Source organism: Pinus tabuliformis, chromosome 8 (genome assembly GCF_031772625.1).
Source record: "Pinus tabuliformis cultivar Carrire ecotype Pingquan chromosome 8, CPIR1, whole genome shotgun sequence".
NCBI lineage: Eukaryota > Viridiplantae > Streptophyta > Pinopsida > Pinales > Pinaceae > Pinus > Pinus tabuliformis.
Window position 1 is genome coordinate 760,477,574 of NC_142294.1, and position 72,089 is coordinate 760,549,662.

General features: G+C 36.4%; 1 pseudogene; it reads right to left on the bottom strand.

The window, feature by feature from the left end:
• Positions 1-71,939: 71,939 nt before the first annotated feature.
• Positions 71,940-72,089, bottom strand: part of LOC149237822 (2-oxoisovalerate dehydrogenase subunit alpha 1, mitochondrial-like) — a 3,431-nt pseudogene continuing 3,281 nt past the window's right edge.

Here is a 72,089-nt window from a genome sequence, read left to right on the forward strand (position 1 = left end):
AAATGACTAATCTACTTTTGATGAAATGGAAATTTCAAAATTGAAATGACTAATCTACTTTTGCTGAAATGGAGATTGCAGAACTGAAATGAAAGCAAGGAAATGTAGAAATTGAAAGAACAAATACTCTACTTTTGTTGAAATAAACTACTTAGCAAAATGTTGCAGTAGAAAATAGAAGAAAGAAGTAATCACAAAATACTCTGACGCTTCCCCGGTAACGGTGCCAAAAAGTGGTGAGCACCAGTATTGCAACAATAATTCTGCAACTCCTGGGGCTTCCTACTTTACTTTTATCAACCCAGTAGTTCGTAACAAACTTGGAAGCGACGGTGTTGTATGCACAAGTACTAGCTCTTACTACAGGCTGTCACTTGGTCAGTTGACAAAAGATCACTAGGAGCTCAAGCCAACTTCTATGAGTTTCCAAAAGAGGCTTTTAACTGTGATGAAAGAAATCCAACTCTACAAAGACTATTCTACTTGCAGAAAGAGAAAGAAGACTGGAGTGTAAAGCAAACCCTAACAAACCCTAATTTTTCCAACTAACCCTACTTTTGCAGAAAAAGAGATGAAAATTGATGAAATGAGTGCCATTGACCATTGAAAGGTAAATTACATCTATTCAAGCTATTCCTAGAAGAAAATGAGAAAAGAACATCTTTTTGCATTTTTATGTGTTTTATGTGAAATTGTTATGCAGGTGATTTTGTTTATTTATGACTGTGGAAGAAGTTTGGTGGCGATGGAGGGCGGATTTGGTTTTTGTAGAGGTGTAATAAGGTGTGGAGGGGTCCTAAGAAGCCTCTAGTAACCTTTTAAAGACTTCCCCTACAATTGGACTTCGAAAAATCACTCACGTGAAATTCTACATGAGACTGCATAGGATTTACAAGAGGATGCCAAGAATTGTTTTTAGAGGTTTTAAGAGTAGAAAAATGGTGGGAAAGGGTAGCTGAAGACTAGAGGGATGTGTTGAGGTGTTTGGGGCTTAACAAGGAGGATAAGGAAAGAAAATGATGGTTGGATTTGTTCAAATGACGAGAGGAAAGCTTATGGAAAAAGTGCAGAAATTAGAGAAGATTCGTGAAGGGTTGTGAATGAATTGTTAAACCCGTGAGAAATGAGATGATGTTAGCTACTTTATTGATGTATTGTGAGCTGAGGTGTGTTGTAAGAAATCTGCACATCTAACTACCGAAACTGAGCAAGAAAAGGACTAGCTACACCAAGAAAATAGAACCATATCTCTTGTTAACCTAATTTATGACATGGAAACATTAAGTGTTGAACAGTACCCTATGAATAGAAATTTTTGCAAAGAGATTTATTACAGAAATAGGAAACAATCTTGACAAAATGAATCTGAAGCAACCCTTTAACTTTTCAAATCAAATCATCACACTAGAAATTGCATGGAAGAAGCAAAAATGTGTTTTTGGTGGCAGCAATGGTGCCTTGACTGAAAATCATGGTCCCAGGAAGGGAGAAAGGATATCAGGGCCTGTTGTTAGCCCTTTTGAATCTTAGCCTATCATTGTATTAACCTACTTCAGCAACTAAAACAAAATCAGCTATGCAAACCATCAAAAGCAACCTATTCTAAACAAGGTAAAATGAATCTATGTAACAGAAATTAACTCATGAACTGAAGCAAAAACATATAAGTACAAAGCAAGAGGTGTTGGGTAGCTTGGGTTGGGCCATAACCCAAGAGCTTCAGCCCTCTGAAAGAGATCAGTGTGTTAGCCTCCTGTTGCAACAGGTGTTCATGTTTCATGATTGACATTTTTACATGCCAAATATGTCATCTTTCATGCTGCAAGGTTCCATATTTCCAAAAGAGGTCAAAGAAGATGCTATGAAAGTGTGCCAGTCCAAATGCCACTGCTGAATTCCAATTTCGATAACTTAAACATTTTTAAAAGAATTTTCTATAAAAGGGAGGTCCAAACAGCTTAACCTTGGTCTCCCTAGGTTTCAATTTCCTGTTTTAAAACATAGAGAATGATATCTGTCCAAACAGCTTAATCTTGGCAGATTTGTAAATAGGTAGAGAATCAAAGGAGCCAAAATGCTTAATCTGGGCCCTTGGCAGAAATAAGTGTAGGCTTAGATAGGAGAACACAAAAAAAGAAAAAATTGTAAAGCTGGGTCTGCAAGTCTAAGTGCACCCAATCCAAAAAGAAGAAAAAATGCTAGGAAAGTAGGCTGGGTAGGTAGTTTTTGAGGTTGCAGAATGTTCATGCATGATCAATTTTGTATTTATAAAGTGTTATATCTTTTCAGATCAGAATCATGATGTAGTTTTTTCATCTGGAAGAACTCAAGCTGGACATAACTAACTCCCCCTTCCTCTTATCCCCAAATCACTCACTAACTTTCTTGAAGAGATTAAGATATGCTTGAGCATCTTAGTTTCATCATCTTCCATAACATTGGCCTTGGTGAAGATCTGCCTCACTCAAGGATTTCCATTCTTCTGTTACAAAGTTCTATTCCCCCAAAATAGCCCAAGGTTCCTTACCTTAGCGCTTTCTCATCATCTCCATATTGAATACTAATTCTATTATCTAACTCCCTAGATTCTTCCCCTTCCCCTACTAAAACTATGTATAAAAATCCCCAAAAAATATATTAAATATCCCCTCCCTATCACTATAGCCCTATTCTCCTAAGTCTGGGAGAAAACAGTCCATCTGGGGCCATTTTTTAACCCATCCGTGTCCTATCAGGAGTTACTCTGACACCTGGTTAGAATAACAACCTTCACCGCCCCTTTACCCCTTAAAACCCCACATTTTACCCCTCCGCAGTCTTTTTCTAAAGATTAAAGTTCAAAAGCTTGATTAGATGTTAAGTTATGCCCCCACCCGCCTAAAATAACCCACGAAAACCCTCATTTCCTAAGTTTTTACCCTCCCCGCCGCGCTATATCAAAATCCGAATATTCGCGCGCCCGTCCATTATTCCCCCATCGATTCACCTATTACGTCCACCGTCGGATCGGGCCCTCCCCATCCGACGGCTCTTGGCAATTTCGGAGGCGCCCCGCTGCTCGGCCGTTAGCTTCCGATGGCGAGGCGGTTTCTCCGCCGTACCAAAGACACCTGTCCGCCTTCTATTGCATCGGAAGGGCTCTGACGGATACCGCTCCCGTACAGAAAGCGGTCCGATGAAACCGCTTTCCGCCTTCTGTGCGCGCGCCCCATGTCACTTGTCCTGTTCTACGTGTATGCCTCGTCACCGTGCCACGTCGTCTGCACAGCATCGGCCTCCTGCCGAGTCACCCTTGCCACGTCACTGCCACCGTGTCACTACCACGTCACCCACCATACATGCTGACGTAATCCGCTGTACTGGGTCCCACCCGCTGACGTCTTGCCGACGTCATGTTGACGTCATCATCAATTTTTGGAGTGAAAGGAAAAAATCATGCTTAGGAAGCCCAGATTCAAATTCCGAGGCAGTTTTTCATGCGCGATTAGCGCCTAGCGCTAATCGCGCATGGCTACGGGAAAAGGGCCGAAATGGAAAACCCCTCATTACGCAGCCCCCAGCAAGCCCGAAAGGCGCCGAATGACCCGTTTTTCTTCGCGAGGCATGCAGAAAGGATCAAAAGACAATTCTAAAGGAAACAGAGGGCCGAACAACGGCCATTAAGTTTTGATTTGACCCACAGCGAAGAAGAGAACCAGCCCAATTCATTTGTCAAAGAGTATCAGAGGAAAGATGAAGTGGCAAAGAATATCAGTTGAATTTTTAATAGAAATCTTCAGTTCCCAAAGCAAGTCAGCATTGAATGGCCTCCAGCAAAGTCAAATCAGATGGTGCAAGCCCATCCCAGCTCTCAAATCACAGTTAAAGCACTTAAAGCCACCGAACTACAATGGAGTAGAAGTCCATGCACAGTTATTGTAGATGCACTGCACCAAGCCAGCGAGGACAACGCATTTAATTCAGTTTTGATACGGCTGCCCTCAGCACAGCCCATAGATATTTTCTTGCATTTATTCCTGATAGGTTTAAGTTAAAGTAATCTTTTACTGTTAGACCTGTTTAGGTCACAGCTGTAATAAACAATTTTGGAGAATTTTTCCTATATATACCACCCTCTTCATTGTTTCAAGGGTTGGTCGATTAATAACTTTTCATTACAGACTCGCACTGTATGTCTGATACTTTTTCTTTAATCAAAGATTGCTGAAGAGATTGGAGGAATGACTGTCTGATGTGTTGTTAATGGTCTCTGGAGACTGAATGATGGAATTCTTGTGCTGCAACATGAATCAATAAGTGCCTCTTACCTCTATTTTCATTTTTCACCCTATAAATAACAGAAAGAATGATTAGCTTAGAATTTGTTTAACTGCACTCTAGACTCAATTTCTGTTGTTTCTTTATATTTTCATCTGAAATGAATTGGACATGAATATGAATTCCCCTTGGCTCATACTTACCCTAATTCACATGTGTTTGACAGTTATCTAGGGATTCTTTACTGCCCTTAGATAGAGCTCATCCACCCTTCTTTGTTAAGCTGACTGAGAGATTCTTAATTGCCTCTCCTCCCTTAGCATTCTTTCCATCCTTTAAACTTGAAAAATTGTTCCATGCGAAGCTACCTTGTGATCCAGGTGGATGTTGGTGGCCACCCACCTATCCCATTTGGACCCCCACAACTGTCTCTTTCAGTTTTTCAGTTTCCTTAATTATAGCACATTTGACTATTTTTAGCAGTTTTTCGGGTCCTAAACTTCCAGAGCCGTTTTGAGGCCCTAACGACGTTTTTTGGGAAATCCATCGCCAGCGATTTTTCTAATAAAATCGTCTTTTCCGTCGTAGTCCTCGGAGAGATCTTTCCAACGGGCTATCATGCGCGTCAAACGGAGATAATACGACCAATTCGCGACCCCGAGAAGTTGGCTGTCCAACTCACCCCAAAACGGGGCCCACAATTTGGCGTTTCATCTTCTAGGGTTAGGTTTTGGAATGTGAAGGGTTTTCCATTGTTTCTCAACAATAAATAGGCCTTCGAGCCTCATTGTAAGACAGTTCGAAACAGTTCAGAGGCATGTAGCCGACACATCTCTTCTCAGAGATAAGCTATCATCGCCCTAGCTGGGTTATTTATATTTGTAAGCATATTTCAGTATTTTCCATTAATGAAATGAAGTATTATTTCCACTGCATATCTGTCTCTATGGTTACCTCTATATTTTGTTGCATTCATGTTTAAATCCAGATCAGTTGGTTTTAATAAAAAGTTTCTTTGTGGTTTTGTTTATGGGGCATTCTCCTCTTTTTTTCTTCTGGCAATTCAAGTTTTCAGATCTTGGGGGTCCCTCCTCCCAAGATCCATTTCAATCTCTTAGATCTTTGGGGCCTCCTCTCAAGATCAGGATCAGTGGTATCAGAGCGGTCTGCTTTTTCTCTGTTTTTCTTTGCATGTCCCCAACGAGGTCGGGATATAAGGAGTTAGGGCTTGAACTGGTCGAACCTTTGCAAGACCAGCCCCGCAAATCTCGACGACATCCCATGGCGGATGAGAAGAAAGATGAGGGGGTAGGAGATCCTATTAGAATCTTGCTCGAAGAAGCCCTCTAGCGGCAAAGGAACGCGATGATGGATAGCTTTGCGCAGATCCTTCAGCGGCTACCTAGAGGCGACGCATCGGCTTCCAAAAGCTACTCTGGAAACGCCACACCGTTTAAGGTACAAGTTAATTTTGAAATCCCCATCTTCGAGGGTCAATAGACATAGATGCCGTAGATAAATGGTTAAATCTGCTAAATGGGTATTTTTTTGTTCATGAATTTTCAAGTCGGGAAAAGATTGTTTTCGCTCTTCTCAAAGCAGCCACCCACGTCAAGGACTGGTGGGAAACATACTGCGAGCAAAAGGATGAAAGTACAGGCTCACTGTTTTCAGTCGCCCCCACTTGGAATGACTTCCAGGATGCCATCAAGGAGCAGTACTACCCTGTCAAAAGCTATGAGGACAAATACATCAAATGGACCACACTGCGGCAGGGACGAGACCAAGATGTACTAGAGTTCACAAATATTTTTCATACCCTTCGCACACAGTTGGGTATCAAAGATTCTGAGCTACATCTGGTACTCAAATACCGTGGCTGCCTATACAGATACATCCAGGAAGAGAGGGAGTTCTTGAACATCTCCTCACTCGGCACAACATACCGATACGCTGTCAAAATCGAGCAAAAGTTCAAACAGAAGAAGCGAGACTTTGGATCTGTAAATCTGAAGCCCAAAGGACAAAGCCAAGGCGAGGTGACCCAAGACAACCCCTCTAAGCTGCAAGAAAAGAACAACACCACGAAGCCGAAGAAGGACACAGGAAAGTGGTGTGAGTTCCATAAGAGTCCCACTCATAACACAAGCGAGTGTCGGACCAAGCAGTCGCTGGTGGCCGAGTTGAAGGCTTCCGAATCAGATGCATGTTCCGACTCTGAGTCAGAACCTGACAAGGGGAATGACAAAGGGAAGCAGATCATTGATGCGGATCCCAGCGCCACTGTTGCTACTGTCAAGATCCAGAAAAATGAGCCCGAAGATCCAGAGGAGGGGGAACGTCTTTTCCACTCACAGATGTGGGTGAAGGGTTCGCCGCTGCAATTCATTGTCGATAGTGGCAGCCAAAAGAACCTCATTTCAGTAGAGGTAGTGAAGTGGTTGGGCCTACCAACTACACCACACCCACAGCCGTACAGTATCGGTTGGCTTCACGAAGGACGAGATCTCAAAGTTCGCCAACAGTGCCGCCTTCCCTACAACATCAAGCCCTTCACAGACGAGGTATTGTGTGATGTTACACCTCTGGATGTTTGTGATGTACTATTAGGCCAACCATACTTGTGGAGGCAACATGCTGTGTATGAGTCAAGGCCTCGCGCTGTCATCATTTCTTTGGATAATTCATTATACAGGATACCGGAGGTAGCCCCACCTACCACCACCTCTTTGATCACTGCTAAGAAAGGCAGCAAGCTCATCTCACAGACTAGGAAATTTATTTTCTGTCTGGTTCGCTCCCAAAGTAAGGGGAAGATCGTTGCTACATCCATGACCCCCGCGAAGGGTTCCTCCACACAGCAGCAGCAATAGAGGGATACAGTCGTGACAGAACACAGGAACAACTTCTCCTTACCCGGAGGGGTACCACACAACTTTCAGGTGGGTGACAAAGTTTGGGTACATTTGCAGAGGGAGTGCCTTACCAGAACCCATCAGAAACTCAGACCACTTCGACATGGTCCTTACACCAGTAACAAGGCTACGGGAAATGATGCTTTGAAGCATAGCATTCCTCCATTCCTTCGCTTGCACCGAGTGTTCAATGTGGACCATCGCCGACCATGCTCCCCACCATTTCTGGACACATCAAAGATTGTAGAACAGCTCACCAGAGACCCAGCTCAGCAGAAGCTTCCTCATCTCAAGGAGGAACTCAACGCAATGGGGACCATTGCTTCCTAAGGAGGGAGGAATGATCCAGGTGGATGTTGGTGGCCACCCACCTATCCCATTTGGACCCCCACAACTGTCTCTTTCAGTTTTTCAGTTTCCTTAATTATAGCACATTTTACTATTTTTAGCAGTTTTTCGGGTCCTAAACTTCCAGAGCCGTTTTGAGGCCCTAAACGACGTTTTTTGGGAAATCCACCGCCAACAATTTTTTTGATAAAAATCGTCTTTTCTGTCGTAGTCCTCGGAGAGATCTTTCCAACGGGCTATCATGCGTGTCAAACGGAGATAATACGACCAATTCGCGACCCCGGGAAGTTGGCTGTCCAACTCACCCCAAAACGGGGCCCACAATTTGGTGTTTCATCTTCTAGGGTTAGGTTTTGGAATGTGAAGGGTTTTCCATTGTTTCTCAACAATAAATAGGCCTTCGAGCCTCATTGTAACACAGTTGGAAACAGTTCAGAGGCATGTAGCCGACACATCTCTTCTCAGAGATAAGCTACTATTGCCCTAGCTGGGTTATTTTTATTTGTAAGCATATTTCAGTATTTTCCATTAATGAAATGAAGTATTATTTCCACTGCATATCTGTTTTTATGGTTATCGCATCTCTGTATTTATGGTTATCTCTGTAATCTATTGCATTCCTGCTTAAATCCGGATCACCTTGCTCCTTATTCCTCCTATGACCAAGAAAACACACCAGGAGTAGTACTCCTTGACTTGATTCCCAATGGTTTGAAAATTACCAGAATATGCATCGTCTCTTTACCTGAAAACATTAATCTTCTCACCAAAAACACAAACAAAACCCCCGAACTTAATAGCTAGCCTAAAATCATCATCAACAAAGCTAAATCAGAAAGAGAGAGCCCTCTCTGACTGCAGGTGAGCTAGAACCTGCAGTCCAAAGTTGGTTTGCGGTTACCTCGGCTGTATCCCTTTACTCCAACCTGAGGGACAACCTGAGTGATAACATAATGGCGATTCAACTGGGGATCATCCTCAGTTAAATTCATGAAACAGGTTGGAAGAATCCACTGAGAAATCAATTTTCTAATTGTTGTATATTCCTTGAAACTACAGATGAAGCCTAAATGCTAGCTAGGTAGCCTTTGAAACTGTCTTTGCTTTGCAGTGGCAGAAGTAAATAAAAGCTGCTTCAATCAATCTTCATGCTAGTTTTAAACTATACATAGCAGTTCCAAAATTTGATCAGTTCCTTGCTAATTCTAAAAAAATTCCCAGAAAAATACCAAAACAGTTCGGAAGCTGGCTCCCAAGAAGAATCCATGATATATAAGGTCAAATCCCGACCCAAACCCCCCAGCTGCTTTTGAAAATCCAAACTTAATCCCAAAGATCCTTAGGAAGAAAGAGCAAAGAGAAGATTTTGCTGATTTGAGTCCAAAAGCAGCTCTCCCAAGCTGTGTTCCAACTCCTGTTAAGGTTTTATTTCGTTCAACCCCTACTTCCCCTTGTTCATCATCCACATCTTAAAGCACCCCATCCACACCTCCATTCGCTGCACATACTACAACTACCACTACTGTTGTTCCAGTTACTCCTGTTATCCATGTTATACCTGTTTTTCCATTTATCCCCATTGTTCCACTTATCCCTGCCAATATGGCTAATAGATATGCACCCCTGCTAATCCTAGGGCTTTACCTCAGGAGTACCAATATAAAATTATCTATTTTGACAGTACCGGTCCTTTCACATCCCTTCAGCATACCAAAATGATGCAAGACTATTTTGAAAACTACGAGATAGACGATGATAGCGTGAGAATGAGAATTTTTGTTCAAAGTTTAACCGGTGATGTAAGAACTTGGTTTAGATCACTTGCTGCAAATTCTATAACTACTCCGGATGAGCTTTACCAATCCTTTACCAACATATGGGAGAAAAAGAAAGACCCCTTGCACATACTAGCAGAATATGATACAATTAAAAGAGGTCCCCAGGAGACTGTTTTGGAGTACTGTGCAAGATTCAATAATGTCTATAATGCAATACCACAGAACTTAAGACCACCACCTGACCTTGCCTTGTATAAATTCCCTGATGGATTCGACCCGGATATGGCATACCAGTTAAAAGAAAGAGCTCCTCAGACCCTTGCAGACATGCAAAATGTTGTTGTTAGCGTAGAGGCCAACCTAATTGCCAAAAGAAACAGAGCTAGAATGGAAAGAAGAACCACCTTTAAGGAAGAACCCTCAGCCTTAGAACAAAAGCTTGATGCTATTATCAGTGGCATGCAAAGGCTGGGAGACAGAGTAGAAAGTGTTGAGAGGAGATCATCATGGGAAGGACAGCAGTCCAATACCATAAGAAACCCAAATTTTAGGAAAACGCAGAACACAAATGTTGGTAGGTCAAGCCCAGATCATGACATAAGACCCCCTTTTCAAGATAATTATGTTGAAGGATCTACATCCAATGAGCAAACAGAAGACACTCACATGAATCTGATGGATCTAAAGGGTGAGCATCAGACTTTTCTGAGCCAAGAAGACCAAGATGAGCATAACTTTAGTCAATTTCAGACTAAGTCTGGTGAGTCTTTTGATTTTAAACAAGGTTATGATACTGTTGTGTATGAAGTACACAAACAATATAAGCTGAGAACTAGGACCATTGACATTTCTGAACCTAGCAAAACAAAGGATGGCAAACAGCCTAGAAAGATTAAGAGCAAGGCTATCATAACAGAACCAGCTGATACAATCGTCCCAAACCCGCATCAAGTGACTATAGAAGACATTACAAAAGTGCAGCCTTCTGTAGATCAGCTTTTGCCACCTTTTTCCTCTGAGCAAAACTTGAACAACGTTCCAAAAAACTCTCCTGAAATCAAAAAACCACAAGCAATCAATTCCCATAACGCTGACAAACAAGAGCAAGTAGCAGACAATTCAAATGAAACAGAAAAAACTGCCATTATCAACACCAAAACTCCATTGGAAAAGCCATTTAATTTAGAGACAGAAATAGCCAAGTTGAAGATATCCATCCCCCTCTCAGAACTTGCCAAGCACGATGTATATAGGCAACAAATTCAAAGATCACTTCAAATAACAGAGAATAAGGACGATGTAAATGTTTTGGATGATACTCCTGAACTGTTGTTTGGCCTAGAAGTTAATGGAAAATCAACATATGGACCTATTCCACCCTTTTATGTCAGTTTGCATATTCATGAAAACATTTTGCACAATGCTATGTTTGATTCAAGAGCTTCACACAATCTGATGCCCAAAGCAGTTATGGAAAATTTGAACCTTGATATTACAAGACCCTACAGAGATTTATACTCATTTGACTCAAGTCAAGTCAAGTGTTTAGGCCTCATCAAAGACTTATGTGTCTCCCTAGTCCAATATCCCAACAAGCCCATCCTCATGGATGTGGTGGTGGCTGACATCCCACCAAAATATGGTATGCTCCTGTCAAGATCATAGGGAGCAAAGCTCCAAGGATCCCTTCAACTAGACCTCTCCTATACTACTATTTCAGTCTTTGGGCAACCAAAGAGATTGCACAGAGAAACACTCATGAAATATGTGGTAAGTAGTGAGAGCAAGCCTGAAAATTTTCCCATTTACTCAATCCATTATGATATGGATTCCTTTATTTTGTTTAATGATGATACAAATTCTCTAACTAAGGATGAGCCTTTGGCTCTAGAACAACAAGCACACATTAACGAAGAGTCGGTTGCCCATACCCAGGAGACTGTCACAACAATCAATACAACCAGTGTGCTAGAAGAACCTCCCCAAACAGAAATTTCAGATCTGCCCACTACAAGAATGACTGAAACTCTCGGTACTAAACACAAGCAAGAAATCACATGGTATTTATAGTTTGATGGCTCGGTCAACAAATTAGGAGTAGGGGTAGGTGTATGGGTTCACAACACGTTTAACAACCATGCAGAAGAACATGCCTACAGACTGAATTTCAGATGCACAAATAACATGGCAGAGTATGAGGCTCTGCTTTTAAGCCTTAAATTGATCAAAGCTTTAGGAGCTGCAAGAGTGTCTATTTTAGGGGACTCTAACTTAATCATACAACAGATGAAAGGTAATTTTGTAACCAATGACAATAGAATGAGGGCCTATAGGACTGCTGCCACTAATATACTCAATGCATTTACTGAATCCAGCCCGGCCAAGATTTCAAGAGAGCATAACATCCATGCACACAGCCTAGCCACCTTTGCTAGTACATGTAAGCTTCCTTTTGAGCCAAGCCATCACTTTACTGCTGAGATAAAACATAGGCCTGCTGTCCCAAATAATGTTAAAGATTGGCAAGTTTTTGAAAATGACGCCTAGATCAACAATTTCCTCACCCTTGAGCAGGAGTTTTTGAATATCAACATTGACATGGATGCTATGAATGACTCCCAACAGCAAACAAATGAAAACCAACAAGCTGCAACACCCAAACAAATCCTAAACCTGACTGTTTTTGACAAAACAAACATAGAACAGCTGAAACAAATGCATTTGGAAGAAATTTCCAAAACAGAGGCAAAGATCATTGACCTAAAGGATAATTTTCTGCCTGCTGGCCTAACCCCATTAGAAGACATGTTTGACACCAATGATGTTCCCAGAAAGTCAAAATTACAACCATTAAACACTGCTATAGAAGAACACAACATTGGGACAACAGAGAATCCCAAAATGATCAAATTGTCCAAAAATTTACCACCTGATCAGAAGCCCAAGTACATTGATTTATTTAAAGAGTTCCAAGATGTATTTGCTTGGAGTTATGAGGACTTGAAGTCCTATGATACTTCAATAATTCAACACACCATTCCCTTAAAACCAAACCAGAAACCTTTCAAAAAGAAACTTAGGAGAATTAACCCTATGCTTCTTCCCATAATTGAGAAGGAAGTAAAGAGGATGTTTGAAGCAGGCATAATAGCACCCATCAGATTTTCTAAATGGGTATCCAACCTCGTTCCTACAAGAAAAAAGACAGGTGAAATTAGACTTTGTGTAGATCTGAGAAATTTAAACCAAGTCTCCCTAAAAGACCACTATCCTTTGCCCAAGATGGATCACATCCTACAAAGAGTAGTGGGGTCATCTAGAATCTCTTTGCTAGATGGATTTTCAGGTTTCAATCAAATACTTGTTCACTCGGATGACCAAGACAAAACAACCTTTACCACATCGTGGGGAACATTTAAGTATGTTAAGATGCCATTCGGACTTAAAAACGCCGGTGCTACCTTTCAAAGAGCAATGGATATTGCTTTTGTCAAATAAATACATGACTTCCTAGTTGTCTATCTTGATGACCTTACCCCATTTTCCAAATCTGATCAGGAACACCTCAAGCATCTTAGGCAAATATTCATGACATGTAGGAAATATGGCATTTCCTTGAATCCCAAGAAGTCCCTGTTTGGCCTTGAAGAAGGCAAACTACTCGGCCACATCATATCAAAAGATGGGATTAGAATAGATCCTGAAAGAATCCAAGCCATCTTCCAAATCCCATATCCCAGAAACATAAAAGAGCTGCAAGCATTCCTTGGAAAAATCAATTTCCTAAGGAGATTCATTCCAAATCTAGCCGAGCTGATAAGATTGTTGAGCAACATGCTAAAGAAAGATGCCAAGGTAAAGTGGTTCCTTGAAACCAAACAAGCATTTGTGAGTATCAAAACGGCCTTAACCCAAACCCCTGTCCTCACCAGCCCACAATTTGACAAAGATTTTATCATTTTTTCCTTTGCATCTGATCATACAATAGCTGTGGTCCTTTTACAAAAAAATGAACAAGGAGCTGAAAATCCAATTGCATTTTTCAGCCAAGCCTTAAGAGATGCCCCTTTGAAGTACCCAATCATGGAAAAGCAGGCTTATGCACTCGTTAAGGCCACCAAGGATTTAAGAGTGTACATTTTATATTCACATGTGATTGCCTATGTCCCACACACTGCTATAAAAGACATATTGACCCAAGAGGGATTAGAAGGCAAAAGAGGCAAGTGGATACCAAACATCCTTGAGTATGACATAGAAATAAAACCAACCAAGCTGATAAAGGGACAAGGTTTAACCAAACTGATGTCCGAAACAAACTTTCAAGCCTTAGATATTAACCAACTGGACAATGAACAGGAGCTGGTGACTCCACAGATTAGTGAGACCTTTTTGCAATCTCCGTGGTATGCTGATATATGTTTTGTACTGTTAAACCTGTTTTCTCCCCCAGGATTGTCCAGAACCAAGAAAATATTTTTGAAAATGAAGGCTTTAAAATTTTGTGTCATAGATATTGCATTATTTTGGAGAAATCATGAAGGTATATTGCTTAATTGTTTAACCATGAATGAAACTAACAATGTCATGAAAGAATTCCATGTAAGTGACTGTGGAGGACATCTATATTGGAAGTCCACTGCTGATAAAATTTTAAGAGCTGGTTTTTACTGGCCCTCTCTTTTTGCAGATGTAAGGAAATTTTCCATGTCATGTCACAAATGCCAAATCTTTAAGGGCAAGAGAAAGTTGTTACCTTTTCCCCTGAAGCCCATCTCAACCGAAAAACCTTTTCAACAATGGGGTCTTGACTTCATTGGAGAAATCCATCCCTCTTCCTCAAGCCAGCACAAATGGATCCTAACAGCCACCGACTATATCACTAAGTGGATTGAAGCCATCCCCTGCAGGCAAGCCAATGACACCATCATTATCCAATTCCTTGAGTGCAATATCCTTTCTAGATTTGGCTGCCCTGAGAAAATCATCACTGACAATGCCGCTGCCTTCAAATCCAAAAAGATGATCAATTTTTGCCACCAATTTCATATTACCTTGGGCCACTCTACAACCTATTACCCTCAAGGTAATGGCTGGCCGAATCCTCCAACAAGAGCCTCATCAACATCATAAAGAAAGTGCTGGAAGAAAACAAGAAGAACTGGCACAAAAAGCTGGTAAATGCCCTATGGGCAGACAGACTTTCAACAAAGAAATCCATTGGGATGAGCCCTTATGAGCTAGTATATGGTATGGAGGCTAGATTTCCTTCATCCTTGGGCATCCCTACTATCAGACTGTTACAGGAAATTCAAGATGAACCAATTGACATTCAAAGGAGAATTAATCAGACCATTCATCTTCAGCAAACCAGAGAGCAAGTTTATCACAGAGCTCAAATTTTGCAAGAAAAACTCAAAAAGATGTTTGATAAGAGAATTAAGGATGAGGATTTCTATATTGGTGACAAAGTTCTAAGGTGGGACTCAAGAAAAGAAGACAAGGGCAAACATACAAAGTTTGATTTTTTATGGATAGGGCCATTCGTTATTTCTGTTGTTCAGGGAAATAACACTTATTTTCTCAAATCCGTAGAGGACAGCACTGCTGAGGAAGGCCCTATGAATGGCCGTATGCTGAAACAATACCATGTTCCCTTTTAGGGGATACAGCGCAACTTTGTATATATCTTTTGTACAGTGATATTTGTATATATCAGCACTTTGTTTTCATTTTTATATAATAAAACCAAGTGTCAAGGGAACAACAGTAAATTTTGTGAAGACATAGCCAATACAAGTGTTCCAGTTTTAAAAGCTCTGTCTCTGCACTAACCTCAACAAAACAGCAAAGAGTAGCACAGTCACATCACAGAAATTCATGGTAAAGGGAAGTCGTTTGCAGTCTTTAGTCTAAAATATCAAAACAGAGCAGTATTTTTAGTTCATATCAGCACCCTTTCTCAAAGCAAAAACAAGGAAAACATATCAGTTTTGATCCATGTTTTGAGAATGTTTCAAAGGTACAAAGCTCAAGCAACATTCTACATAATAGCAAGCACGCAGAAGAAAGCAGGCAGTGCTATGCATTTCACAATATTTCAGTTGAGGAGAAGGTTGTTCATATTACAAAGTTTCAATTATCTAACAGCCAACACAAAGAAGTTTTTTCAATCTACAGCAACAACAGAAGATCAGGCATTCTGACCTGCTGTTCTTGGCTTTTCACAAGGAAAATCCATCCCCAAGTGGAGCCACTGTTAGCCTCCTATTGCAACAGGTGTTCATGTTTCATGATTGACATTTTTACATGCCAAATATGTCATCTTTCATGCTGCAAGGTTCCATATTTCCAAAAGAGGTCAAAGAATATGCTATGAAAGTGTGCTAGTCCAAATGCCACTGCTGAATTCCAATTTTGATAACTTAACGATTTTTAAAAGAATTTTCTATAAAAGGGAGGTCCAAACAGCTTAACCTTGGTCTCCCTAGGTTTCAATTCCTGTTTTAAAATATAGAGAATGATATCTGTCCAAACAGCTTAATCTTGGCAGATTTGTAAATAGGTAGAGAATCAAAGGAGCCCAACTGCTTAATCTGGGCCCTTGGTAGAAATAAGTGTAGGCTTAGATAGGAGAACACAAAAAAAAGAAAATATTGTAAAGCTGGGTCTGCAAGTCTAAGTGCACCCAATCCAAAAAGAAGAAAAAATGCTAGGAAAGTAGGCTGGGTAGGTAGTTTTTGAGGTTGCAGAATGTTCATGCATGATAAATTTTGTATTTCTAAAGTGTTATATCTTTTCAGATCAGAATCATGATGTAGTTTTTTCATCTGGAAGAACTCAAGCTAGACATAACTAACTCCCCCTTCCTCTTATTCCCCAAATCACTCACTAACTTCCTTGAAGAGATCAAGATATGCTTGAGCCTCTTAGTTCCATCATCTTCCATAACATTGGCCTTGGTGAAGATCTGTCTCACTCAAGGATTTCCATTCTTTTGTTACAAAGTTCTATTCCCCCAAAATAGCCCAAGGTTCCTTACCTTAGCGCTTTCTCATCATCTCCATATTGACTACTAATTCTATTATCTAACTCCCTAGATTCTTCCCCTTCCCCTACTAAAACTATGTATAAAAATCCCCAAAAAATATATTAAATATCCCCTCCCTAGCACTATAGCCCTATTCTCCTAAGTCTGGGAGAAAACAGTCCATCTGGGGCCATTTTTTAACCCATCCATGCCCTAGCAGGAGTTACTTTGACACCTGGTCAAAATAACAACCTTCATCACCCCTTTACCCCTTAAAACCCCACATTTTACCCCTCCGCAGTCTTTTTCTAAAGATTAAAGTTCAATAGCTTGATTAGATGTTAAGTTATGCCCCCACCCGCCTAAAATAACCCACGAAAACCCTCATTTCCTAAGTTTTTACCCTCCCCGCCGCGCTATATCAAAATCCGAATATTCGCGCGCTCGTCCATTATTCCCCCACCGATTCACCTGTTCCGTCCACCGTCGGATCGGGCCCTCCCCATCCGACGGCTCTCGGCGATGTCGAAGGCGCCCCGCTACTCAAGCGTTAGGTTCCGATGGCGAGGCGGTTTCTCTGCCGTACCAAAGAGACCTGCCCACCTTCTATTGCATCGAAAGGGCTCTGACGGATACCGCTCCCGTACAGAAAGTGGCCCGATGAAACCGCTTTCCGCCTTCTATGCGCGCGCCCCATGTCACTTGTCCTGTTCTACGTGTATGCCTCGTCACTGCGCCACGTCGTCTGCATAGCATCAGCCTCCTACTGAGTCACCCTTGCCACGTCACTGCCACCGTGTCACTGCCACGTCACCCGCCATACATGCTGACGTAATCTGCCGTACTGGGTCCCACCCGCTGACGTCATGCTGATGTCATCCTGACGTCATCATCAATTTTTGGAGCGAAAGGCGAAAATCGTGCTTAGGAAGCTCGGATTCAAATTCTGAGGCAGTTTTTCATGCGCGATTAGCGCCTACGGGAAAAGGGCCAAAATGGAAAACCCCTCATTACGCAGCCCCTAGCAAGCCCGAAAGGTGCCAAATGACTCGTTTTTCTTCGCGAGGCATGCAGAAATGATCAAAAGACAGTTCTAAAGGAAACAGAGGGCCGAACAGCGGCCATTAAGTTTTGATTTGACCCATAGCGAAGAAGAGAACCAGCCCGATTCATTTGTCAAAGAGTATTAGAGGAAATATGAAGTGGCAAAGAATATCAGTTGAATTTTTAATAGAAATCTTCAGTTCCCAAAGCAAGTCAGCATTGAATGGCCTCCAGCAAAGTCAAATTAGATGGTGCAAGCCCATCCCAACTCTCAAATCACAGTTAAAGCACTTAAAGCCACTGAACTACAATGGAGGAGATTTCCATGCATAGTTATTGCAGATGCACTGCACCAAGCCAGCGAGGACAACGCATTTAATTCAGTTTTGATACGGCTGCCCTCAGCGCAGCCCATAGATATTTTCTTGCATTTATTCCTGATAGGTTTAGGTTAAAGTAATCTTTTACTTTCAGACTTGTTTAGGTCACAGCTGTAATAAACAATTTTGGAGAATTTTTCCTATATATACCACCCTCTGCATTGTTTCAAGGGTTGGTCAATTGATAACTTTTCATCAGAGACTCGCACTGTATGTCTGATACTTTTTCTTTAATCAAAGATTGCTGAAGAGATTGGAGGAATGATTGTCTGATGTGTTGTTAATGGTCTCTGGAGACTGAATGATGGAATTCTTGTGCTGCAACATGAATCAATAAGTGCCTCTTACCTCTGTTTTCATTTTTCACCCTCTAAATAACAGAAAGAATGATTAGCTTAGAATTTGTTTAACTGCACTCTAGGCTCAATTTCTGCTGTTTCTTTATATTTTCATCTGAAATGAATTGGACATGAATATGAATTCCCCTTGGCTCATACTTACCATAATTCACATGTGTTTGACAGTTATCTAAGGATTATTTATTGCCCTTAGATAGAGCTCATCCACCCTTCTCTGTTAAGCTGACTGAGAGATTCTTAATTGCCTCTCCTCCCTTAGCATTCTTTCCATCCTTTAAACTTGAAAAATTGTTCCATGTGCAGCTACCTTGCTCCTTATTCCTCCTGTGACCAAGAAAACGCACCAGCAGTAGTACTCCTTGACTCCATGCCCAATGGTTTGAAACTTACCAGAATATGCATTGCCTCTTTACCTGAAAACATTAATCTTCTCACCAAAAACACAAACAAAACCCCTGAGCTCAATAGCTAGCCTAAAATCATCATCAACAAAGCTAAATCAGAAAGAGAGAGCCCTCTCTGACTAGAGGTGGGCTAGAACCTGTAGTCCAAAGTTGGTTTGTGGTTACCTCGGCCGTATCCCTTTACTCCAACCTGAGGGACAACCTGAGTGATAACACAGTGCTGGCTCAGAAAATATTTCCTCTCCATTATCAAAATAAAAGTCACATTACATAAACTATTCACAAAAATATGCTCAAAAATGAGCTGAACAAGATCTCCACAAAAGTGTGAAAATTATACTAATAACTGGCTAACCTACTGAGGCTCTAAGCCTCCCTATTTATACAAATGGAGGCCCCCAAAAACCCTCCTAAAATCAAGGAGCTCAGCTTCCTAGAACTAGAGATAGACAACAGTTATTCTTGACTTGCTCAGCTGCCCCTTGGATGCATCGATGTGGCTGTTTGCGCTCCGAGTTTCTGATGGAGGATTCGAGGTAGGGAGTCATAAATGAGGGGGACACCCTCCTAAAAATCCTCTCCCTTGTTTTCCTCGAATATTGGCTACCAAATGCTCATTAATCCTTTGACTTTGTCCCAAAATTGACCAAAAATCTACATAAAGCACACATTAGACTTCATGGCATAATGACTAACCCACTTCACTCTATTAGCATAAATATAATAAAAAACATGCAATAAACTAATGAGGATGATGGATTAATTTGAGTTAGGAAGCAAAATGAGCCCATATAATTACCCATTTCTGGGGATCATCAAAATCCGTGCTGGAGTCATATGAAGGCGGAGAAAGGTATGTTATGTAGTTAATTCCTGTGTTAATGGATTTTACAAGGAAAAGCGCCTACGAAAGGGTTTATGTGTAATTACAGATATCAGCCAATGGTTTAAGAGGGAAGGGTTGATATATATGTGGTTAAGGAGATATGTAAAGGTGTTGAAGGTTTCTTAAGTCCCAATAGAAAAGAATTAATGTATGACTTTTATGATAGTCATAAACAAAGGCTTGAGGCGTGGTATAGTTCCGATAACAAGGAAATGTTATGTAGGGCCTTAACCATTCATGTATATTGAATATTCTACTCCATTGCAAAGTTAAACACCTGGGACAGTTGCATTTATGTAGATTCTTGCATACTATGGGTATGTGCGGGTTTTTACCCTGCACCATTAGTGGTATCAGAGCATATCTGTAACCAAAGTAGAATTTAAATCAGAGTGAGGGAAGATTTCCTATGAAAATGAGGTTGCACATAGAAGAAGGTAATGTGCATAAGGCTACAATAGAAGATTGTAAGGGGAACTTTTGAAGTTCTTGGAAGACTGTAGCAGTTCCAGCAAAGGCTTGGAATAGAAGGAACAAAGGATTCCTTGAAGGAAAGAGAAAGCAAGATTGCTTAATGCAAGTTCTGAAGGAAAGAGGACTTAGAGACAAGACAGAGAGCAATCCATTCAAAGAACAGGTGGAATGGTGAAACAAGATCATGCTGAGATCTTGAAGGTGAGGTAATATGTTCTATTTTAAATTGAGAATGTGTGTTTTTATACTAATGCACAGGTGACAGCAAGAGAAGCTGTGAGAGAAGAACCAGATGAGTTCTTGAAGACAGAATAAGGAGAATACTCTAAAGGAGAAGTGGCAGTGAACCTGAAGAATCCAACAAGAAATTGGATAGAGAGGATAGCTAAAGTGTTCTCAAGAGAGAGTGAGAGATTGCAGAAGCCTAGAAGGAGCAAAGGTGTTGCTCAAGGGGAGGTTCCAGATAGAGGACCCGTGCTTACCAAAAGACTGAGTGAGGAGAGCTTAGTGAGGTAAAAATTACAGCAAGGAGGACTAGCTGTTGTAGAGGCTCGTTGCAAAGGAGCTCATGAAGAAAGAAGAGAAGAAGATGACTTCTAATGGTCATAGCAGAGGTTCAGAGAGAATCCACAACAGAAGAAAGAAGAAGAAAGAGGATGCCAAGGCAAATGGCAAGAGGATAAGTCAAGAGGAAATTGACAAGGAGATTGTAGATTTAAAAGAACAACTTAATGCATTAAGGAGAATGCTTGAGGAAAGCCAGAAACTAGGTTTGGTCTTGAGGAAGAAGCCAGTGGAATGGCATGAGATGCAGAGAAGGCTATAGCAAATGCAAGAGAACTGGCTGAGGGGAAAACTCAAGGAAGTTGAGTTAGAAATAGAAGAATCCATTTGTGAACCAGAACAGGGAGAAATTCTGGGAGAAAGTGAAGATGAAGATTTGAAGACTGAAAATTCAAGTGAGGCCAAAGGGTCACATGGGTTTAAAACTGACAATTTGTGTATGTTTACAGGTAAAACATCTACGGAAGGACAATTCGCTGATATTTTCATGAAGAAGGAAGAAGAAAAGAAGAATCTAAATTCTTTTTTGGAAGAAGATGAGATAGATAGATCTCATATGCAGTTGGAGAAAGATATCAATCAACCAAGTGAAGGGCTTGAAGAGATTAAAGAGGAGACCATCAAAGAATTTATGAATCATATGAAGGATTTGGAACAAAAAGGAGATATGATGGTTGAACTATCAAGTGAGACCATAGAGTCTTATGTTTTTAAAACTGATAGTTTGTGTATGGTGGCAATTATTGTAGGAGAAAAGAATCCTTTTGAAGATATCTCCAGAGGAGATGAAGATCTAGAAGCAAAAGGTGACAAAGAAAACTTCTCAGAGGAAGAAGAATTTGATTGCATATAGAAGGAAAATTATATGGTTGAGTCTATAGAAGCTGTCATGGAGATGAGGAATCAGGATCTTATCCTGATGAAGAATGAAGGAATATTGTCTCAGAAAGGTTTTGTTGCAAATGCTAGAGGAGATTTGGCATAGCTGAACAACCAAATAAAGGTGAAAGAAGAGAATTCTATGGAAGAAATCAATCCATGGAATAGAGAAGTTAATTTGCTGGAGAAAGTGCTGAACAATCAGGATTCAATCATCAAAGAGGGTAAGGATGATAGGGAGGCAGTCAGCAAAGCAACCAAGGCAAAAGTTGGAGCAAGCAAAATAGAAGTCAAAGTAAGGCAAGCAATTGGAACAAGAGCAAATGAAGAAGAAAAAGTAAACCAGCAGTAGTTTAAAGAATTAGGGGACAACAACACTAACCTGAACCAAAGAGAAGGAGACAGAAGTAAGAAACAGAATATGGACCAGTCCAAGGATACATTGGAAACAGAGATTGAAGAAATGTGGCAGCTGATGATAAAGTAGTTCAAATGGAGGAAAATGGTAGTAGCAGGAAGCAAGATCAACCAGAACTTGAATCTGATTGACAAGAAGAAGAAAATGGAGCAAAAGACAACAGAAGTACAACAGCAACAAGGGAACAAGACATGTGGATAGTTACAGAACAAAGTGTGGGATCCAGGAAGACAAAGATCAAAAGACACATGATCAGGATATCATGAATGTTTTCTACTTTAGGAGTCTGATGCAGGAGCATTCAGCCCAAGGAAAATCATTGTAATTAAAGTAGACATAGGGGGATCATGTATTTTTAGGAAATAGTTTTCCTAAGTGAAAAGTTAATGTAGTTTAGGCCTTTTAGTGATTTAATTAGATAATGGGAGGAAATTGTAAGTGCTCTCAAATAAATGAGAACATGAGTGGGCAGTAATGCCAAAAGAGTCCAAAGTCAACTATAACTCTTAAGCAGTTGCATGATTCAAGGATGGAAGAGAGCTTTTAGGAATTAATTGAAGTGAACATAGTGGATAGAGGATTTAGGAGTTGGTTCAGTAGATATAGGAGTCATACCAGGACAGTTCAACAGAACTCCTTGCATATATGTAAACCTACAGGCAGAGTCAAAGGAGGAGGTCATTAACATTGAAGAACATGCCCATGAGAGACAGAGAGTCTCGACATGTATAAATTGTTCATATCTAAATAAACAGAAGTCTATTCCAGATTGTGTGAATGAGTGAAATTATCTTGAATGATTTACTGTGAATTCGTAGGCTCTACCACAGATGCAGACAAAATTCTGAAGGATGCAGAGGAATGGGGTTGATTCAGAGGAATTGGAAAAGAATACTTGAAACAATTGAAGCAGTAGAGTGGAGCTCTGGGGAGACAGCGAAGTTGAGAGTTCGAAGACTTAAGCCAGTTTAGATGGCGCAGCAAAAACAGTGAAGGATCAAAACCTTCAGAAGAACCGAACTACAAAGAAGAAACTGAAGAAAATGCAGAAAAACTAAGTAAAGGGAGTCGAGCGGAAAAGTAAAGGATGGACACTTAGCAGCCGTTGGATCATTAAGATCAAAGGCTAGGATTAAGTCGCATTGGAAAAGACCCTTTTAAAGTGATCGAAACGAGCCTTGGAGGATTGCGATGAACGAGCGCCGATTGTTCTTGGACCATTGGATCATGACCAAATCAACGGTCACGATTTAAATCACAATCGGAAGTCGGAGGTGCCAAGGGTTAGCGGGGGTGTTTAGTGGTGTTGTGATATCGCTAATAGAGATAAATCGCTTATCGCATATCGGAGAAGGCAGAGGTCGGAGTAGCGTTGGGAGGTGATAAGATATGGACCCAATGATAAATATAGTCACGGTTTTAATGAGTTTGAAGTACACTTTCATAATTCGGAGTGGAATTTCAATGTTTCCCTTTATATCGCATTAAGTGTGGAGGAGTGATAAGAAGCAGACCAAAAGGTTTATAAGCACTGCTATATAATATCTGAGGTCCAGTAATGCGTTATCGCATATCGAATGCGATAGACATATATGTGTTAATGAACCCACGGAGGCACCGATAAGCGATTGTGATTGCGATAAAGGTGTCTCGGAATCTGTGCTGGAGTCATACAAAGGCGGAGAAAGGTATGTTGTGTAGTTAATTCCTGTGTTAACAGATTTTATAAGGAAAAGCACCTGCGAAACAGTTTATGTGTAATTACATATGTTAGCCAATGGTTTAAGAGGGAAGGGTTGATATATATGCGGTTAAGGAGATATGTAAAGGTGCTGAAGGTTTCTTAAGTCCCAATAGAAAGGAATTAATGTATGACTTTTATGATAGTCATAAACAAAAGCTTGAGGCTTGGTATAGTTTCGACAGGAGGTTTGGCGGGGTGATTGAGTTCCAATAACAAGGAACTGTTATGTAGGGCCTTAACCATTCATGTATATTGAAGATTTGACTCCATTGCAGAGTTAAACACCTGGGACAGTTGCATTTATGCAGATTCTTGCATACTGTGGGTATGTGTAGGTTTTTACCCTACACCAGGACATGACTATAGGACAAAAGAAGATGAAATATTTTTCGAAGATCAAGTGTTTCAGATGTGGTGAGCTTGGTCATTATGTCAGCAAGTGTTCGAAGAGGAAGAAGGACAAGAAAGGGAAGAAGACAACAACTTCGACAAACATACGAGGATTCGTCTGCTAGGTTGGAGGATAAATTCACATCAATAGCAGAAGTACCTCCAGAAGGAGGATTATAAAACTCTAGTATGTCAGATTGAGCAGGCTCCAATGGAGGAGAAATAAGGAGATCTAGATCATAGCTAGGAGAGCTTTATAAGGAGATCATATCCACTTGTTGTGCATATGATTCCTTAGTTGTACCATTACCTTTTCTATGAGAGTCAAAGAGTTAAAGTAGAAGGAGGGTCAAAATGTCAACAAGGCATGGTCAGATACTTGAGAGATAATGAAAATCCAACTAGGCACTATCAACTACTCATGAGACAGGTGCAAATCCAATTGTAGTGACTTGGTAGATCAATCAGAAATTAAGATTCACTATTGCATTGGTGGCCACAGGGCAAAGGCAACACAATGGCATCAACAATTTGAGATCAGAGTAGAAAAGTGGCAGTGTGGATCAGTCTGGCTACAACATGTGCCCTAGATCAACGAGTAGTTGATATACTCAAGAAGGCCTTGGGTAGGGAAAATTTTGTCTACTTCAAGGAGCAGATGGGAGTAGTGGAGAACACCTTCCTCGCTAAGAGGGAGTGTTAGTTTTTTTTTTGGGGTAGTAGCAAACAGGTGTTCTAGTCTCTATGGTTTCTGTTAGCTTTGCTATATAACATTGATTCTCTAAAAGTTGGAGGCAACTTGGTCCTTGGTCGTGCTCAAAGGAGGCCTATAACGATTACCCTCACCTTCTCCTTCAACTCCCTCATCCTCCTTTCATCTCCATTTCCCGTGCTTTTGTCAAAAACCATATAAAAAATCCTTTGCTCTTAAGCCCAGAGAGCTAAAACCCACGCCCCGTAAACCCGCACCCATACGACTACGTGCCTTCACAAACCATTCACCCATAACCTCCACCATCGATCTCCACCCCCTCATCTGACAACTCCCATCGTAGTGACTTACGCGATCGTTTCTCCACCATCTGATCATCTCCGCCATGATCAGACAACATTCACTCTCCCCGCACCCGCAATCCAATGCAACATTAACGGTGGTTTTCCCCTCTCCCCCGCTGCCACGCGTCACATTGTGAATGGGATCATGCTCCGTTGTCCTTTTACCGCCCAACAATCGACAGCGGTGCAATCAAAACCACTAACCACTCAAACCCATATTCCTGCCCGTTAACCACCGCGCGCTTCCGCTGCCCGACGACCATTGGATCTGTCCACTTGGGATCTAATGGCCCATGTTCATTCCGCCCTCGCTTTTCTCGATAGCCCCCGCTAAGCCATCTCCATCGTCTATTCTACCGATCCAACGGCCAATCTTGCTCCTTCGACCAACCCATCTATTCGCCATGCCATCCACGTCCCTTGACTGTTCCGTGCACCCGAAGGACGAAGGTGGCCAGTTTTCCAGTACTGTTTGTAGTTGCTCCTCAACCACCATATTCAACAAACAGTATGGCCAAGAAGGAAAAGGATAGAGCTCGAGCAGATACCTGCATTTAACAGTTATGGAGCTTCATCCTATATAGCACTTCAGCTACCTGAGAGGACAACAGAGCACAAGAAAAGATCAGATTCACCCACTGAAGCAAGCAAACGCACTCAGAGACTCAACCTGGCAGTTAAATGCGGTTGGTGGTCAATTATGACCCCTCCATACCTAGAATGGCCGAGTGCCTTTGTATTGAAACTCTATATATACCCAAAAACAAGATGTAATCAGGGTTGATGGTTGATGTTTTGATGTAAGGTTCAACTTCTGGAGACTGTAACTATTTTGATACTTGCAGTGTCCCATCTTCATTTTCAGCTAATACAAGCTTCTTTTGTCGTTAATTTCTCACTTTTCATTCTTCTTCTGTTCCAAGCTGTGCCTGATATGCTGTATTTCTGAGCTCTTGATGTTTAGCATTAGAAAAGTTGTCACCCTATCTCTGTGTTAAAGTCTTGTATGCATCAGTGAATGATTTTTTCAGGTTTCTTTTCACCTAGTGCCAGAGAGTTGTCATCCTGTCTGTGCATAGGGAATTAGATTTGCAGACTTCTTTACTGGTTGCAGCCAGCCATCACATGGCTTTTTTCATCTGCTGGTGTGGTTAGTATTCTCCATATTAACCCAATCCTTAAACTATGAGTAATTGGTGGTCTAAAGCCTTGTAGTTAGGGGGTGTTCATGCATGTCTGGAGTCAAGCGAAGTAGATGTGGTTATCTGGCTTGAACAAGCACCATCCCTTCCATTCATCCTTTTGCAACAATAAGTTGAATTCGTATGTTCCCAGGCATCTCTGAGCTACAACCTAGGAGAGTTTCTTGGGGTGATAACATTAATTGGCACCGTTGCCAGGGAGAGGAGATTGAAGCTCAGCTTCCTTGGGAGAATGACACAGTGAAAAATTTGATGATAGATAAATTCTGGACACATTTCTCGTTGTAATCATCTATCTGGCGACTCTAATGGAGGACCAACCTAGTGGCGACTCCACATTACAGTTCTAGCTCAGTTTGTGAGGCATACCTGGAGAAATCCTCAGGAATCACCAGCTAACCCAGTGTTTGACCCTGAGAAGATACGGAGCCTAACATTGTTAGTGAGGAAATACCTTTAGAGATTCATAAAGCTCCTTGTTCATCCAGTTCCCCTTTGGATCTCAGTCCAAAGAAAGCCTCCCATACAGTCCCTCATACTCCTTTATTTCTGTCATCCATTCCACTACTCCCTACTGTTCAAACTGCCAGTATCCTTCCACCTACCCCAGTCATGGCAGACCAGCAAGCACCCACAAAGATGGAAAGAATCATAGCTGCTAGGTATGGACCCTTGGTCTTACCTGTTCCTTTGAATGCCATACCTGCAGGAGAGTATCAGAAATATATGCCTAAGTTCACTGGTACAGAGGGAGTAACAGCTGAAGAACACCTTGAGTCTTTTTATAGTTATGCTGATAACCTACATATTAGTGAAGATGATGTGTGGATGAGAGTGTTTGTCCAAAGCCTTGATGGAGAGGCTAGAAAGTGGTTTAGAGAATTGACCCCTAGATCTATAGCAGACATTGAACCATTAGATGATGTATTTTTGAAGCATTGGGGAGATAAGAAATACCTGCTCTATTACCATACAGAGTTTGGAAACCTTAAGAGGGAGAATGGGGAATCATTGCCTGATTTTAATAAAAGATTTAACCATATGTATAGTAAGATACCAGCTGAAGTAAAGCCTACCCACACCTCTACCAAACTCACCTATGCCAATGCTTTTGACTCTGATTTCTGCCAACTTTTAAGAGAAAGAAGATGTGCCACTCTAACTGAAATGTAAGATGCAGCCCTAGAGGTAGAATCTGATATCTTGGCTATAGAAAAACTCAAGAGTCATGCTGATAGAAGGAGGCAGAGAGGTGAGGCTTCTTCTTCCTCTGCTTCATATTCAGAACCTAAATTAGACAAAATGACTAAAATGATAGAGTCATTGGCTACTGAGATATCTAAACTGAAGGTTGAGCAGAGCTCTGGAAAGGCAAGGCTTCCAAACACATTTGCTCCAAGAAATTCAACTCCATTCAGAAGAGAAAATGAGAAATTGCAGATCATTCAGAGGGGTAAAGAGGCCAATGAATAACAAAGAGTAAAGGCTCCCTTCCAGAACGTAGTCATGGAACAGGAGCAGTTTGAAGAAGAGGATGAAATTCATTGCATGGAAGACAAAGGCAGTGCTGCCTTTTTGACAGTGGCTACCTATGAAGAATCATTACTACAGGACCAAACCAGTGAAAATTGGGATAGAGAGGCTATTCTGTAGACTGATGAGTAGAAAAAGTACAATCTGAGGTCAAAAGCAAACAATGTCAAGGAGAATCCTACCCAAAGAGTTGTTGTACCAATAGAGCATCAGAACACCAGAGAGAAGAAGCCAGCAGCTGACCCAATCATCCTCAAAGCACCAACTCAAGAGGTAAGAGGCCCTGACAAGCCCCCTTCCCCTTTCAGCTTTGAATCAGAAGTCCAAAAGTTAAAAATACCTGTGCCTCTAATAGAACTTGTAAAGAGTGAAGTTTCTAGAAAGCTTATCCTTGATGCTCTTGAGCTAAAAGCCTCACCATCCTCCACTCACTACATCAATTTGCAAGATGAAAAACCTACAATTGTGCTTAGCCCAATGATTGAACCTGCTGATAATAACTCCCTATGATTCTATGTCTCCTTGACCATTCATTGAAAAACTCTCCTTAATTTCTTGCTAGACACAGGGGCCAGCCATAATTTGATGCCAAAAGCTGTCATGGAAGAGTTAGGCCTTGATATTACCAGACCATCTCATGATTTATTTTCATTTGATTCAAGGTAAAATGCCTAGGATTAATCAAAGACCTGGCCATTACCCTAACTCAGCTGCCCATGAAGAGCATGATGATGGACATTGTGGTAGCATATGTCCCTCCCATGTTTGGCATGCTGTTGTCCAGAGGGTGGATTAAGAGACTAGGTGGGACACTACAAAATGACTTGTCCTATGCCACTGTCACAGTCTTTGGGGGAGAAAGCAGGAGATTGTACAGAGAAGCACAACTGGCCTATATCATTAGTGATGAGAAGAATCCTTCTAATCACCCCATTTATGCTGTGGACACCGATTTTGGAGTGTGTACTCTCCAAATTGAAGAATCCCAGAAGGTCTCATTGCAGCTCAAGAAACCAATAGTTTAGGCTGAGGGAGAGAAAGGAAGTCAGGTTTGGGAAATGTTCTTTGATGGAGCATGTTCCAAGGAAACTGCGGGAGTAAGGGTGATGCTAATATCTCCAGAACAAGAAAGCACACATCTGTATTTTAAGCTAGCTTTCCAAGTCACCAACAATATAGCAGAATATGAGGCTCTGATATTGGGCCTTAACGCAACTAAAGACAGAGAAATCAGAAACATAAAGGTGTTTGGAGATGCTGATCTTATCATTCAGCAAGTGAAAAAAACATTCCAAGCAAAGCACCTAAGGCTAAAAGCATATAGAGATGAGGTATGGAGACTCAAAGATTCTTTTGATAGTTTTTGTATCTCATATATCCCTAGAGTCAGAAATCAGCTTGTTGATTCCCTTGCTGTATCTGCTAGCATGTTTATTCCTCCCATGCCTCCCAGACTAGTTTATGAAGTTCAGATGAAATATAGACCATCCTTGCCTGATAATGTCTAGCATTGGAAAGTTTTTGAAGATGATGATGAAGTGAATAGATTTCTGCAAGTCATTGATGAATTCTCTGAAACACAAATTGACCAAGAAAATGAAGCTTTGGAAGAAAATCCCCAGTACCAACTTAGAAACAAACTTGGCCAAAATAGAATTGTCCAACTGCCTAGCAATCACATACCTAAAGGCCTAGTCCCTTTAGAAATGCTATTTGACCAGATTGATGTCCCTTATAAGGCTACCCAAAAAGAAGACCAACCTGTAGTCTATAAGCACAACATAGGGAGCCCTGATCATCCATGATATATAAATCTGTCCACTCATCTATCTGTTGCCCAAAGTTCTGAGTACTACAATTTATTGAAGCAATTTGCTGATGTTTTTTCCTAGGAATATAGTGACCTGAAAACTTATGACAAAAAGATCATCCAACATAAAATCCCCTTAGAGAAAGACACCATCCCTTTCAAGCAGAAATTGAGACCAATAAATCCTTTGCTCCTCTCGCTGATTGAAAAGGAAATCAAGAAGCTACTAGCTGCCAAAATCATAGTACCTCTGAGATATTCAGAATGGGTAGCCAACTTGGTAGTGGTCAAGAAGAAAAGTGGAGAAATTAGGCTCTGCATTGATTTCAGAAACTTAAACAAATGCTCTAAGAAAGACAATTATCCTCTACCCAAGATGGAGCATTTGCTGTAGAAAGTCTCAGGAGCCAAAGTGATGTCTTTCCTGGAAGGATTTTCAGGGTATAACCAGGTTGTTGTACATCCAGATGATCAAAATAAGACTGCATTCACCACTCCTTAGGGCACTTTTATGTATTCCAAGATGCCTTTTGGGTTGATGAATGCTGGAGCCACCTTCCAGAGAGCTATGGATATAGCATTTGTGGGAGAGAAGGATAAGTTTGTCCTTGTCTACCTTGATGATATAACAGTGTACTCCAGCAGCCATCAAGACCATTTGCAGCATTTGAAGAAAGTGTTCCTAAAGTGCAGAAGGTTTGGGATTTCAGTCAATCCTAAAAAGTCACAGTTTGCTTTAGAAGAAGGCAAGTTGTTAGGACATGTTGTTTCTGCTGTAGGTGTTAGAATCGACCCAGAAAGAGTAAGGGCAATACAGACCTTGTCTATCCCGAGATCGAAGAAGGATATCCAATCCTTTCTGGGAAAGATAAATTTTGTAAGGAGGTTTATCCCAAATTTTGCAGAACTTGTAAAACACATTACCTCCATGTTGAAAAAGGGGTCAGAAATCAAATGGACTGATGCAGCAAGAAAATCTTTTGAATCCATCAAAAGGGCTATTATGGAAGCTCCTACTTTAATCAGCCCAGATTACAACAAGGAATTCCATATATTTTCATTTGCCTCTGATGACACCCTTGCAGCAGTTTTGATGCAAGCAGATGAGGAAGGCTCAGAGCATCCAGTGGAATTTTTCAGCAAAACCCTAAGGGATGTTGAGTTGAGGTATGATATCATTGAAAAATAGGCATATGATCTTATAAAATCTTTGAAAGTTTTCAGAATTTACATTCTGCACTCCAAAGTAATTGCATATGTACCCTTTGCTTCAATAAAGGACGTCTTAACACAGCCTGATGCTGATGGAAGAAGGGATAAATGGATTGCAAAGCTTATTGAATTTAACATAGAACTGAAGCCCACCAAGCTTGTCAGAGGTCAGGGCCTTGCCAGATTAATGGCTGAAGAAAATTGCAAAATATTGGACATTAATTTGATAAGTATAAATTCAGAAGATGGTCAGACAGAAGAGGAAACAGTTGAACCAGGGCAAAATCAGTGATTGGCAGAAAATCTAGCTTCATGCGAATGGTATTCTAACATGGTTCCATTCTTGCTGAAGCTAGAAATTCCTCCAGGCCTTAGTTCAAGCCAAGCCAGAACTATCAATCTCAAAGCAGCTAAATATTGCATTCATGAAAACCTACTCTACTCGAGGGACCCCTCTGGAATTCTTTTGAGGTGTCTGGACAAAGAACAATCCATGTAAGTGATGCAACAGTTTCATTCTAGCATATGTGGAGGACATCGATACTGGAAAACTACAGCCCACAAAATCCTCAGAGCTGGGTACTATTGGCCCACCTTATTTTTTGATGTCTTTTCATTTGTTAAATCTTGTGACAGTTGCCAAATATTTGAAAGGAAGTAGCAATTGAAGTCCTTTCCCTTAAAACCCATACATGCTAGTGGCCCTTTTCAGCAGTGGGGCTTGGATTTCATTGGAGAAATCAATCCACATTCCAGTGGCCAACACAGATGGATCTTAGTAGCCACGGATTACTTCACTAAGTGGATTGAGGCCATTCCTACTAGAAAGGCTGATCACCAGGTGGTCATCAAGTTCTTAACAGAGAACATCTTCACTAGGTTTGGTTGTCCATAAAAAATAGTCACGGACAATGCAGCAGCCTTCAAGGCAAAAGAATTGGTGGACATGTGTCGCTCAATGGGCATTAAGTTAGTTCATTCCACCTCGTACTACCCTCAAGGAAATGGTATAGCAGAATCTTCCAACAAGAGCTTGATAAGGATAATTAAGAAACTGTTGGAAGAAAACAAAAAGAATTGGGATTCTAAGCTCAAGTATGCACTATGGGCTTACAGAGTAACCACCAAGAAATCCACAGGGAATTCTCCATTCAAGCTGGTATATGGCACTGAGGCTGTATTCCCAATTCAGTTGACCCTCCCTGTGGCAAAGTTCTTGCAAGAAGAGTAGAATGAGCAAGAAGACATGGCAAAAAGAATCATCGATTTAACAGAGATACATCAAATCAGGGAACAACTGGTTGAGAAGTCTGCAACACATCAAAAGAAGATCAAGGAAGCTTTTGACAGGAGGACAAAAGTAGATAATTTTCAAGTTGGAGACTTGGTTCTTAAGTGGGATGCACTGAAAGAGAAGAAAGGCAACCATGGGAAGTTTGATGCTTTATGGACAGGGCCCTTTATCATTTCTCAGATCCAAGGGAACAATACTTTCATACTGCGAAGTATGGAAGAGGAGACAGTTTTTGATAGCCCAGTTAATGGGCGATTTTTGAAAATTTATGTTGTTTAAGGTCCTCAGGCCTTAAAGTTGTAAATATGTCATTTTTATCAGTTTTAGTGTAGACTCAATTAGACTCCATGCCTAATGGAACACTAGGAAATTTTGCTAATTTGGTTTTCACAGGAAAGGCAATGATCTGTAGTTCTTGAGACCTCAAAGGGAGGATCTCATCCCTAGAAGGAGCCAGCATTATCTTTGCTATATAACATTGATTCTCTAAAAGCTGGAGGCAACTTGGTCCTTGGTCGTGCTCAAAGGAGGCCTATAGTGATTGCCCTCACCTTCTCCTTCACCTCCCTCATCCTCCTTTCATCTCCATTTCCTGTGCTTTTGTCAAAAACCATATAAAAATCCTTTGCTCTTAAGCCCTGAGCACTAAAACCCACGCCCCGTAAACTTGCACCCATACAACTACGCGCCTTCACAAACCCTTCACCCATAACCTCTGTTGTTGATCTCCGCCCCCTGATCTGACAGCTCCCATTGCAGTGACTTACGCAATCGTTTCTCCGCTGTCCGATCATCTCCGCCATGATCGGATGGCGTTCGCTCTCCCCATGCCCGCAATCCGATGCGACGTTAACGCACGATGGATGGTGGTTTTCCCCTCTCCTCCGCCGCCACGCGTCACACTCTGAATGGGACCGCGCTCCGTTTTCCTTTTACTACCCGACGATCGACATCGGTGCGATCAAAACCGCTTAACGCTCAAACCCATATTCCCGCCCATTAACCACCGCGCACTTCCGCTGCCCGACGACCGTTGGATCTGTCCACTTGGGATCCAATGGCCCATGTTCATTCCGCCCTCACTTTTCCAGATAGCCCCCGCCAAGCCATCTCCGCCATCTATTCTATCGATCCGATGGCCAATCTTGCTCCTTCGACCAACCCGTCTATTCGCAATGCTGCCCGCGTCCCTTGACTGTTCCGTGCACCTGAAGGATAAAGGTGGCCAGTTTTCCAGTACTGTTTGCAGTTGCTCCTCAACCACCATATTCAACAAACAGTATGGCCGAGAAGGAAAATGACAGAGCTTGAGCAGATATCTGCATTTAACAGTTATGGATGCACTTCAGCTGCCTGAGAGGATAGCAGAGCACAGGAAAAGATCAGATTCACCCACTGAAGCAAGAAAACGCACTCAGAGACTCAACCTGGCAGTTAAATGCAATTGGTGGTCAATTATGACCCCTCCATAGCTAGAATGGCTAAGTGAATTTGTATTGAAACTCTATATATACCCAAAAACAAGATGTAATCAGGGTTGGTGTTTGATGTTTTGATGTAAGGTTCAAATTTTGGAGACTGTAACTATTTTGATACTTGCAGCGTCCCATCTTCATTTTCAGCTAATACAAGCTTCTTTTGTTGTTAATTGCTCACTTTTCATTCTTCTTCTATTCCTAGCTGTGCCTGATATGTTGTATTTCTGAGCTCTTGATGCTTAGCATTAGAGAAGTTGTCATCTTATCTCTGTGTTAAATTCTTGTTTGCATCAGTGAATGAGTTGTTCAGGTTTCTTTTCACCTAGTGCCAGAGAGCTGTCATCCTGTTTGTGCATAGGGAATTAGATTTGCATACTTCTTTACTAGTTGCAGTCGGCCATCACATGGCCTTGTGCATCTGCTGGTGTGGTCAGTATTCTCCATATTCACCCAATACTTAAACCATGAATAATTGGTGGTATAAAACCTTGTAGTCTGGGGGGTGTTCATGCATGTCTGGAGTCAAGCGAAGTAGAAGTGGTAATCTAGCTTGAACAAGCACCATCCCTTCCATTCATCCATTTGCAACAATAAGTTGAATTTGTATGTTCCCAAGCATCTCCGAGCTACAACCTAGGAGAGTTTCTTGGGGTGATAACAGTGTCTAAGAGGCTAAGCAACATGGGATCTAAAAAACCCAGAAAAGGTTTTGCGAGAAAAGATGTGGAGACACCTCATTTAAATTAATTAGCCAATAATTAAATATTTCCTAAGTCTAACTTAGGAAAATTGGTTAATTAAATTAAATTAATTGAGGAAGTTTGATTTTCTCTAGAGACTTCGAAAAAAGTTAATTAACAAAGTCAAGATGATCTTAGCCATTGGTTGAGATGTGATAGTGGCCATTGAGACTCCAACAAAAGATTATAAGAGCAGGTCGAAGGTTTGGAGAAGACACATCGAGTGAGTTCAAGTAGTTCGACTACCCAGTTGCACATATTTAGCAAGGGCGCAATTGAAGATAAGGAAAGCATCAAAATAAGGGGATCAACAAAGATTTGGGAGTAGGATTTGGAATATTTCCTTAGTATTTTATAGTGTCTAGGAGACCAAAAAAGGAGGCCGAATTATCTATAAAGGAGGCCATATTTAGCTAGTACGTGTAGCCAGTTGACAGTGAGAGTGGTAGAGGATCTCGTTCAATGAGACAGAGGCCAAATCTATTACCAAGAAGCAGAGCAGTGGGCTTAAATAATTCCAGGAGGTAGGAAAACTTGCTGGAGAGTGATTCCAAAGGCTGAACAAATTTCTAAGAGCAGTAGTGCAAATTTCCTAGATGCAACGTGAATAGCCTGAGAAGTGTGAGTTGCTTGGAGAGGGCAAGATTGGGTGGTAGAGGGAGACAATTAGTCTCCAAATTATTTTCCTAGTGGAGATAAATATTTTCTATAGGTTTGCAAATTAAAGGAAACTAGTTTTAATTTCTCCTAAATTGTTGAATAATAATAAAACCCTCCTCTGTTGCACTAGTTTTCCCTTCGGGGTTTTTCTAGGGACAATTGTACAAAAACAACGTGTTATATTTTTTTTTTGTATGTGTGTATGCATATTTCTCAATTCCAATATTTTATTTTCTTCAATTTATTTTAATTGTAAATATTTCATTGGTGGATTATTCGTTATTTATCATAATATTAATTTACAAAAGAAAATTAAATTGCATATGATAGGAGAATAATACTGAGTCACCACAATCATGAATCTTTTTTTTGTAAGTTTGGTATATCCTTCCATTTTCATTAATATATAAGCAAGTTACAACCACATAAAAGTGGTTTGGTGGCCTTAACTTGCCCAGTGAGAAACCAAGTCTGTTGGCCACCTAATTGCATGATAAGCCATCTAGTAGCAAAAAGTGATAAGTCTTTCTACCCAAGATATATAAGTTTGTATATCATGTCCTTGCCCATACTCTATTTGCCTATAAACATATATGACTTCAAGATGAAAAGTAAAAACTATCCACATAAGTACTAATAAAATTTTTAAACTTGCTAACATTCTAATCATATTGCTCAGTAGAGGCGGATTCAACCGGAGTCGAATCCTTGGTATTGGAACCAAGAAACACTATCTGTGAGTAAAGACATGGGAAGTGTTTCTTTATGCGGCCGAGGCGTCCATCCTATTTTTGCATTTGGAATTGCAGCTTTTGGAAATCATGTTTGTAATTAGGGAAGTCCTGAACTTTTGTCACCATGCTCACTGAACTTTTCTCTAGGTCCTTTTCCAGGAGGATTTTTATAATCCAATACAAGTACAGGGTCTACTTGAACTGGGCCACTCACCCTTGAGTATGCCCAGGGTCCGGCACCATCGTGCGCCAATCCTCCATCTCTATCTCTGTCACGCTCTCTTGGTGGTTCAGGTCAACTTCCCATTCTTCAATCAAACTTCTAATCTCTTCATTGGTCCCCTTTTGGTATGCATTGGCCGCTTCATTAATGAGGCTGGCAACTAGTTTCCTGCCACGTCTCCCGCCCGAGGAACTGGGCTCTTCCTTTGCTCAGACACCCGAGGCCTCCTACCTCAGCCCCTAGCCTTCACTGCCCTTGCCATTGTAACAAAAACTCATTGCTTGGTACTGAAATGACTGTTGGCAGATCCCTGTGCAGGGGAGGGTGAGAGCCCAAAATCCTTTCGTGCCCGTAATTGACTTAAAATTAAACTTTGTCTCTTCACCACTCGCAGACCCTACAACTAGTCGAAGTCCTCCAACCCATTGAGGCATTCAATATCTTGACCCCCAAGCCCATTTGCAAAAAAGCCAGAAATGAAATTTGTGAGCCCATCCTAGTTAGCTGTAGTAACATTAGAACAGTTCTCAAACCCAAGGTGACTCAACACCTCAACAGCGTCCCCACAGATCCTTCAACACATGCCATGGGTGCAAAGCCCCGAAAACCAGCCAACCAAGTCATTACCATGCCAATAATGCAGGGGTGCATGATTTCACTCAATCCCATGAAAAATAGTAAAGCAGACCCTAAATGTAAAACTGACAGCAACCCAATCCCAGACCCCATGATCTTTGAACCAAGCCAGACAACAACATTTTCCAGGGTTGACACCCTTGTCCCAGGTCCCAAATAACCCCATTCAGGAGAGGAAAATTTGATAAAAAACTGACACTGATGTTATTCCAGTGAGGATGACATACTACTGCCACACTACCAATGGCAGATGCTTCCACCAACCCAATTTATCCCCCCGCAGACAAATTGTCCCCATGCAAAACCCAATCCAAAAACTAGACACTCAGATGCATGGAGGAGGGGGAGAAAAAGTAGCATACATACCAGATTACCCACACTTGGAGTTGAAAAGTCCACCTTCTCTTCTCGAATCAATGCACTTCACTGTTCACGAAGTCCCTCATCTAGAATCACTACACTACAATTGTTTGGCCGCTGAAATAACATGCAGTCCTCTCAGAACACTTGCCATTGAACTCAAGCCTTACCATAATAATTCTACAACCTTCCACTGCGTTGAAATCCGTATGCATGTCCACACCCATCGCCTCGAGCGTGTGGGGGGCGGTGGTGGTGTACCTCGACATACTCGGCATTAACTCTGTCTTGATGAGGTCGCCTTCCAATTTACACCTCAATCGGGGGCAATCATGAAAATTTTCACATAAGAAAGTTGTATAATTTGTTAATTGAAATTATTATTGTAATTGAATATAAAAATTATAAGTTGTATAATTTGTTAATTGAAATTATTATTATAATTGAATATAAAAATTATTTGATTAAATTAATTAAGCAAATAAATATAAAATATAAATTTAATAAACAAAATATTTAACTTTTAAATATTATTTGAAAATATAATCAACTATCACTATTTTATGGAACAGCAAGCACTCTAAGTGATATTAGTAAAATAATCCATTTATAAGAGAACTTGTCACTTCGAAATGACATGTTGAATTGGTGGAAATTTTGCCCAAACCATGTTATAATAGTAAAACCACTTTAAAATTTTGGATGTTTTTTTTAATACATTACTTAAATTGTGCTATAATAAATTGGGTAAATTAAAACCACTTTAAGATGTTGGGTGGTTTTTTATTTCGTCCACATTCCTTAGAACTTCGCATTACCATTATTATCACCCATCACTTTTGTGTTCCAACAAACATTGTCATGACTACTTACTGACTTTTTGTGATTCTTTTTATTACTCATGTGGGGGTGATTGTCGAGTCAAGATGAGTGTGAACTGGAAGCGTCTTAGTACATAGAGTCTACCAACTTATCTTTAATCAGCAACGAAATCAGTTGGCATTTGAGCTTTCAAGCACACTGCTACCAAAATTCACCAAGGAAAAAGAAACACACTTCATTGACACCACATGTTTGGTCTTGTCCCTACTTTTTATATAACTATATTAATATATGTGCTTCCCTGAATTTCCTAGATAGGGAATTAATTTCCTAGATAAGGTATTAATGATGTTTTTGGAAAAAAAAATAAAAAATAAAAATATATTTTGCACATTTCCAAATACATCACAAAAAATAAAGAGGTATTAAAAAAACCAGTACCAGGAAAATACCCTTCAGATTCCATCCCTACCTGTCACATGTAAAATGCCATCGGGTTGTGTGTTGTTTCGTATCATTCTTGTTATAACCTAGTGGCCCATCCTTCCATAAAAAATGGCCCATCCTAGTGGCACCAATGGCTCAATGCTGTTATTGTTTCTCCTAGTGGCCCATCCTTCCATAAAAAATAATAACCTTAAGAAACAAGTGTTGTATGCAGTATGGACTTTTCCAAACAACTTTGAATATATAAATATTTTTGAGCACATCTAAAAATGTATTGTGTAACGAAAATGCTAAAAAAAAATAAAATTGTTTTATAGAATATATATATTTCTGTTCTTATAAAAGAAATAAACTTACCAATAATATTAATACAAACAATGGTTAAAATAGTTCAAAATATCTCGATCCAAAATCTAGTTAATTTATATTTTGAATATACTTAACTATGATAAATAGGCTTAAATCTAGTTAATTTATGTTTTGGATATGCATAGCTATGATAAATATGCTTAATGCTTTATGCTTTAATTATCACATACTAGTTAATTTATATTTTGAATATATTTAACTATTATGATTATTTTATGTGATTTCTACTAAAAGACTTTGTTTAATTCATTATGGATCACAGAAGCTTGAATACAGATATTATAAATAAGTTTAAATCTAATTAATTTATGTTTTGAATATGCATAGTTATGATAAATATGTTTAATGTTTCATGTTTTGATGTTTAACTGTGATAAATATGTTTAGTGATTTACGCTTTGATGTTTATGTTGAGTGATTTACGTTTTGATGCTTAACCATGATAGATGAAATTTAGTCATTTGAATTATAGATTTGGAAAATCAAACTTATTTTCACTGATGTGTGACATGAACTTGAACTTATCAATGTTAAAATATTAGATAACATTAAGTTCTACAAACTAGTCATTTCATATTTAAATAGATGCATGAATCATACATATTATTATGTAAGGTAAGTATTAAAAAAATGAAAAATAAATATACAAAATCACATTTACTTTTTTTGTAATCCACAGGGATGCATATAGAAAATAAGAGGGTGCATTGTGATTTCCATACACAACAATATTTATTTCCATGGAGTATATTGAACCCCATCATACAATAATAGGGTGTGCACCTATAATACAAAACCTGAAGAAACATTCTTTATAGTCTAACTAGAGTTTCCTCTCTACTGTCTGCCTTGCAAGAATAGGATAATTGAAATTGTAGGAAGACCAAAAGATTTTACCTTTGATTTTCTTCATTGGTTGATAAGACAAAAATCAACTAGTTGAAGTTCAAATTCCAAAAGGCCTTAAGAATAAGAAACAAATCTTCTTGATAGTTAATGTTCCAAGGAAACCCTTTAATAGATAATGCTTCTTGATCCAAAAATAATGGAGGAGATAGATGGAAAGGAAATGAAGAAAAAGGAAATAACAGGAAAAAAACTAAGGAAAAAGAAACATGCTTGAACATTGAAGGAGGAAGTGACAATAAAGTTTGTCCATGCATGAGGAGCAAAGAATGTTCCTTAACCATGGAAATTTGCATTGGTATCAATAAGTAGTAATACATTAAATCGTAGTGTACATTTCATTTGTAAATATTCCTAGAGAAAAATAAAATTCCTAACCAATACTAGTTTCTCCATTTAGATTTCTAGTAAAATTTTATTCTGTCTATATTAATAACTAGGTGAATAAGTTTGGATGTATAATAAATTCAATTTGATGCGATTTTTGGATGTTTGAACTATATTCTATATTACTTTTACATTAAATTATCTATAACTATACATTCTCCCAACACTCACAACATTAGATTCCTTGTCCAACATTCACAACTTTAAATTCCTTGTCCGACATTCACAACTTTAGATTCCTTATCCAATATTCTCTTGATATTTAATTCAATGGACTATTGAATCATAGTAGTATCTTGAATTAGTAGGATTGTTAAAGTTAATTGAGTAAGGTTGAAACAATACCCATTGTCATTATATTTTTAATTCAAAATAATTAATTAAAAAAATACTAAATTTACAATTCAATATAATATTTCTAATAAATAATAATAATACTCTATAATATATATAATTTTAACAATAATTAAAATAATATTTTCACATATCTATTAACACATAAAAAATATATTTTATTGAATCAAATAAAATTACAACTTAATTACATTTATTTTAAATTAAAAAAAAAAAAAAAATTATGGCTCGGCTAAAGCAAAATATAAATATAATATATGAAAAAAAATACTAATCAATTTCACTCCATTTCAAAAGTGTCTAATGGTAATGTATTGTTTGTTTTATCCTTTAATATCTCTGTTCCCATTCATATTGGATTCAATTAAGTTTCAAGATATGTTTAAGGTCTAATATATATCTAGGATTTTTTTCTCAACCCTATTTTTAAGTTATCAAGTGTGTTGCTATGCATCCAAGGGATTGTACTTTTTGTTTTCCTAGGAAATATCAAAAGTATGTTTCTTATTTGAAAATAAAATGGCAAAATTGCTTAAATTTTCCAAGTATATCTAGACCTAGGCATCCTAGCAGGTAGCATGCATCTCGCTTGGGGCAAGCCAATATGTTCATGTTATCGAGATATTTACTATTCTAAAAAGAATTTATGGTAAGAAATAACACTGCTAATACAAAGTTCATAGCGGTAAGAAAACCGCACTACCAATACAATGTTTGCAATAGGAAATAGATTTACATTTCAATATAATATTTCTAATAAATAATATTGATTATATATATATACATATATATATATATATATATAACAATAATTAAAGTAATTTTCACGTATATATTACTATATAAAAAATATTTTATTGAATTAAAAAACATTACAATTCAATTACATTTATTTTAAATTAAAAAGAAAAATGTGGCACTCGCTAAAGCAAATACTAAATACAAAATATGTGAAAAACGAGCCAATTTCACTCCATCTCAAACGTGTCTAATGGAAATGTGTTGTCTGTTTTGTCCTTTAATATGTTTGATCCCATTCAAATTGGATTAAGTTAAGCTTCAAGATATTTTTAAGGTCTAAGATATATCTAGGATTTTGTTCTCAACCCAGTTTTTATGTTATCAAGTGTGTTGCTATGTAGCCAAGGGATTGTACATTTTGTTTTCCTATGAAATATCAAAATTATGTTTTTCCTTTTGAAAATAAAATGACAACATTGATGAAAATTTCCAGGCTTAGATAGACTTGGGCGTCTTGGTAGGTAGCATACATTTCACTTGGGTCAAGCTAATCTGTTCATGTTATCAAGAGACCTATTGTTCCAAAAAGAATTTATGGCAAGAAATAACACTGCTAATACAGAGTTCATAACGGTAAGAAAACCACACCGCTAATATAATGTTTGCAATAGGAAAGTGAGCCACAAAAAATAAGATGATGCTTGATAACCATGTAAGTACATGTTACAACACAAGAAGAGAACAACAAACCATGACTATGACATTGCTAAGAAACATGGTATAACGGTATGCCAATAGTCTCAATTATTTAACCATGCCACACAAAGGAAATGGTGCAAGATGATGAATCCATCTTAATCACGTATCTAGGAAGTGCCGAGAGGGATCAAACCTTTGAGGTGAAAACTTCTTTTATAGTGCAAAACTTGAAAAAATGTTTGCAACTCAAGAAATTTTGTGTCCTTTCCACTTAATAGATCCATGAGTAATGTGGATCTATTTATCTATCTATATATGAATATCATTTTTCATGGTTTAAACTGTATTTTTGAATGCATAAATGGATTCAATGCCTTAAAAATCCCTTTGGCCACTTGAATTGTGTAGACTAATCAACTTAAACTTGTAATTCCAATAAAAAAATTATTAGATTTCATCCAAAATTGACTAAAAAAATATACTTTAAAAGGGACCAAAAATTAAAATAATGAGATTACTTATATCTTTTAAACATAACATTTTATATTTTCAATTCTTTTATATAGTATGTATATAGTTTTTTTTGTTTAACCCCACACACGCACACACATATATTAAAATATTCTACTTGACATGGCAATCCACATTGAATTCTTGTATGATTAGAAATATTTTAAATGTCACATGTTAACTTTGTATTGAGAATTGAATGAATAAAAAATCTAGCTTTCATTATTTTTATTAAGAACTCATTAATTTTTATAACTTTCAATTACTTTTTTTTGCATTGAAATATTTTATTATGGTCAACATTAACATAATTGTTTTTATCTCTCTATATACATATATATGAAATTGATTTTGAAATAAATTAATTAGTACAATTTTGTTTTGAAGTATTTTTAAAAAGAATTATACATCCCAAAAGTGAAAATATAGGAATCGTTTATTTGTAGTTACATTATTTTATGTAAGGTTAATATAAAATTACATCACTTTCGCATGGATATCAGAATATTTTATTTATGGTTTAGAGTGAATATAATTTTTACCACATCTCTAAAACACCAAACATGATTATTCATTTTTGTTTTCGATTATAGTCGCCATTATTATTTTTATTTAGATGATATCCTATTTTTATTTTAAAAGGGAAACATATCAACTCCACTTTGAGCATGAATGGAATTACACATCACCCTCATACTAGGCTATAGAATGGATGTAATATAATGTTGTTTAATCCATTAAAGAGTGATGGCACAAAGAAAGTTTACAAATTTTACTGTTCTTGCACCATAACACTAGAAGCAAGGATTCAATGCTCTGTCAACCTCTTTCCATAGTTTTTTTCCAATGTGGTCTCACTACCAAAGTGGATGCAATGCACAGATATGTCAGTCACCTGCAAGTCCATATGCTTTTGTTGGCAAGATATCGTGCCTGTGAATGTTTACAAAATAAGATTGGTTTTATACTAAATATTGGCCTTCAAATTGACTACATCACCTTAAATTTGAATGTCTGTGAATTCTTGCAAAGGAAGATTGATTTTCTATTGGATTCCTGGCCTTCAAATTGACTGCATCACCTTAAATTTGAATCTATTAAATGTTGGAACCATCTATCCCCTTTTCAATAGCTATCCAAAGTACCTTATATTTATCATCAAGATCTCTATTTTAATTTTCTCCAACTCAATAGTGACTTTATTTATTGCCTTTTCATTCTCCTTCATTATTAACCCAGTAGATTCATTTTTAGGGCCATATTTTCCAGGCCTAACATGAGTTGGTGTGTTTTCCTGTTTTACTCCTCCTCCCACCCATTTCACTAGAATGGTTAAGTGGAAGTGCGTTAGTACCCAACTTCTTTTATTTTTGTCTATTTTTGGCTCATTTGGGGTTTTCAACTTATTTTAATCTAACCATGGTTAAATTCATGGTGTGTTTTCCTGTTGTACTCCTCCTCCCACCCAGTTCACTAGAATGGTTAAGTGGAAGTGCGTTAGTACCCAACTTCTTTTATTTTTATTTGTTTTTGGCTCATTTGGGGTTTTCAACTTATTCTAATCTAATCATGGTTAAGAATTTAGAGTTAATAATTTAATTTGAGTTAATGTATTAATGTAAAAATTTTAAAACTCAAATATACATCCTTTAAAATCACTACATCTCTCCTAAATAGAACAATTCTTTTGGTTTTTAAAATCCTTCTAAGGAAATTGTACTAATCGGAAAGTTAAATTCAATGAATATATATCATATGATAAAAGGATAATTTTATGAATATATAATCATATAGTAAGGAAGTGAAATCACCAACATATATATCTGGTCATCCAAAGACTCAACACTAGCATGCATAAGAAGGTATGCCATTCAAACCATCCTGCACCATCTTGATTTGATCATGAAGTTGAATATATTGAGGAATATGGAAATTCCACCATGAAAAATGGATAAATAGTTAGTATAATGCCCTATTATTTCTACAAAGAGGTCCTTTTTGATAATCGAAGTGTAGCTCTCATTCATGACATATTCTAGGATGGCAGGCATTTTCCATATGAGAATCCTATTTATATTTCTATTATGTTTGCTACTTGATCATGTTTTTTCTCTGAAAAAAACTATATGTTCATTACAAATTGAAAAAGAAATACATTTTGTATATGCACTTGGAGAGCGAATTCACTAAAATGTGCCCAAATCCTATAGTGGCAAGTAAAAACGGGCACACATGCACATCGAAAAAAACCCAAAGGGTACAAAATAAAAAGCTAGAAAACCTAGAAAACATGATACTCACAAAAAACTAGCCAAAAGCTAGGAACAAACCGCCCATATGGCCCCAAAAAAACATGCCCAGAGTAGGATTTCATAAAAAAATGGGTAGAATCTCCACAAAAACCAATGAAAACCCCAAACAGAATGACACTAGACGAATCAATGACAATGATAATCCAGGCACAAAAAACCCAAGCTCACCACAAAGAACATCGACTAATGAAATCCACATTCCTCAACTTGGAGGCATGAACCAAGGTTGACTATGGAAAGGAAGCTTCCAACAAACCCACTCCCTCAACTCCCCGCACACGAGGAGGAAACAAACACAAGAACCAAGTCAGCGAAGTCATGAAACCCTAAAAAAAGGACCATGAGCACCACTTGAGGAGGCAACAAATGAAAAATGGAAAGGATCTCCCATTCGAAGGCGAAAACGTGCATTAGGAAATAATGAAAGTGAGGCACTATCGAACTATAATGATGAGGGGCATAAAGGAAGAGGGGCCTATGATGAATAAGGTTCCAACTGACAAACCCTCTCATAGGTGAGACCAAAAATAAAATTAGGTGGCTAGGGTTCTTACTTCCACAGAATCTCTTGGAGTTTTCCCTGCTACTCGACCATGTTAGGGATGCATACCTCCACATTATTATAATGACCAACTAAATCCACACTCCTAAGCAACATAGGCCATTACAACCGTTGTGGAGGTGTATAGCTATTGTATGTTGGCATGGCCTTGTCGGGAAATAAGATGACATTCAAATCCATTCCTTAATTCATTATTCTTATTAGTCCTTGTCAAAGTAGGACTCTAGTAATAGATTTGCTTGTTGACCACTATTACTTTCACATTGACCAATACAACTTATAATGTTTAAATTTGAAAAAGTAAATATTCATTTTCTAAAATTATTAAAAAATATATATTTCAAACATCTGATTGGACCATAACTTGAAGCTCTTATTGTAGCATTTGCATAATACAATGCCATGTGGATAACTGTCTCACATATTTATGCCATAATTTATGGATATAGTTGTAATAAATCCTTGAAAATAACTTATACTCATGGAAATAACATATTTAACATCAGTTACTTCCCTCCATAATTTAAGCAAGTCTTTTCATAAAAGATGGATATGAACAAGAAGCAAATAAATATACTTACATGTGGTTACTTTCCACCATTATTTAAGTTTTCCTTAGCAATGATGTAGGAGTAAAACTATAAATGTGTACACTTACTAGTGTTTACTACCCACCAAAATTTATGCAAGTCCTTTACCTCATAAAGAAATTAATTTATCTATTTCACATCTCAATTTAATGTGTACACTTACTAGTGTTTACTACCCACCAAAATTTATGCAAGTCCTTGTACGTCAAAAAGAAATTAATTTACCTATTTCACATCTCAATTTATTATTTCTTGTCAAAGCAATATTATAGGATTTGATTTTCTTATTGACCACTATTGATTTAGTATTGGAAAATATAGGTTATAATTTTTTATGCAAAATTTCCCATTTTTTTCAAAGCATAATTTCTAACTTGAGTGGTAGGAACTAAGCCAACTCTTGTTTCATTCCAATTTTCAACACAAAAAGTACTACGCCGTGAGCAAAGGAAGAAACAAAATTGGAAAATCCAAATTTATTTTATTGAAATAAAAACTATTCAAAACTATATTATTGTATCTTTTTGGTGCACATAGACCATTCGTTGTTGCCACAATTTTTTGATGACACATTCACTATTGAATCATATACACCATTTCTTGCCTGAGAAGTGAAGAACATCAGGTAGCAACTATTTCAGAGATTTCCCAACGATACTTGGAACATTGATTTCCCAACAGTTGTTTCAATAATTTCCCAATGACACTTCTAACAAGGGTTTTGCATATGACTACAAGAGCAAGCCATTTGGCTCTTTCATGCAACAAGCAGAGTCGATCATGGATTTGATAATAATTACCTACTTTTCCTAATGACAATTTGAAAGAGGGTTTTCCATACAAATAGGAGACCAAGCTGCCTGGCTCTTTCACATAGTAGTCAGAGTCAATCACGAGTTTGATAGTAATGGAATACTAAGAAATAAATCAAGATAGGAAAGGAAAAATGATGGAGAAGATGAGAAACAATTATACAATTATACTTTTAGTGAGGTAGTTATCTATATGTCAATGTATTCTGTAAAGAATACAATAATACTTTCAAGTCATTATCCAATCAAATGTTTAAAAGATAGGTTTTTAAATAATATTGAAAATTAAATATTTATTTTTCAAAGTTAAACATTATAAGCTATATTGGTCATTGCTACACTAATAGTGGTTAATTGGAAAATCAAATTCTAGAGTCCTTCCTTGGTAGGAACTAATAATATGCATTATTCCCATAAAAAACACTGATGTTGAGATGTGTGTTATGTTCAACTTTATAGTTGGAGAACTAAATAAGCAAACACTTCATTTCACATGTACCTTGAACATTGAAAAATAATTAAAATGGCTAGCATAGTATAACCAATTGAAGAAGAAGTGTGCATTTGTTTTTGAATTGGTTATATTATTTTGTATAAGGTTGTGAATTTTGTTACTTAAAATGAATTTTTGAAATTTGTAAATGAATTTAGTGTCTTAAAAACTATACATTTTTGAAATTGGCTATATCATAGTTGGTGTAATTCCAATTACTTGCTATTTAAATTGTAATTTTGAAGGCATAAATGAATTCAATGTCTTGAAAATTTTATATGACACTCAAACTTTGCAGATTAAACAATATAATTTTTTATTTTTAAGATTTATTACTAGATTTCAAGCACATTTGACAAGAAAAAATGGTCAAAAAGTGTAGTCATATTAGTTAAATGGTTGATAAACACTTAATAAGCATTAATCAATGATAAGCATCTACCAGACCAGGCAGTAAATCCTCAAAAACAATTTGTTGATATTCATTCAGGTTGGTCTTTATTATATACAAGGAGAGACTGTTCATTTCATCTCCTGGTGACTATTCCTATTCTCTATTATTTATTTACATTAATTTCACTTATTCACCCAATCCTGATGATTAGGTGTCAACATTCCCCCCTTAATCTGAAGGGATGTTGGTAAGTCCAAGCATCGTTTTGAATATTTCAAGCTTTTCTCTTCCAAGCGCTTTGGTGAAGATGTCTGCAATTTGCTCATTAGTGGAACAATGGCGGAGATGCATTGTTTTGGCCTCAACATGATGTCGAATCAGATGATATTTAGTATTTATGTGCTTCGTTTGATCATGGAACATTGAATTCTTGGCCAATTTTATTGCCGAGGTATTGTCAATCATGAGTGGAGTTGATTGTACTTGTTTTACCTGTAAATCTTCAAGAATTTTCCTGAACCACACAATTTATTTTGTTGCCTCAACTACTACCACATATTCTTCTTCTATTGTGGAATCTGCTGGAACTAATTGTTTGCATGATCTCCAGGAGACAGCTCCTGATCCAAGACTCATAGCATAACTTGAAGTAGATACCCCCGTTTCTTTGTCTCTATCGAAGTCTGAATCAGAGTATCTAATCAAGCTGAAGTCGTCCACCTGTGCATATTTGATTCTAAAGCCTTGAGTTCCCTTCAAGTACCTTAGAACTCTTTTTGAAGCAGACCAATGTCCCTCACAAGGCTTTTGCATAAACCTGGAGAGGATTCCAACAACAAACGAAATGTCTGGTCTGGTAGTAGTTAGGTAGTTGAGACTTCCTACAAGTTGTCTATACTTTGTTGCATCCTCAAATTCTTTTCCTTCAATAGATGTGAGCTTTAATTTTTGTTCCATTGGAGTAGTAAGAGGATTGCATTCTATCATGCCAAACCCGTTCAACAGATCTCCAATGCACTTATTTTGAGAAAGAAATATGGACTTTGAATGTTGAGTTACTTCAATACCAAGATAGTAATGAACATAGCCCAAATTAGTGATTTCAAAACCTTTCCTCAATTCCTTCTTTATGGATGCAATGTAGCTTTCATTGTTCCCTGTCATCAAAAGATCATCTATATATACCACAAGATATACAACTATTTTGCCAACTTTCTTGACAAATAAAGTTGCATCATCAAGATCATAATGTTTGAAATTGAGTTTCAGAAGATGCTCAGTTAGTTTTCATACCAGGATCACGGTTCTTGTTTGAGGCCATACAAGGATTTCACAAGTTTGCATACTTTATGTTAATGTCCTTTCACAGCAAATCCTTTTGGCTAGGACATAAAAACATTCTCTTTTAGATCTTCATTCAAGAAAGCAGTTTTTACATCCATTTGATGGACTTTCCAACCGTTCTGAGCTGTTAGGGCAAAGAGTGTCTGGATGGTAGCCCATTTTGCTGTGGGGGCAAAAGTCTCCTCATAATCGACCCCTTCCTTCTGTGCAAAATCTTTTGCCACAAGCCTGGCTTTGTGCTTGTCAAGTGAGCCATCTGCTTTATACTTGTTCTTGTAGACCCACTTGCAGCCAATTGGTTTGGTTCGTAATGGAGGATCAACCAGCGTCCAAGCGATATTCTTTATCAGGGCATCATACTCCTTTTGCATCACTTCTTTCCATTCATCATGAGAAGCAAGTTATTTGAAGGAAGTTGGTTCGAAATCTGTAGACAAATTCAATTCACAATCATAATAAACTTCCATATCAACAGGTGAATCAAAGTCATTTACAGCACCTACATTTTTCTGGTTTGAATTTCTAGTTCCTGTCTTTCCAACCTCATTGGGATGAACACTTTCAAGTGTCTTTATCAGCCACTTTAGGGGACCTTTCTCAGATGGTCCAGGCTGCTCCGTTGATTGAGTTGGGATTGAATCAAGATTGAGTCTCCTAATTCTATCAATCACATCACTTAAAGCATCATCCATTGTTGGAGTTTCATGCGGGGGAGAGAGTTCTTCAAAAGAAGATTCCACATGTTGATCTAGTATAGGAATCCCCCCTTCAATATGTGGAATCTGATTATCAAATTCTTGAAATGATTTTGTATTTGCGAATCTATTCAAGCGATCAAGTTTCCACTCAACAACATTGTCAGTTTTGGATGATTCAAGAAAGATTACATCTCTAGATACAACAAACTTTTTATTGACTTCATCATAGAGATGGTATGCTTTGGAGGTGTTTGAATACCCCAGGAAGATACACTTACGACTTCATGCACCAAGTTTGTTTCTATGTACCTTTGGTATCAAGGCATAACAGGTGGAACCAAAGACCCTGAGATGCTTTACCGAAGGAATGTGCCCATACCACATTTCATATGGAGACTTGTTTCTAATAGCATTAGATGGACATCTATTCTTTATATATACAACACATAGAACTGCATCAGCCTAAAACATCAACTTTACATTTTTTAAAAACATCATTGAGCGTACCATATTTAAGATTTTTCTATTCATTATTTTAGCTACACCATTCTATTGGGGATTATAAGGCACAGTTGTTTGATGTTTGATCCCATGTTGGCGAAGATAGTTTTTAAATTCATTTGAAGTGTATTCTTTTCCATTATCAGTGTGAATAGAGTCAATATGAGATTATGCATCATTTTCAATCCATGTATGAAAGTTCTTGAATGTTTGAAAAGAATCATATTTTTTCTTCAATAAATAAACCCAACACATTCTGCGGTAGTCATCAATAAATGTCATCATATATTTATTTCCATTTGCAGAAGGAATAGGCATTGGACCACATAAATCTGAATGAATGAGTTCAAGTTTTCTATGTGCTCTTGAATGTGAATCATGAAAAGACTATTTGTTATGCTTTCCTAGAATGCAAGCATCACATTGCTTAAGTTTCCTAGGAATTTAGGGAAACCAGCAACACTATTTTTCTTCAACAAGCGGAGGCTGTCATAGTTCAAATGTCCAAATCTAGCATGCCATAATAAACTTGATGGAAGTGTACCTTCTTCATAATGAGAATTGTATGAGAAATGTTGTGCACGAGCAGAGGTACCTTGCAGCTTGAGAAGCCTTTCTTCTTCTATTCCCCTCATGACAAGTGAGTGGTCATATGCTTTTCTCACCTCAAGCTTGCCATCAAACATATGAATGGAGTGACCTTGCTGGCGGATGTGGACCAAGGACAGCAAGTTTCTCTTCAGCTGTGGGAGATATAGAACATGATGCAGAAAGAAGTCTGGAAGACCAGGCAATTTAAGCCTGATTGTGCCAAGCCCTAATGGCTTGATTTTTTATTGGTCTGCAAAGTATACTGCTCCATCAACATTGTCAGTAAGTTCTTCAAAAAAATCTCTTCTATGAGTCATGTGGCAAGTTTCTCTTGAATCAAGCAACCAATCATTTTTCCAAGAAGCAAGTGAAGCATTAAATAAATCTTCATTTACTCTGATATTACATTGTGCCACAACATAATGAGTGGATTCAGGTGCTTTACCTTTGTCTGTATCATTAGTTTTACCTTTGGGTTGATTTCTTTGCTGCTCAATTTTGTCCCAAGGTAACTTGCATGTAGAGGCATCATGTGATCCATTTCTTTTGCAGTGTATGCAATGCAAATATGACTTTTCTCCTTGAGAGTGTCTTCCCCCCTGCCTCTAAAATATCTTCCTCTTCCTCTTCGACCACCTCTTCCTCTGGAAGAATCTTGAGCAGGATTCTTTTCTTTATGAGCAAGGCACATAGCCTCTTCAGAAGATTCAGGGGTTGTCTTCTTTCCAAAAGCTTTCTCTCTTTCAGCAAATTTTTTCACAAGAGAGTCAAAGGTAATATCTTTGAGATTTCCATTTGCTTGCAATGACTCAAGATTATTGGAGAAAGCAAGATAAAGTGCCTTGAGAAAATCGATAAGAGGAATATCAAATTCAACCTTAGTGGCTTTGATATCATGCATTATAGATTTTACTTCAGATGCAAGAGCAAGAGGATCATTATTTTGCAATTCAAGAGTGAAGAGTTTAATCATGAGTTGAACAACTTCAAGTGCAGAATGTGAGTCATAGAGTTCTTTCAACTTTTGTAAGGCTTTGAAAGCAGTTGAAAATGGCGAAATATGGCAACTCACCTCTTCACTTACAGATGCTACAATTAATGCATAGGCTTTGTTGTTCTTATTTTCCCAAATGGTGAGCTCTTTGTTTGAGGTAGGTTGTTCTGGCTCTTTGTCTCTGTCTCCAATACACACTCCTTTCCACAACTCATTGAAAATGAGGGTGTGTTTTATCATCCGGGACCACTCAGGATAGTTCTCCTTGCCAGTGAGAACTATTCCCACAATAGATATGATTGAATGCATACTGTAAAAAAAACTTTTGTTGCTAAAAAAAAAGATTCTAATAGAGGTATTAGAGCAGATATCAAAGTGTGTTTGAATACCCACTGTGTTTCATTATAATACTCTATTTCAATATAGTACTGTCATACCATGTCATAAAAACCATGTCAGAGAACTGGTGGTATGTGTAATATTACACCACAGTTATATTAAAAAATCATTCATAGCATGGTAATATTCTGGACCAATCATTAAAAAAATCCAATGTATTTGAGTTTACCAAATGAATCCCTTCAAAAAATTCCACTGCTTCACGTGAGTGCACAGAGTTCAGAGTGGCGCACCATTTCAACATTGTAGGCCATATGAGTTCATCTCCATAGAAGTTATGAGACCAACAACGCTATACTATCCTCTGTCCACATCCGTTTTAATGTATTTTGGGAATGAGACAGCGTAGTCTTCCAACAGTGTAGTATTTTGGGACAGTGTAGTGGATAGGTGTGATGTCACTGGAGGATGGAAGTATATGGGCAATAGCGCAAGGGTGCACGGTCAAAAGGGAGAACCGTTAGGTTGCAACATACCAGTCAACATAGTATTGAACATAATGAGCCATTGCTCTTAGTTTATCAGCACATCGAGCAACGTGGAATTGAGCACAGTTAGCATAACTGCGTGCCTTGGAGCAGAACTAATATATCAATGGAACACATATATATATACCAGAACTGTATATCAATGGAGCATAACTAATATATCAATGGAACACATATATATACCAGAACTGTATATCATGGAGCAGAACTAATATATCAATGGAACGCATATATATACCAGAATTGTATATCAATGGAGCAGAACTGTATATCAATGGAATGCATATATATACCAGAACTGTGTATCAATGGAGCAGAATTGTATATCAATGGAATCCATATATCAATGGAACGTTGGCCATCAGCATTTGCATGGAGACTGAGACAGTGAGACAACGTTGTATGGTGTATTCAACAACGTAAGAAACCTAGAACCTAGAGAATTAAGGTTTGAATGATAGACATAGCATGAATATACGGTTTTAGTCATGTGTGCCAAGGCTCTGGAAGATGAAGGGTTTCACCCATTTGGTAAGCTTTCACCCAAAGTGACTATTTGAGCGAACAAAGAATGAATATGGTTACCCAAACCTAACCATCTTTTGGTGAGCGTTATGTAAAAACAAACTCAACGGAGCAAAGAATAATACCATGTCAGAGAATAATGGTAAATCACAGATGGAGCAGGTCTGGCAATGGAGCGTTGTTATACCAGTGTGGAGAGAGCAGCAAAAGCTCAAGTGTTACTGAGATTATCAGGCAGAGGGCAGACCCTGATTACCAAGTAGAGGGAAGACCCAGATTACTGAAAAATGGTAGAAGGGAGTTACAATGGCAGTTAGAAGCCAAAAATGGCACTGGCTCTAATACCATGTCAGACCAGGCAGTAACTCCTCAAAAACAATTCGTTGATATTCATTCAGGTTGGTCTTTATTATATACATGAGGGAGAGACTGTTCATTTCATCTCCTGGTGACTATTCCTATTCTCTATTATTTATTTACATTAATTTCACTTATTCACCCAATCTTGATGATTAGGTGTCAACAGCATCAAAACACTTGCTTCATGATACATCCCACATTAACCAAGTTACCAACGCAATGAGAAATGTGATCTCAAAACGAGAACTCTAGCCAAAAAAATCCCTATTTTTGCACAATAAACATGAAAAAACACTCTGAAAACAAAAAGTGTTGATGTTCCATCAACTATTTATTGTTATTATTATTATTATTGGGTTAAAATTCCAAAAACATTTAGGGACAAAAAACATGAAAAAACACCCCGAAATAAAAAAGTGTTGATGTTGCATCAAGACTTATTAAAAGTAAAATATCATTACTCCAAAAAAAACTAAAATTCCAATAATTTTTGACAATAACATTAAAAATAAAATATCACGACTTCAAAAACATAAAAATTCCAACAATTTTTAACCATGACGTTAAAGATAAATATCATGACTATGAAAAACTTAAATTTTTGACATTTTTCAACCATGGCATTAAAGATAATATATCATGATTCTGAAAAATCTTAAAATTTCGACATTTTTCAACCTGTTATCACTCAATGTTAAGGAAATAAATCACCAAGGTAACCACAAACCTACTTTGGAGATTAGGATCTAGCCTTCCTAATCTTAGAGAAGGCTCTCTCTTTTTTATTTAACTTTGTTTAGTTATTTGATTTTAGGCTAGTTATGGTTGTTCTTGGGTTTTTTATTTGAATTTGGGCGGTGGGATCACTTAATTAGATGAACAGAGGGTTTCTTTTACCATTGGGCTATGGGGTCAAAATGCCAGACAAACAGAACTAGCTTAAGTTCTAAAAGCAGTGTCTACAGGGCAAGATAGAGGAGTTACTACAAATCTCAAAGGCTTGATGGTGAAATGGTTTCCAATCAGATCCATGGAGCAATTAAGGGTTCCCTAGGCCGGAATATGAAGAGAAATGAAAGAGCTCAAATGGGATGGGAGAGCAATTAATGGTTCTCAAATATGAATATCAGAGGAAAACATATAAATGATTAACTGTGCAAAACAGAGTGTACTTAAACAAATTCTGAGTTAAATTTCTATTTAATTCATTCAAATTTAGATAACATTTAAGTTTATGAAAAACATAAGAAAGTAACAAAATCAGACAAAGAAGATACTTCACTACAATATCTCATCTCATGAATCCTGGAGTGCAATCTTTTTATTACTTGCTCCAGTTAGTTGACTTGAAAATTGGTACAATAACCCTTAGGTTTAAGATCAAAATAACTCTAGCCCACAGGGCTTTGGATTGACGGTGAATTAGTGCACTGTTAAGGCACTCCTTGTGATAGGTAACTAGTTCAAATCCCCCATGGGTGCTTACCTACCAAAAAAATATATATCAAAATAACTCTACAAATGTATAGCAATCCACACTCAATACTTTGAACTATGAAGTATTTATACAAAAAGAATTTACAAAATATCCCAAACTGTCTTGGGAATTAATCTAGGAGAAAGAAATATCTTCATGCAAGAAGATAGAGACAGCTATTGAACTGTTGTTTGCTATCCCCGTTATTTAGGTTCTGCTATCTTTTAATCTTTGATCTTTTTCCCTTTAATCTACTTTGTTGTTTGGTCTTCACGCTGGATGTTATATTTACTTTGACCTTTCATCTGATACACTTTCATTTGTATTTCTTTATCTGCCTCCTCTGTTTAGTCTTTTACCATGAATGCTCTGTCACCTGCTTTTACTTTTACCCGTCACAGTAAATCACATCATCTGGTATCTTTTATTCTTATCATGCTTTTATGTCTTTAGTAAAAGTGAATTTTACTAAAGACCTGTTTGACTTCATGTAAAAATGTGAATATGTTGTTACTGATTTATCTCTGTTTTAACAGTTACTGCTTCTGTGTAAATGATTTCTTTCTGCTTTATCTCTGGTTTAAACTTGATTTTCTCTTCGTACAAAAAACTCCTGCTATATATATAATAATTTTAATTGGTGTTTAAGTTAATAGTTAGTTAAAAAGGTATTATTTAATAAATACATAAAAATTATAAGTTATCTAATAATTTAAATGGAAGTTAGATATATCAAGTGACCTTTCTTTTAATATATAAAGTAATTTTAATAGGTTGTTAAGTTAATAGTTAGTTAGAATTTAATAAATACATATTAGAATGAGAAAATAATATTAAGTTAAATTAAATATCTAATTAACCTAAAAAAAATTAAAATAAATAAATAAATAATAATAATAATAACTAAAAAAATAATAATTAAAAACTTGTATCAAAACTTGTTTGTTCAATCTCTTGGCCTTGCTAATTACCTGGAAATTGGCGATTTAGCGTGAAAACTAGGTTCTAAGGTAATTGCAAAAGGTATTGAGGCTTCAACTGTCAATTGGCTGCTTCAATTGGGTATCCGGAGTGTCTTCAGGTGGCAGGAGGTGGCCAAATTTGGTCCCAGAGGTTCAGGGTGTCGCAAATGGCTAAGCAGCAGTTTGTAGTGAAAAACGAGCGAAAAGAGAAATTTGGGGCTTTTTTGGCCTTTTAACGGGTAACGGTCACATTTTGGCGCGGAAATTATAAATGAACAGTGGGAAGTTTCGGCTTTTGGTGGGGAGGTTGTTTCGGGGGCCATCACACCACTTTTGGGAGTCGGGCAGTATTTCCTTGAGAGCACACGAATTCATCTGGAGCTGCCACGTAGCCGAAAATGGCCCGAGCAAAACCGCGAACCTCGCGTGCTCTCAAGCTGGTAAAGATCAGAAAGGGAGTCAGCACGATATGGATGCGCGCCCTCATATTTGGGGATGAAAGATCTAACGGCTATCGCGCAGTGAAACTGCACGGGGAGAATAGGGTCGAAGATTTGCAGGGCCTAGGGTTTAATTACAATTGATTTGTAATTAATTAATGAATAAAGCAGGAATTAAATTTAATGTGTGGGTTAATGGAGTGGGACTGAGGTTGTATGTAGTGGAGGCTTTTAACCGCACCAAGGTTGGTGGGTTAAAAGGTTTTATGTTGGGGAAATATGACATGGCAGAGTTAATTAAATAATGCAGGGGGGGAATAAAACTTAGGATAAAGGGTTTTTAAGGAAATTAATAAGGGGGAAAGTGATTTTTTCAATGGGAAATGGGTTTCACACTAGGGAAAAGGGGTTTTGGGTAGGGAAATGACCTTTGGAGGGTAATTTGCTAGGGAAATGTGTGAAACCAAGGGGTAAGGGTCAAAATGGAGGGAAAAGGGTATATTCATAAGAAATGATGGGATAATGGGGAAATTAGTAAGTATGTAGTGGAGGATGAAATGAAATGAGGGGAAATTAGTAAACAAACTTGGTGAATGTCCTTTCTTCCTCACAACTGCTCATGCACACTGAAACATAGGATTAAGCATGATAAATGTGCTTTTTTTTAACAACCTTATACTTCTGCAACCTTTCTTGTACCTACCTTTTACTTACCCTAACATTTTTTCTTCACTTTATTGGGTGCATTTAAACTAGTAGACCCTTTCTTTCCTTTTTCTTTTGAAAAGCAAACTATGTAATTCTAACCTTATATCTTCCAATGGCTCAGATTAAGTTGTTGAGCACATTTTATTTCTCTACCTAACTACTGATCTACCAAGATTAAACAGTTTGGCTAGATCTTTATTCTCTATCTATAAACATGAAATTTAAAGCATGAACTAGTCAAGATTAAGCTATTTGACTATCATGGGTTGTGGCATTTATGACAAGCTGCACACAACCATTATTTTGCATAGTGAAGTAAAAAGTAGTGGCACTTGAATTTGCACACTTTCATGATCTGTTTTTGTTTGGGGTTCATATTTTTTTTCACTTTTTTTATCTTTTCTTATTCCTTTTGTCCTTTGATATTTCTTTTAAGACATATCCTCTTTACATTTTTTTATTTTTAATATGAAAAACATTTTGCATAAAGAAAAAGTATGTACAATATTACAAGACTAATTATAGTCAATTCAAAATTATGAATCCTATTATTATAGGACCCTAATAGTGGCTCCACTTGGGGATGGAATCTCCTTATGAGATGTCAAGAACATCATCGACTAGTGGCCTGATCCATTGGGCCGATCCCAAGTCTGCACCTGGTTTGTTATATAATCTTTGTGACTGAAAATCTTGATTTGAAACCTTCACCTTTTCTACAAAGTGAAATCTGACACATGCTGCACTGAAATTTGATTTGAAATAAACTTGCTACTAAAAAACTGAATTTAATCAAACCAAAATCCTACCTACTTACTCTAATCAGTTGTCCAACTTTTGGTTACGTAAAATGAAACAACCAATGCAACCATTCAAGCATCATATACATTGGTGGATTTTGTTGCTTGTGCTTGTTTGTGATTAAAACTGAAGTTCCACAACCCAATATAACCTTGTCAACAAATGAGAAGATAAAGAAATACTTGATCTCCTTTGTTGACTCCAAAAACTGTGCAAAAGGATCTTCCAAAATATATACACTATTGTTCAACTGACTTAAGCAACTGTACAATTGTTCTAGATGGACTCCATGCCATGAAAATGAAATTTCATTTTTATCTTTATCCCCCTGCAGATTTTCAAACAAGCTTTGTGATGATATTTCAACTAATTGAAATGTTTGGCTGATGAAACCTTTATCATCTTGATCTTGAATCTCATAGTTAGTTAATGAAGAAAAATTCTGATTGCATTCATTATCCAACATATCAGCTATTGGATCATAAAAAACTTAGAAGGATTGCTGCAACTTATTGCATATAGGTTTGAATGGAACTTCATAGATTTCTACAAGCTACTCATCCTTTTCTTTAGAGATTTTATACCACATTTCCTTTAAAAATTGAAATGATTCAAAACATAGTGGTATAGAACTTTCCTGTGTCATTTGATCAGGTGTTTCAATGAAATTTGATAATTGTAATTGTGAAACCGAAGAATCATGATTAAGATTTTCATTGTCTTCTTTGTTGTCAATATCAATACCTAAAGACCACTGATTTTTTATTGCTGTAAAGTTTTCTCTGATGAACTGAAATGAAGCTAAATAAAGAGGCAAAGAACCTTCACTTATTTCCAAATTTTCTACACTTCCTTTCTCATTCTCATATCTGATATGTATAGGTTGATCACTATATTTAATTTGCTGAAACTGAATTTCCTCATCCTCCAAACTAGTTTCTAATTGCTCTTTAAAGCTAGATTGAGTTCGAAGAACATAATTATCATCATACTGACCATACTTAGGCAAATCATTAAAAGAAGGAATGTCATCAAACATACACACCAAATCAGTAGATTCCTCTTCCACATATTGATCTATAAATCCATTTTCTGATCTATGATAGTTGGAATTAGCAAGAATTTGTTCATGGCCATCAACCTTTTCCTTTTGTGAATAAATGTGTCATGGTGATCTTGCACAAAAAATTTATCTCGCATGGTGATCTTCTGTATCATTTCCCCTATTTTTCTTACCAAAATGTTGAGTTTTTCCTCTGCAATGTTGTTGTTCTCTGCTTCTACTTTCAAATTTTCTTTTCTAATTTGCAAATTAACTTCTACATCTACTGCAATGTTCTGCATCTATTCAAAAGTTGCTGGATTTATTTCTCTTAGCTGAAATTCTATTTCTAGATCAAATGATTTTGGATAATGCAAGATCACTGAATTAGGAGGAGGTCTTATATTTGATGGCATTGAATAAGAGATTTGATTAAATCTGTTAGAAAATTGTTGTATTGTTTCATTTGACTATATTTTCAACTGATTATATTCTTCTATGATCACAAAAATATTGACTTTGATTATCCATCTATCAGGGAAAAATTTGACAAATTGTTGGAAATTTGAGATGCTTGCAATAGGTAGATTCTTGAACCAACTCTTTACTCTACTTTACACAGAAAGAGCAAAAGTCTAATTCTAACTTCATCTTCATCAATCTCAAATAAGTCCAGATAATTCTCAAAGCCTTGAATATGTTTTTGGGTAGTGATACCATTCTCTCCATCAAAATTGGGGAGATATTTGTGATAATTATCAGCGAAATCATGGAGTATAGGAGGTAACATGAGGGGCTTATATCTATCAGGAACTTTACAAGGTACAAGAATATGTACAGGGATTGTAATATTAGTCGTGATTGTTTGAGACTTCTCAATCAAAAAATGATCATCATAATATTTAGAAGAAAGTTGCTCAAATGGGTAAGGAGAATATATATATTTACAATTTTCAAAGGAAAATAATAAAAAATTAATCTAAGATCTTCTCTAAAATACAATATACATTGAAAAACCTTCTTGACGAGAAGTAACATAATGCCTTGGATTGTAAATCAAGTTAAAAGCCTGAGCTTTCCATATTGTTATTTCAGGTTCATTCCTCCAGTGGAATCTTGATTGTGAAATTGATTTGGAGCTGGAGTCATCAGGTGGATGATTTTAACCTTTGTGTGTCTGATCATTGTCCACCATCATAGATCATATCTAATCTTCATATAATCTTTCTAAAGAAAATGTTCTCGTCCCCAGTATGGTTTCCATTATGTTATCACTTAGAAATTTCTCAAGGTTAAGCAAAGAAATCACCGAGATAACCACAAACCTACTTTTGAGATTAGGATCTAGCCTTCCTAATCTCAAAGAGGGCTCTCTGTTTTTTATTTAACTTTGGTTAGTTATTTGATTTTAAGCTAGTTATGATTGTGCTTGGGTTTTTCATTTGAATTTGGGTGATGGGATCACTTACTTAGATGAACAGAGGAATGCTTTTACCATTGGGCTATGCGGTCAAAATTCTAGACAAACAGGACTGGATCAAGTTCTAAAAACAATATCTACAGGGCAAGATAGAGGAGTTACTACATATCTCAAAGGCTTGATGATGAAATGGTTTCCAATAAGATCCATGGAGAAATTAAGGGTTCCCTAGGCTAGATTATGAAGAGAAATGAAAGAGTTCAAACAAGATGGGAGAGAAATTAAGGGTTCTCAAATCTGAATATCAGAGGAAAACATATAAATGATTAACTGTGCAAAACAGAGTGTACTTAAACAAATTATGAGTTAAATTTCTAGTTAATTCATTCAAATTTAGATAATATTTAAGTTTATGAAACACATAAGAAAGTAACAAAATCAGACAAAGAAGATACTTCACTACAATAGCTCATCTCATGAATCCTATAGTGCAATATTTTTATTACTTGCTCTAGTCCGTTGACTTGGAAATTGGTACAATAACCCTTACGTTTAAGATCAAAATAACTCTACAAATGTATAGCAATAGTTTGTAGTGAAAAACAAACGAAAAGAGCAGTTTGGGGTTTTTTTGGCCTTTTAACGGGTAACGGTCACATTTTGGCGTGGCAGTTATAAATGAACAGTGGGTAGTTTCGGCTTTTGGCGGGGAGGCAGTTTTGGGGGCCATCACACCACTTTTGGCAGTCGGGCGATATTTCCTTGAGAGCATGTGAGTTCGTCTAGAGCTGCCATGTAGCCGAAAAGGGATCGAGAAAAACTGTGAATCTCGTGTGCTCTCAGGCTGGTAAAGATCAGAAAGGGAGTCAGTGTGATATGGATGTGCACCGTCAGATCTGGGGGTGAATGATCTAACGGCTGTCGTGCAGTGAAGCTGCACAGGGAGAATAGGGGCAGAGATTTGCGGGGCCCAGGGGTTAATTACAATTGATTTGTAATTAATTAATGAATAAAGCGGGGATTAAATATAATGTGTGGGTTAATGGAGTGGGACTGGGGTTGTATGTAGCGGAGGTTTTTTAACCACACCAAGGATGGTGGGTTAAAAGGGTTTATGTTGGGGAAATATGACATGGCAGAGTTAATTAAATAATGCAGGGGGGAAGAAGGGGGGGAATAGAACTTAGGATAAAGGACTTTTGTGGATTTTTATGGAAATTAATAAGGGGGAAAGTGATTTTTCAATGGGAAATGGGTTTCACACTAGGGAAAAGGGGTTTTGGGTAGGGAAATGACCTTTGGAGGGTAATTTGCTAGGGAAATGTGTGAAACCAAGGGGTAAGGGTAAAAATGGAGGGAAAAGGGTATATTCATAAGAAATGATGGGATAATGGGGAAATTAGTAAGTATGTAGTGAAGGATGAAATGAAATGAGGGGAAATTAGTAAACAAACTTGGTGAATGTCCTTTCTTCCTCACAACTGCTCATGCACACTGAAACATAGGATTAAGCATGATAAATGTGCTTTTTTTTAACAACCTTATACTTCTGCAATCTTTCTTGTACCTACCTTTTACTTACCCAAACATTTTTTCTTCACTTTATTGGATGCATTTAAACTAGTAGACCATTTCTTTCCTTTTTCTTTTGAAAAGCAAACTATGTAATTCTAACCTTATATCTTCCAATGGATCAGATTAAGTTGTTGAGCACATTTTATTTCTCTACCTAACTACTGATCTACCAAGATTAAACAGTTTGGCTAGATCTTTATTCTCTATCTATAAACATGAAATTTAAAGCATGAACTAGTCAAGGTTAAGCTATTTGACTATCATGGGTTGTGGCATTTATGACAAGCTGCACACAACCATTATTTTGCACAGTGAAGTAAAAAGTAGTGGCACTTGAATTTCCACACTTTCATGATCTGTTTTTGTTTGAGGTTCATAATTTTTCACTTTTTTTTCACTTTTATTATTCTTTTTGTCCTTTGATATTTCTTTTAAGACATACCCTCTTTACATTTTTTAGTTTTTAATATGGAAAACATTTTGCAGAAAGAAAAAGTATGTACAATATTACAAGACTAACTATAGCCAATTCAAAATTATGAATCCTATTATTATAGGACCCTTAAATCCAAAAATCATGACTATAAAATACCTTAAATTTCAACATTTTTAGAGACGAAATATCATAACTAAAAAACACTTAAAAATGAAAACCTAAATCAAAAAGTCATTATACCAAATGTTAAAAATATAGCTCTTTTAAAATCTTAGCCTAAGGCAACTTACACATTACAACTAAAACTTAAAAATCAACTATCAAATTGACACAGTGGAGGTAGACTTTACCCATCACAATGAAAATTCTAAAATCAACCATCAAATTGACACATAGTAGACGTAGATTTGATCCATTGTAACAAAAATTTAAAAAACAACTATTTAATTGACACAACGAGGTCGGGTTTCTAGTCAAACAACGACACAAACACTGCAACAAAAAGGGTAAAAAAAATAGATAAATAAATAAAAATTAAATAACAAAACAAAACAAAACCATATTTGTTGGCTCGAAACATCAACTAAAAGTTTTTATTGTAATAGATCTGAAAATGCCAGGACCAAAATTGCTATACTCACAAAAGCCTTCACGAAAAAAGAAAAATAAAATAAAATAAAATAAATTAAATTAAATTAAAACATTAAAAAAACAATAAAATAAAATTTAAAATCACCAAAAAAAAATCCAAAAAAGAAAATTAAGCATATTTTTTCTATAAAAATAACCTAAAATAACCCATGAAATAGGAAAGTTGAAACACAAAAAATTAAGGGAAAAAAAAAACCTTAAAAAAACATGAAACAAATAAAAAATAAAAAATATATGCATTCCACAAATTTTTAAAAACAATAAACCATTAGAAATTATAAAAATATAAATAAAAAAAATATAAGATGATTTTAAAAAGTAAATAAAGAAAAATCTATGAAAAAAAAAAAACTTAAAATGTTATAAAAAAACATTAAATTTTTTTAAAAAACTTTAAAAAATAAATCAATAAATAACATAAAAATAAATAAATAAATAAAAAGATAAAAATAATATAAAATATAAAAACAACTTTCGGTAGATTGACCCTAGCCGCAACACTATAGGACCACAAGCGATAGGAGCAATGATGACATAATGCTTTAGGTGGGTTTGATTCTAGGAATCAACCCACTGCCTTGGCTGCGATGCCAAAGGCCCCATTGATGGTGGCAGGAGCAACATGAGTGCTTTAGAAGGGGGTCGATTATTAGAATTGACCTATCGCCTTGGTCACGATGTCAAAGGGCTGCCAGCTTGGTGGCATGAGCGACATGTCGATTTTCGAAATTGACTCGTTGACCCTTTTGTGGCACCAAAGGATCACCAAAATGGTAGCAAGAGAGGTAATGGCACTCTTGCCACCACGCTGACAATCATTTAGCGTTGTACTCTAAGCGAGTCCCCCTCAAGTTGTTTATATATATATATATATATATATATATGTTTTTTTGATATTTTTCTTTTAATTGGCATCTTTTAATTTTTTTTCTTAAATATTTTTTTAGTCATTTTATTTTATTTTAAATCATTTTTATATTTTATTAATTTTTTTAATTTATATTTTAATATGTTATTTATTATTATTTTATATCTATATCTATATCTATATCTATATCTATATATATATATATATATATATATATATATATATATATATATATATTCGTATAATATTAATTTTATTTTTATTATAATTTTTACAAATTTGCTTTTCCTAATTTTGCTTTTGTTTTTTGTTTTTTTTTTTTTTTTTTAGTTTTTCCTGATGTCTAAAACATTATGTTTTTTAAGTATATATTTTAATTTTCTTGTTCTATTTTTTTTGCGCGCGTGGTTCACGGACACCTTCGGTTAACGAGTGGCGCTACGTCCACTAGAAAAATCTGGGCTGACACCCCTCAACCTACTGCAAGACCTGACCCCAAGAGCTTTCAGGAATTGATCCTGTGACCTCCCATCTGGCAAGGCCCCGACTTGACCAATTGAGCTAACCCTTGGGGCTTTTGTTCTATTTTTTAGATGAATATTGATTTTAATTAATTTATAATATTTCAACGATTTATTTATTTTTGTTTGTTAATTTTTTTGGTTTTTTTTAATATTTTAAAATTTTTCTTTTAAATTATTTTTTGGATTGTTTTATTGTTTTAAACAAATTATTTTTATTCTACTATTTTGACTTTTTTATTTTGGTAAAGTTATTTTAATTTTTTAATTTATTTTTCTATTTTTACTTAAAATTTTATCCAAATTATTATTTTTGGGAAAAAAAATCATAGATTATTATTTTTGGGCATAAAATAAAATAAAAAATCATAAAATTTGTTATTTTTCAACCTTTTTTGTTTAATTTTTTCCATAAAAATCTTCTCTTTGATATATCATGTTTAGTGAAAAAGTAGGAAATGAGTATTCTTTTTAATTATATTTATATGCAAAATGTGTATTTTTTTGTCCACTATTTAAAATTATTATTTTTAGTGACAATTATTTTTGTGTGTATTAAAGCATGAATTAACCATACATAAATATATACAAATCGTAGCTTTAATATATTTATTTTATTTTCGAGTGGGCAACTCAATTGGTGATTGAAGTAATGTGAAAGCTATGAAAACTAAAAGATCCAATGTTCAAATCCCCTCAATTACGAGGAGGAGGACAGACCATATACTCCTAGAGGTTTACTAGTACCTACATGCTAGATATGGTACTGGGTAAAAATGTGCATACATATGACATAAGGAAATTTACATTGACAAAAATATGCTACATCAACACTTTTCAAAATCGGCATGAAAATCACTAACATTTAAAAATATCCATATCTAATACATAAGAAAATTTAACGCGTTAAAAATATGTTACATCAACACTTTTCAAAATCGCCATGAAAATCACTAACATTTTAAAATGTCCATACTTAATATGCTAAAAAAAAAGGATTATGTTACATCAATGCTTCTCAAAATTAGCATGAAAATCATGATTTTTTGCAACTTCGAAAAAAAATGAGAACTTGGTATAGTTCTAGTTAAATTGGTAATTTTGTTCATTGACAAAATTAAAAAAATAAAAAATAACTAAATTATCATATTATTATACTTACTAAAGGGAGATAATATTGTTTTAATTTTGGTAAAAAAAAAACTTTGGCTTTCAATTAGTTTTGAAAATTTTAAATAGATTCTATGAAGTTTATCAAAATTATGAAAAAACTAAATATTACACTAAATATTTTGAAAAAATATTTTTTATTTTTATTTTTGAAAATGTTAATTGTTTTTTCCTAATTTGTTAATTGCTATTTTTATATGGTTTTAAATTGGATTATGAAATATAAAATTATATTAAAAAATAAGTAAAAAAGAATTTTATTCACCAAGTGTCATAACTTTGCACAATAGAATGCTTTGCTATTTTTATGTGGTTTTAAATTGGATTATGAAATATAAAATTATATTAAAAGATAAATAAATAAAAAATTATTCACCAAGTGTCATAACTTTGCACAATAAAATGCCAAATAAATTATTACTCACCATTTTTTAATCTAAAAATACCATATAGATAACTATATACATAATTTAACCTAAACATCCATCCACATAACATTGTATCATGCATATTAAAATTACATTAATTAATTTATTCTATAAACCCCTACCCCATTTAACCCCAACCCCCGCCCCAACCCCAACACCAACCCCATTTGAACCCAACCTAATTTCTATCCCCATAACATTATATTATGCATATTAAAATTACATTAATTAATTTATACCATAAACCCCAACCCCATTTGAACCCAACCTAATGTCCTCGGTCAAACCTGATCTTGATTTTGTATTACAGTGAAAATAAATGTGAGATATGAGAGTAATGCCCATGTACACAAACCCCTCTCCATAGACATATATATTTATCTATTTTTTTAATCCAAGAAAGCTTTATGGGATCCCTTCATATCTGGATTGAGGGTCGTCTCAACTCTCGAGGGAGAGTATCAACCGCTAACTCAAGGGTAGAATTGATATTATTTGAATGTGGTATCCTGAGGGAGACGTGATTTTATTTTAACTCGTGACATATGTACGTTATGTACATTAATTTTTTTACAAGGAAATATTTTCCCGGAATATTTTTATGAAAGGTCAACCAACAACCATAGTAGGGACTCCAATGACTTAGTATGAAATATATAATTTCGTTTTGGAGAAGTAAAACGCTACAAAAATATATATATAATCATTATCCAAGTGCCATTCTCTTAGCAACAACTTAGTATGGACTGAGTCATTCCAATGACTTAGTATGAAATATATAATTTTGTTTCCCGGAAAAGTGAAACACTAAAAAAGGAAAAAGGATAGAGAATATTTTTATTTATTTTATCATCATCCAAGTGCCATTATCTTAGCAACAACGGCTAAAGTTTTATTAGAGGGCGCCAAAGATGGATTTAGTGTTATACAATGTAAACTACCACGTTGAGAAGGAGAAGATCAAAGAGAATTGGGGAGTACTTGTCTCTTCCACCAAAATCTCAACATTTATATGTTTTATGTATGCAACTATGAGTCAATATACATAAGAAATCAAGAGAAAGTAATATAAAAAAATTTAAAATGAAAGGACTTAAAATTATGGATTAATAATATTAATTTTTTGACAAAGTCAAATTTATTTAACAATTTTGTTTTTAAACTTAATTATTAAAAACTTATATGTTTTTCTCCCTATCACCTAAGTCTATGTGAAGATTTTATGAGTGCTAACTACTTTCACACAAGTGCCTATTAACTTGTATTTTGCAAATTCTATTTGCAAAGTAATTTTATTTGGTTATTGTTGTCACATCATTCCTCACACCTACTCGCACTATGTGCTCTCATCATGCCATTTCATTACAACCAACATTATTTCTTGTAGCACACAATGTAGAATCCCAAGTTAAAAATATATTTATTATGTAATACCATGGACAATCAATAGTAGAGATTCCAAACCACCAATATTAACCAAACAATCGTGGCTCTTTCACTCAATCAATATTTTTGAATAAAAATGATTGCCATATTACTTATTTGCTTAAATATTTTTTGCATGCTCTTAATATTTTTCTTTGCCATATTATAATAACTGTAATGATTCACGTTCTTCTTATAGCATATTATAATAATGGTATTTACTCTCACCATTGAATTAAGAAGTTGTAAAGGAATTCCTAATTACATTTATTTTCACCATATGTCTACTAGTTGCAAAAGAATCTCAAAATATATTAAAACTCTCATATAATAAAATGTTAATAACTATAAGCTTTCTATATTTCTATAATTTTAATAAAATCCATTCATTGCTCTATTAATTTGGAGTTAATAAATTTTTCAAAAGTATTTTAAATACTAATTTATTAAGTATATATATAACTTCAGCCATCAATAGTCAATTACTTTTTGCATAAAAGACATGTACTAAGAAACAAGATTGCATATTAGACTTGTTTTAAATTTGAGTTAAACATATATATATATTAAAAAAAACACCTAAAAAGATTCTTAACTATGTAGATTCATCCCCACTTTACCTTGAAGATTCTTAACCTATAAATAGTCTTAGGCTTTGTTCAACCGAGAGGCACTCTAAACCCAGTATGAGAGAGATGGTGTCACGTAATGCTACATTTAGAAATAATAAAATAATACTTACATTAACAAGATAAAAAATAGTAATAAAAAAACAATGTCAGCCATAAATAAAATATCTCAATTTCCACGTTAATTTTACATCAACTTTATAAAAAGAAATAAAGTAATTGAAAGTAAAAAAAATAATTGACATTTTAAAATGACGGAGATATGTAATTTCTTCACTACTTAATATAAAGTTTGACAAATAACATGTAAGAATAATATATTGAGGTTACATGTAATATTTAAAACTTAAATATTCTAATAAAAAAACAAACAAACAAACAAACAAACAAACTTTAATGTCAGTAACAAATAAAATCTTTCAATGTCCATATTAAATAACATAATTTTATTTCAACATATAGATAAAAATAAAGTAATTCAAATTACCAAATGTCTAATATTTTCATTTTCCATTATAAGGGAGATGTGTAATTTATTCCATTTTTAACATTTCAAATAGATTAAATAAAGAAAGGCTTAATGTGGGTTGTAAATTAAATATGTCAATATGCATGAAATTTAATGTGGGCTAGTAACAAAAATAATCCATTGTGCGTGCATTGAGAAAGATTATATGAGATAGATATATGTTTTCTACGCTTGAATATGAAGAGGTATGTATTAATATTTTAATATGGAGAATGTAAATCATAAATAGAATAATTCAATGCCAACTCTCTATATATTATGTAAAACAAGTGAAAACAATAATGAAAATGAAAAATTTCTTATAGTGAAAATATTTTATCATGTGTTATTCTTAACTCCAGATTTATCCAAAGTCGAGTCTAGAGGAATCAAGTCTCTTGAGGTGTTTAAGTTTTTCACTCAAAAAGAAATTTGATTTCTCTCGACACTTGATAGATCCATAATTAATATAGATCTATATTGGTTATTATAAAATGAGTGAATATATAACTTATCCATACCACATGCCCAAAAATACATAACTCATTTCATATGACATTTTTTTTAAATTAATCAACTTAATTTAAAAAAAAAAAAAGCATAACTGTTTTTTAGATAAATTCCAATCTTTAATATATAACTACTATAAAAAATAAATCTAAAATATTCCATAAAAAATAAATCTCTACCATTTATTTAATAATTATCAATAATTATATTAAAAAATTTACAACTTTATTTAAAATAATAATAATAATAATAATAATAATAATAATAAAAATTAAAATATCGTAATTTCATCCCACGATAGTATTTAGGTTTATATTGGATACCTTATATCTTATATCATCGAGGAATTTAGACTTCTGTGATCCATAATATTGTAAGATAATCTTCGGCAAAATCACATAGCGAATCTTTTGTCGACGCGTTTCGAACCAACTAGTGTGGTTCATCGTCAGGACAAGTTGAAGAACCAATCTAGCTTAGCGTGAATAAATAGAGTGTGCAGAGATCCCAACGGCTACATTTCTAACGGCTAATTTGACCAAGAGACCCTGGTCAAACTACTAAAAAATTATTATTCAATTAATATTTCTCTAAAAAGCTAAATATAGGTAAATTTTAAAATAATTAGGTAAATCTACTGGTAAATTTAAAAAAATTAGGTGTATTATTCTTATTATGTACCTATTTTAATTAAGATGGTTATTATATCCCTTAATATATCATATTTAAATATTATTCCAATGTAAAGGTACCAAACCCTATTTTTCTACTAGATAGTTGTGTGATAATTAATTCAAGGTCTCTGGTAAGTTAGATCTATACCAAATTTAATATTTTAATTAGATTGGTCATTAAGTCAATCAGCTAAATAACTAAATAATAATCTAAATCTTCTATTATTATTATTAGAGAATTAGCTATATTAGGTGAAAAATATAACTAATATTATGGAAAATCATAATTACCTAATAATAGTTATTCTAAGGTGGACTATTATTACTAATAATTTAAGGTCGATAGTTTATTATTAAAACTAATTTTACTGGTACCTAAAACATTAAAAATATTTTTATTCCAAATTTATTAAGGTTAATAGTGTCATTATTATCTAATATACGTTAGGTCTATATCATATTTATTATTTAAATAGATTGGTCAATAGATTAAAAGTTTATTACATAATCTAAATCATCTTGATAGATCTAAACAGTTTGTTCAACTATAATTCCTAGAATCATAATCCAAATTGATGAGTTAATTACTAAACTACTATTCTGGTATCTTTAAATCTACAGGTTAAACCACTATTTATTAAAAAGAATATTAGCCGTTGGGATCTCTGCACACTCTATTTATTCACGCTAAGCTAGATTGGTTCTTCAACTTGTCCTGACGATGAACCACACTAGTTGGTTCGAAATGCGTCGACAAAAGATTCGCTATGTGATTTTGCCGAAGATTATCTTATATCATCGTTGAGGCAACCAATAATTAGTTTCTATGAAATACCTAGTACATCATCTCATTAGAGAGGCCTTTAAAGAGGAGTCATGTGGTATCAATAAGTAACCTTTAGTCCCATATACAATATCTCGATGGGTAGTTGCAGTTCTATCATCTCATTCTTGAAGTAATAAGAGAAGAGTTATGTAGTATTCATAAATATTTAACATTTAAATTTATATACCGATTTCTGACTAATTATAGTGGAACATGATGGAAGTCATTGTTATTATTACTAGCAATTGTCCCAAAAGGTACAAAGAGAGGCCGATAGGATCATTAAATTGGAATTGTTGAATTTTTCTAGAAGAGTCAATTGGTCTGTGGAAAACCTTCTTTTCTTGGACTGGATCATTGTGCAATTACTTTTCTTTAGATGTTTTATTTATATCTATATTACAAGGAACACATTGAATGTCAAAGCAAATATAACAATACATGGGTGGGAATACTGCAAATCTATTTCAAACACCATAGACAAATTTGCAAATCGATTTCAAACACCAGAAACCAAAATTAGTAATAAAACTTGCTTTGCTATTGTTTATATCCTCCTCCAAAACACATTAAAAAATACAACACAGCACAACACATTGATGAAATTGCAACATGGCACATTGATGGAGCGCTCCACCACCCAGACCCATCTTAGCTTTCAATGAGACTGCCTGATACAGCTTTACATTAGACTGCCTAAGAGAAAAAGAGAACTAATAAGCTACCAGAGTCAAAGATATCCCTGTTTAACCTGCTCTATAAAGAGAAAAACCATTTTTTTTTCAGATCGCCCCATATATCTCAAGAATGAATTACAAAAAACAAACAAATTAAGGAAACAGAAAATTACCAAACAGATTGTTTATGAGCCATCAGTGTCCATAAGTGATTAAATTGTTAAATCACAGTGTCCCAAAGTTTATGTGGGATCAGTAAGCCCATGACGACCATTGACTGGGCTGATCGAACGAACTGGGCGGCCTCCTGGGAATCTCCTATTATATGTAGGAGTCAAAATTACTTCAAGATGCACTAGATACTCTCCCTGGAAAAATCCGGGCAGGAAATTACAGAGGTAACACAGATCTAATACCCTGATCAAGCTTATGCCAAAGTCAACTAAAGTTAACTATAGGAAACTTTTAGAACTTTAATTTACCTGTCCCCTCTCATCTTGAAATCTTTCAAACTTTTAAACAGGAAAATTAAATGATTAAATCTGCTGATCCTTCCAAAATTGCAAGAAGATGCTTTAAAATTCTTATAAAATAATGCAAAGTCCAGATGCATTGAATTTAGCTTGCCTGCGTGCATTCGTAATCAGAAAGACATCACATACCGTAAATAATCTTTTTTCTTAGGCCAAATCAACGCCTCTGGAAGATCCGCATGTGTTTCACACAAACAGCCTTTCAAAATCAGATAAAATTCTGTAAATTGCCAACAGTATCTGACGGTCACTAAAATACTCGCAACACGCACCTCTGCTGAACTTTAAGGGCTAAAGATGTGGTCTGCAACAACAAAAACAAAAATACAACACTTCTTTGTGGCACATTCCACCACTGGCAGCCGGCATTAAAGCATTTCGTTCCTTCTTTTGCAGCTTTCCCCGTTGGAATGAGGAAAGCTAAAGAGTTGGCCACAAGTAGTTTTAATTGGTGTATGGGGTATATAATTTAATACTAATCAGTGCTTGCCAAAAGCCAGGGAAGAAGAACAGTGCTTGCCAAAAGCCAGGGAAGAAGAACAGCAACAATAATTGGCAGACCAAAGAAACAATTAACTCTGAGGCCAAGAGTGACATAAAAGAATGGGAAAAAGCAGTAAAAATATCTTCAAGAATGACATAAAAGAATGGGAAAAAACAGTAAAAATATCTTGCCATGAAAAAAAGGCAACTCAACCGATA